Source organism: Phascolarctos cinereus, unplaced genomic scaffold (genome assembly GCF_003287225.1).
Source record: "Phascolarctos cinereus isolate Bilbo 61053 unplaced genomic scaffold, phaCin_HiC Scaffold_5;HRSCAF=322, whole genome shotgun sequence".
Lineage (NCBI taxonomy): Eukaryota > Metazoa > Chordata > Mammalia > Diprotodontia > Phascolarctidae > Phascolarctos > Phascolarctos cinereus.
This window is the reverse complement of record NW_027555958.1, coordinates 438,957,384-439,029,268: the sequence shown is the minus strand read 5'-3', so window position 1 is coordinate 439,029,268 and position 71,885 is coordinate 438,957,384. Positions and strand designations below refer to the sequence as shown.

The 71,885-nt window shown below is 40.2% G+C and overlaps 1 long non-coding RNA gene across 1 annotated transcript; it reads right to left on the bottom strand.

Moving 5' to 3' along the window:
- Positions 1–15,773: 15,773 nt before the first annotated feature.
- LOC110209967 (uncharacterized) lies at positions 15,774–69,296 on the bottom strand. Its single transcript, XR_002324987.1, has 3 exons — positions 69,160–69,296; positions 22,554–22,706; positions 15,774–15,921 (listed from the first exon to the last, which is right to left on the bottom strand). It is a non-coding gene; the product is annotated as an uncharacterized LOC110209967 (long non-coding RNA).
- Between the last annotated feature and the right edge of the window lie 2,589 nt (positions 69,297–71,885).

The following is a 71,885-nucleotide window of genomic DNA, read 5'->3' as shown; positions in this document are numbered from 1 at the left end:
TATATACACATATATATACACACACATATATACACATGTATATATATATACACATATATACACATGTATATATATACACACACATATATACACACGTGTGTATATATATATATTTATCTTATTGCTTTAAACTTACTTGATGACACATACCACCAGATACCAGAGAATAAAGTAGATGAGGCTGCACGGAAACCCTTCCCCTCAACCTTGCTTGTCTTTTCTCCAGATCCCATCAGGATCTCCCTTTCCCACTAATTTTTCTTCCAAAATCTCTTTCACTTTCCCCCCTCCTGGATGCACACTGACAGTATATCCTCACTCCCATGGGAAAGAGCCCAGCTCTAGCTCTACTCTGATCCTTGTGCCTATCCCCCCCTTCCCAACAGTTGTGGCCCTGGGCTCCACTAGTCTTCTAACCACAGAGAAGACATGGCTACTCATATAACTTGGATAAGCAGAGAGTTACTCACTACAATTCTTCCTGTAAAATAGAGGACCACCAGGACCACTTTCTGCCCTGCTGATGTGCTCTTCAGACCATGGGGTTTGTCATTTGTCCTTATCCTTCACCCTATGGACCTCTGGGCCTTGCCATCTTCCCTGCAACTGAATTCTTCTATACAGTTGTCTCTACAAGTAGAATAGGAGATAATCTTCTTTGTGCTTGGCCCATTGTAAATGCTTTTTTATTCCTTGAATAGTTATTTTATTGCTGTGTGAACTAGTCACCTTGTTTGAGAAGACCCACCAAAGATATATTTTGTTCTACCAAATCAAATGTTTTTTACAAATAATCACAAAAAACAAAATAAATAAAAATAAATCACTAAAATTGATACAGTGCAATCATTTATACCTCTATGTCCCTTGGGCATCTCTAAAGATATTATCTGGCATAGGGAAAGACCTACAAAAACCTTCTATTCTGTTCTCATGGTTTCATCAGTGCAAACTTTGCTGCATGCGCACAGATCACTCTCACAGAGATTTCATAGCATGAAAAAGCATCATTCTCTTCAGTAGCTGCTAAGCACTGTCTATGATGTGTCCTTTCTTTTGGAATCATCCCATCTTGGGGATCTCTTGAAAATTAATCCCTCGGTGCTTTTAAAAATCAAGTCACTTCCAGAATAAATCATGTTTCTGTGTATATAGTCGCAGAAGGCTGCTCTTGATGAAATCATCTTAAGTATCATGACCATTTCCCCCAAGTTCCTTGGGCATCTTCCAGTGGAGTCCAAATGCGATGATTTTGCTATTTTCTCCTCTTCAGATATAATCCATAAAACTCTTCCAGATCTGTTCCAATATTCTCCAGTTTGTTGAATTTCTAGTTTCATCTCCCAACCTCCTCAAGGTTATCTCTTGGAGTTGGGTCTCTCTCTACTGCCTCCATCACTTTCTCAACTACATTTCACTGTTTTGATCAATACTTCACTAGGTGACAAAGTAGATAGAGTGCCAGGTTTGGAATCAGAAAGACTTATCTTTAGAAGTTCAAATCTGGCCCCAGATGCTTACTACCCATGTGACCCTGAGCAAGTTGCTTCACCCTGTTTGCCTCAGTTTCCTCATCTGTAAAATGAGCTGGAGAAGGAAATGACAAACCACTCCAGTATCTTTGCCAAGAAAACCCCAAATTGAGTCACAAAGAGTTGGAAATGACTGAAAACACTCAGCAACAATAACAATGCTCTAAACTGGCTCTGTCACTCACTTCTTCACCCCTTCCCAACTTCCACATTCCTCTACTTAGCAAAGGGATTAAGTCATTCCTGACTGCAGAAGTTTCTGGACTCTTTTGGTCTCCATATTGTGGTACTAGTTTTCCCGTTGACTAAACTTAGTTTAAAAGTAGTGGTAGGGGAACAGCTAGGTGGTGCAGGGGATAGAGCACCAGCCCTGGAGTCAGGAGGACCTGAGTTCAAATCCAGCCTCAGACACTTGACACTTACTAGCTGTGTGACCCTGGATGAGTCACTTAACCCCATTGCCTAGCCAAAAAAAAAAATAGTGGTAGGTAGGGTCAAAGTCATTTCTTTGAATCTATTCCCCTTGATAGCTCATTGAAAGATCAAATGAAAGCTGCTATAAGTATAGTCAATGCCTTCTCATCTGGGTCTGTGCTTCTTATTTGATATTTACTTGGACCCTTGTCCTAAATAGAAGATGATGTTAATATGTTGTATGTTAATAATTAATTCTGAAATGACTGCTGTGTTAATAGTCATTTTTTATTTCCAGGCATGCTTGATCTCAGTTTTTATGTCATTTACGATACGACATCTTCCTCTGTCCCTATTATGCACAACAGAATACAGTGTATTGCTTAACCCTGGATTATCCAAGATTTCCATTATCTAAGTGGGACATATGGCATTTTGCTATGTTTTCCCCCTTACTGCCATTAATTGAACCCTAAACTTCATAGATGCTTCCCTTCCTCACCATTTCATTTGGTCTATGCATGAAAATTAATGAGAATAGCCTAAAACACAATGGTGTCACAATTTTTTTTTTGGAGGGAGGAGAGGGAGGAGAATGGTAGAAACCAAACTAAACCTGCCATTTATACAAACAAGGGATTTAGAACTGGAATGGACCCTTGAGGTCAACTGGTCCAACTTCTCTCATTTTACATTTGAGGAATCTTGAATTTGAGGAAGCCTGATCCCAGATTTTCTAACTATAAATAAGATGCCTTTTCCCACTGTACTATGTTCAAATGACTTGCCCAGGATCACAAAGGGAGCAGGTAGAGCTGGGATTTGAACCTTAGCCTCCCAGTTCCAATGTTGTTTCTGATATAATCTCAATGTGGAGACGTATCCTATAGATGTAGGTAAAGAAAAGATTTGTATGAAAGGCTTGGTTTTATACTCCCAGGGATCTCCCACTTAATCAAGATCCAGAAATTGCCTGAGCCCATGAAGGAGATGATGGCTTGAGTTCTTCTGCCATTGCAGCCTTGGATGGAAGTCATCTGAGTTCCAATGAATGTTGGAAGGGCTGCTTCCAGATTCCACATGAGGAAGTCTGAGCATGAAGCCAAACCTAGTAACATGGCAGAGCATAGAGTTGTGTCAGAGACAAAAGACATGGTCAAGATGAAAACCCATTTGAAATGTGCCAGGGATACAGCTATGGTGAAAGATGAATGGAAGCGTGTTCTGAAAACTTACTGAAGCACTAACTCCCAGAATCACAGAGTCTGTGGTTCACGTGCTGAGCACTGTCACATGTTCTGCTGAAGAACATTTATTTCCTAGAGAAACTGTCCTCTTGGTGTGTGTTGTGCAGTATAACAGCACCATGAAATTTTAAAATACATTAAGTTGGAGCCCTTCAAAGAGAAAGGGGCATATAAATCCCAGCTAATGGGGATGTTATTCTTAGCATGGGTGAAGCAATTTTTTTTCCATCTCTCTATTAAGGAATTCTTTAATAAATTTTTTCATACCACGATTTCAGAAAATTTGTAGCTGTTCACACCACAATCATTATATCCTCCAAGAGGCATAAACCAAAAAGAAGTTTGTTTGACTAAGTGGCTTCTTGAATGCACCAAAATTTGAAGATGTATTTATAATGTTTATATGAATCCTATTTGCAAACGAACACTTTAAGGTTCAAATATAGAAGGCACTGTGGTAAAGTGGAAAGAGCAATGGATATAGCATTAGTGGACCTGAGTTCAAAACTCAACATTACCACTTACTAGCTGGGAAAGACAGATAACAAAATGTCATAAACCCCATGCCCGATGACTTCTGTCTTTGTCCAGAAGTGGGAGGACTTTTCCAAGGATACAATAGAGGCAATGTGCTGTAGTGGATAGAATTCTGGCCTTTGATCTAGGATTAACTTGGTTCCAATTCTGCCTCAGAGAAAAGGTAAGGAAGAAACCCATTTATATCCCTCCATAGAGGGCAATAGGAAGTGTTGCTAAAGATACTGAACTTTATGCTAAGAATCTAGTCTGAAAATGTACGTGTCCCAGTCATAGCCAATCCAGGTGCCACAGGTACAGTCTCATTTCTGCTTTAATCAACACATAGAAACCTAAAAATTACCATGCTATGCAAAATTGTAAAATTAAAAACCACAGGGATTATGGGAAAATGGGATTAGGGCCAGAATGCTAAAAAAACATCATCAGAGACATATAAAGAAGATATGAATCTAATAAAAATAGTATCATTGTCCTATACACATTAGATAGTTAAGAAATATATAAATACTATAATATGTAGTGTTGGTATGCCACTGCTTGGCCTGTACCCTGTTTCCCAAAGGGCAGGGCTGGCAAAGCCAATTTCTGTGGGTGAGGGATGGCCGCAGTGAGAAGAAACTCCTGGAATGGATGATGGCAAAATGTAGGGAAGGGACATAGAATGTATGGCTTCATACCAACCTTCTTCTACTCTCAGCTCATACTGAACCAGAAGATATACAATAAATATGACACTTTATCTTCAAAAATACTTGGTTGGCTTATAGAAGCGGGTGTCAGAAGAGTTTCCACTTGTGAGATATAGCGAAGTGACATCATTTTATAAGTTCTTTCTGTTTCTTGAGAACAAAATCGAGCATAAGCAAACATAAATCTCACATCATGTTTAAATAATCGCCTAATATATTAATCATCTTGGAATAAAACTTCTTTTTCAAAATAAGGGTTATCGCAGAACTGATTGTACAATGACATGCAAAACACTTGGGATAAGTAATAATTTTGGCACGATTTCATTTTATGACAGCAATGTTTGTGTATATGGGATTCTACTTACACCAGGCTGACTTAGAACATTTAACTTTGAACAAAATAAACTGAATTAAACTTGTTTCCCCATGTTTAATTGGCTCTCTATCAGGTGAATGCTGGGTTTCACATCATATACACATCTTGTGTTACTTTTTTGTTGTTGTATTTTTAATTCTGTGGTTTTTAAGAAAGGTTATTACTTCAAAGAAATAAGCACAGGTTGTAGCTATTGAAGAGCACACTTCAAGGACTGTTGGGTATATTGCAGTGGCTGTTGGTGTGGGGAAGTCAAGGGTTTCAAATGTGATTCAAGATCACAATGTGATAGGATCCATTTTACAGATGGGCCACAGACAGTACAATTGAAAATGAATAATGCCACCAAGAAATGACAACCTGTTGCTGAAAAAAAAAAAGCCTAATCACTCCTCAAAAAATAAGCAAAGATGCTCAGAAGAATGTGGCAACTGAACAGGAAGTTTGTTTGCTTGTTTTAATTCTTTTACAATGTGTTGGAAGCTGGAAGAACAGGAAGAGCCATGTTTATATGTTGTTGCTGTTGTTGGGTTTTTTTTTAAAGCCTCTGCTAAATATTGCTGTAGAGGATGGAAAATGTTTATCATGGGCATGATAAGGCAAAGATTGGAGTACTGGAAATTAGAAAAAGTTTATTTCTAGTGATAAACTCACTTTTTCATTTCAGGTTATATCAAAACTTTTGTCAGAAAAAGTCCAGGTGAAACAATATGGGCATCTTCATTAGACTAAAACACCCCAAAGAATGGGAAATTTTTACTTCCAATGAGACTGGAAGTCATCCCCACTGTTGGAATGATGAATGCTAATAAGTACACTGTTGTACTGAAAAGCAGAATTATTCCATAATTATGAAAATTCACAAATGGAGATAGAATACTACATGCCATACATCCTTGCTCCAATATATCCAAGACATGGAGATAAACATACTTCTATGGCCTGGGAATGTGCCAGACATAAACCTCAATGAAAAATTATAGACCAGAATCAAGACTAGACTTGGAAAAATGGACTGTTCATCACAGGCACAATTAATATCCAATGTGAAAAACGTATGGCTTGGTGATGAAAAATTGATGAATATGCATCAAAATTTTGTGAAGTCAATGCCAAATTACATAAAGGAATGATTGCTACAAAGCAAATACATATTTCTTATGGAATTTTTTTTAAAGATGTAAAAAGTTAGAAGACGTATGTCAACAAAATTAATTATTCTACTTTGTCCCAGTTAATTTGGACACCACTGTGTGTATCTGTTCAAGTCTGACATACCAGTTCTGAAAGTGTATATGGCGGTGTGGGGGTCGCAACAGGGTCCTTTGGGGAGGAAAACAGCACAAACCTTTCATGTGATTGTGACCACCATTTACTAAATAAGTTCAGTGTCTCATGAAATGTTAAATTCTATGATTGGTGGTTTGTACAGTGACTTGGAGTCAGGAGGATTCAGGTTCAACTCCAACTTCTGACACTATCTCTAAATACTGACAATACCTCTAAATACTAAATACTGTAAATACTAAATACTCTAAATAAAAAAATTCCCTTAACCTGTCTGAACCTTTCTTTATAAAATAGAGATGATAATAACACTTATCTCCCAGGGTATCATGAGAACCAAATGAGATCATGTATGTAATACACTTTTAAATCAAGTGAACAATGACAGCTATTGTTAACATTTTCATTGTTAGGCTCATGGGTGTAGATCTGGAAGAGACCTTAGAAAGCACTGAGTCGACTCCCACATTTTACAGATAAGGAAACTGAGGCACAGAACGGTTAAGTAATTTGCTCAGGTTCACTTAACCAAGGAAGTCCCCCTGAAGCAGGATTCAAATCCAGGTCTTCTTGCCTCCAAGTCATTATTATCTTTATCTGAACTGGGAAAGGATGGAAATGCAATGAGGCTTGCTTCGTTTGTTTGTTTGTTATGTTTTTTAAGGTTTCTGGTGTTTACACACACCCTGACTGCAGCTGAGTCAGACTTACTGTTCCAACAGGCCCTCTCATTTTCATCATTCTTTGGGAGTTTTATTTCCTGTGCTGACAAAAACGACCACACCAAAGTCCTGGATGTTTCTTTTATAAAAACCTGATACAACTCACTAGTATTCTAGAAATGGTCATTTTCAGCCCAGTGAGTGGCACCCAGTTCTGGTCACCTTTTCTACCAGCCAAACAATCCAAAATAGAGAATCTCCCAGACTTGCCCACCCAATAGTCTGGTGTCTCTTTCTTGGGCCCTGTCGAGTCTCTCCATATATCTTGACTTTCCCCAGCACAGGCATTGGCAACAAATAAAAAAGGTTCCCTTCTACTCTGAAACTTTGCAGAAAGAAAATAAGAAGTCCTTGGAAAGCCACCCACATGTATGCGCATGGAGGGGAAATTGGGGGAGATTCATGGGATTTCAAAATTGCAAATGAAACACCCAAGGTGGAGTTTTTATTAAAGGAGATCTTTGCTGGTATTTTGCTTTTGAAATGTATTCAAGCCAGACTCGAGGGATTGGCAATTTGTTTCAAGAAATGGGTAAAATATTTAAAACCCCCGCTTTATTTAAACTATTGTGCCTCCTTCAGTAAACATTCAGCACAGGACTGAACCCTGTATGAACTTGGGCCTGTTGCTGGTTAAATAGACTCTAAGCTCAAAATCAAAGGAGCTGCCATGAGAGGACACACATACAAAGTTGCGTGTGCATTGGGTTGGGTATTTTTTCTTTTTGCCCACACACAAGGAGCTCACCCCCAACGTACCACGTGAGTGGACTCCTTTATTAAAAGACTCCCTTTATTATTATTATTATTATTTTTTCCCCCTTGGCCCCTGAGTGCTCAACCCCAAGCAAGCTGTTAACAGAAATGAGTAATTATTGAAGCTTTAACAGGCAGCTTTCATGGAAGTTGATTACTGCAGCCATATAATCACTTTTACGGGTGCTGTAATCACAGCGGCACGAAATGCTTGACTTGTTTCTTATTGTTTTCGCTCAGGGTGGAGGTAGGGGGCCTGCGAGCAGCCCCGTTTACCACCTCACTACCATTTCTGCTGCAAAAAAAAGGAACTCTCCCCGGCCCTGAATGAAGCCCAGGAATCATTTATTCTTCCTTTATTAGCATTTTCTCCTCCCTCACACAAGAGGAAATTGCTGTTATTCAATATGCAAGCCAGAGGTTGTAATGACCGCTTGGAAGGGTCTGACCAACAATTACAGCCCTTAATGAATAGGAGTAATCTAGTTGAGACTAAACCCTAGTAGCAACTCTGGGGCTGTCTCTGGTTAAATTAAAAGAGCGGCAAGGCAAAGGAAGTTAACAAGAATTAATTAGTTAGATCGAACTGAAAACCTACTCATTAGCGATGTTACAGGCAAAGAAAAAGCCTATCTTCAGTGCAATTAGGTAGACAAATGAATTGTACAAGTGACTGATTCACACCTGCTAACAGCTAAAGGCTGGAGCCGGTATGTATGGGATCCGCTTTTTCCAGTTCATGCATACTTGCATAGTTTAATGGCTCTTGCATTCTCAAATTAGCCTCCATTCCCTCCCCGCTTTACTGGGGCGTTTGAGCTAAATATGGGGCTGAGGCCTACGAGGCTTTGACAGGCCCTGGCTGGGGAGGGGAAGGGTTCTGGAGCCTCCAGAGAGGGGGCTGCTTGCCTGCTCACCACACTCCATTGCAGGCCTTTGATGAAACGAAAAGCCTCATCAGAAGGCACATTAGTTATCTTGTTTCAACGGTAGGAGGGGTTCTGCCGGTAAGTGCTCGTATGTAAGAAGACAGATATTTTATAAGGAGATGTTATATTATTATAGTAGCTGGTCTTTGGAGCCCAATAATGAACTCTTCAACCAAGGAGGAATGGCTGCCTTTTATATCTTTCAGACTGGAAGGGACCTTGGAGATTCTCTAATTCGCCTCCCTCATGTTACGGATGAGGAAACTAAGGCCTTGTGAGGTTACTGCCAAATGTCATAGGTCATTGCTTATCAATCCCTAATACTCCGTTGTGTTGTTATTGTTCAGTCATTTTTCAGTGACCTCCGACTCTTCTTGGCAAAGATACTAGAGTAGTTTGCCATTCCCTTTCTCCAGCTCATTTTACAGATCAGGCAACTGAGGCAAACAGGATCCAAATGAGGAAATTGAGACTCAGAGACAGACAATTACTCAATGAAGGTCACAGAGCAGCTAGTCTAACTCCATCTTACAGAATAGGAAACTGAGGCACAGAGAGGGTCATCAACTTGATCCACATCACAGATTACGTATTATAACCCCTTTATTTTACAAACATTGAAGTGACTTCCCCAATTTCAAGCCATTTAGATCAACTCCCTCATTTTACAGTTGAAGAGACCAAGGCCCAGGGCCATTAAGAACCTGTCTAGTACCAGCCAGAAGTGGGATTTGGACCCCTGTCCTCTGACCCCAAATCTCCCACTTTTCCCACCATGCCATTTGCCTACAAATTAAAAATGGGTAGAAGAAATAGGAAAGGGACCCAGGAAAGAGAAGATTTAAAAATCAAATGTCTCATTCTGAATGAGAGGGTCAGGGGGTGGACGAGGGGAGGGCTGGGTTCCTCTTTGCTTTGTTTCTTTGTGGACAAGAGACAAACAAAAAGGGGAAAAAATCCTTGGAAATTTAGCCCAAGACCTCTCTGTGAATTATGAGCACCATCATCCAGTTGGATGTTTTTCCATATGTCCCTCTGATCTTTTCCTCAGCCTTACACCAATTCCATCCACGTTTGGCCTCCCTGTGTTTTTGCAAGGAGAAAAAGTCTGGAAACTTTCATTCCCTGGCATGTTCTCTCCTCGACCCCGGGCTCAAAAAATGGAATTTAGGGTGGACTCTTGAAGACGGAGAAGGGGAGGGAGACCTGAAGGACTAAATCCATTCCTTCATATTTATGAGTAGGATGAGGGGGGATGGGACAACTTGGCCTGATCCCTGGGTGGTAGTGCAGAACAGGATTCAGGAGTCATAAGTTTATTTCCCAACTCTACCCCTGTGTCTCTGGATGAACTTGGAATAACCTCTCTCCGGACCATATTTTCTGCCTTTTTTAATATGGTTGATCACCAGGGTTTCTGAAATTTATGGGTCAGTCGCTGGGGGAAAATTTCTCCTAGTCCCCCTTTCACCACCTCTTAATCACCTCCCGAGGAGCAAGCAGATTGCTCCTTGTGGTGGCACCAAGAGGGGTGGGAGGAAAGGAGATTGTTTGGGTACCAGCTCCCTTTCATCTCATGTATTTGACAGTAAGGGAAGCAGATCAGACAAGGGTAGCTGATGGACAAAAGAGGCCAGGGTTTCTTCCCCTGTCCCATCGTTATCAGGCCTCTGGACAACACCAGATGAAAGAAGTATCTGCGGCTGGGCTCCCAGAGAGACTGGTGTTAAAACTCCCTTTGCTGCAATGAAGTGGGTGAGTAGACTTCTCAGGTTCTTGCCATATTAGTGAGAAGGATGGTGGATGGTAGGAAGCCCCTGGAACGGCACTAGAAGGGATCTCAAAGACCATCCAGAGCCCTCATTTTTCACATGAGGAAACTGAGGCTCTAAGTGGTAAATGACTAGCCCACGATCACATGAAGAGTGAACGTCAGAGGTAGGGTCCGAACTCAGGTCCTCTGACACTAAACGTAGTTATTTTTCCAACATACCATGATGCTTCCCTGAGTCTTAACCTCAATTTTGTATGGTACTTATAGGAAAATAGCATTAATATGAAAGGTTATTGTTATTAATCATAATATTAATAATAATAGCATTAGCATAGCACCTTAAGGTTTGCAAAGTGTTCCCCATGTCTATCTCATTTTAAAATCATCATGAAGACCTCAAAATTCATCACTGTAATTGAGAGGGTGATATACTCAGAACATGAGAAGGATTTCTGATGAAACACTCCCAAGACATCTCCCATTCAGCTGACATAAGCCTTACGAGCTTTCTGAAGGCATACAAGTTTGGTGAACTTAGTCAGGGGCTCACAGTGAGCCAGTGTCAGCATCAGGATTTGAATTCAAGCCTTCTCAACTCCAAATCTAGCATTCAAGGACTATACCTCTGTCATAACCTGTGATAGATAGAACTTGGTCTATCTCAAATGTCTCCTCTCAACTGCAACCACTTGTCCACAACCAAAGGGAATGCCACTGGGGGATAGTGGCTCTATGCAAGATCAGAGAGTCATAGCTTATCATTGCCCTAATTTTACTGATGAGGAAATCAAGACCAGAGAAATTGTCATTTTTCTAAGGTTACCCAGGTAGGAAATGGCACAGCTGAGATTTGAACCCAGTTCCTCTCACTCCAGATGGAAGGAAGGAAGGAAGGAAGGAAGGAAGGAAGGAAGGAAGGAAGGAAGAAGGGAAGAAAGGAAGGAAGGAAGGAGGGAAGGAAGGAGGGAAGGAAGGAGGGAAGGAAGGAGGGAAGGAAGGAGGAAGGAAGGAGGGAAGGAACGAAGAAGGAAGGAAGGAAGGAAGGAAGGAAGGAAGGAAGGAAGGAAGGAAGGAAGGAAGGGGAAGGAAGGAAGGAAGGAAGGAAGGAAGGAAGGAAGGAAGGAAGGAAGGAAGGAAGAAGGAAGGAAGGAAGGGGAAGAAGGAAGGAAGGAAGGAAGGAAGGAAGGAAGGAAGGAAGGAAGGAAGGAAGGAAGGAAGGAAGGAAGATTTAGAGTTAGAAGGGATCTTGGATCATGTTGTCCAATTGCCTCATTTTATAGAAAACCAAAATGAGACCTAGAGAGGTGAACTCACTTCCCAGGTTATAAGTATGGTAACAGAACTAGGTTTGAACCCAGGTTCCTTTTCTACAAATCCAGTTGTTGATAAACTTTGTTGATAAATTCTGCTAGCATATAATAAGAACATAATTAGAAATGAAATCTGATTTATTTAGTGTGACTCCCCCTTTCTTTGGACCAGAGTCCTTGTGTCTAACTACACATTTGAAATAAATAAGGCTATGCAATGTATTTTGCAGGGGAGGCAAGGAGGGGAAGCAGGGAACAGGGTGCACAGGAGGAAAGAAATTTCTTTTGTTGTGGTTGTTGTTAAGAGGAAAGGGAACGGGTGCTCACAGGGGTCACCAACTTTGGAAAGTCTCCCAGTCTTTTTTAAGACTTGAGTGGGGAGGGTGAAATGGTTTTTTCAAGAGTATTTGGGATCCTGACCCTACAGGCAACTCAAAAAGCAGCAGCAGAATCCCTTCAAGATTGGAATGATGTTTTGGAGCCCCACACCAGAGGACTCTTTGACCCATTCCTACCAGTCCTCTTTCCAAGGGTTACTTTGCCCCCTCTCATGGACTTCATTCACTTCAACTTATCCAGGTCACAGATGAGCCATCCAGGCAACCACTCTGCAGGAGGGAGGATCACAGCATCCCAGAACCAGAAGTTGGTCCAACCCATCCCTACAAAAGGAACCCCTCTACAACCCGCCAGACCAATAATCATTCATCTGCTGCTCAAAGACCTCCAATGAGGAGAAATCCACAACTGCCCACACATTCTACTTTTGAACAGATCTAACTATTAGAAAGTTTTTCCTCACTTCAAGCCTAAATTTCCCTCCTAAATTACTCCTGGTTTTACCCTCTGGGATCAAGAAGAAACAAATTCATCCCTCTTGCATATGGCTGCCCATGAAACGCTCAAAGGTCACTATATTGTCCTCTTTATCCTCACCATAGGTTTTTTCTTTGCCAGACTCATCATCACCAGTTTATTCATATAATCCTCATATGACATAGTCCCCAGTTTTCTTATCACCTTAGTTCCACTTCTCTGGTCACTCTCTAGTTTGTTAATATCCTTCCTAAAATGTCATACCCAGATCTCTTTTAAGTGACCAGAGATCTCATCTATTAGTTGGTCAGTCAACAAACAATTATGAATCACCTACTATGAGTCAGGCACTGTGCTAAGCACTGGAGGCTCAAAGAAAGGCAAAAGACAGTCTCTGCCCATGAAGAATAAGGGTGACAACATACAGACAACAGTGCACAAACAAGATACACATAGGAGGAATTGGAAATAGTCAACAGAGAGAAGGCACCAGCTGGGAGAATCTGGAACAGCTTCTTGTGGAAGAAGAGATTTCAGCTGGGACTTGAAGGAAACCAGAGAAACCTGGAGGCAGAGATGAAGAGGGAGAGAATTAGGGCCTGTACCCAACCAAGACTTAATATAATCCAGAGAATTTAAAATGGAAAGAACACTGGCTCTGGGCTCAGAGGACTTTGGTTTAAATATTGCCTCTGTCGCTTAGCTAACTATGAGACAACCACCCTGGGCCTCAGTTTCCTTATTTGTCAAAATGAAATCTGTAAATGCCTTGAAATTCGAAGTCTTGGAGAGGTACCTGGAACACTAAGAGATGAAATGACTTGCCAAGGGTCACGTAGCTTGTGACCTGAACCAAGGTAGGCTTGACTCCAAAGTTCTCTGTGCACTACTCAGAACTGTCTCTTCCCCATTGTTATCACAAATGAAATCCCTTAGACAATTGTGAGAGATGTGCTTGGTTGAAAGAAAGGAGTACAAAAGAAAACCCAGAGCAAGACATAAAAAGCACTCTGTTCCAGTGTGAAACAGGGAAGAAACAGATGGTAACAATCAAAAAATAGACCAATGCCTGCAACCAGTAGAGGTTTGCAAACCAGTATGCAAATCTAGAGGTAATCAATGAGGGTGGGTCACTGCAAAGCCTGTCAGGACTAACAACATTTCTAGAGTCTTTGGACCTCCTCCCTCCTCACATCCTTACATCTGGATCCAAGAAGCCCTGCTCCCAACCCCAAAACTCCTCTCACCCTCAATTCCAAAATTTGTTGTGGAATTCCGACTCTCCCAGTCTTCCATCTCATGCCCCATCCTTGGACTCTTGCGGCAGGACACAGAAACCACTATTGTTGTTGTTTGTCCTTCTTACTGGAAGAGGATAAATGACATCTAGATGTTGGGGGCAAGGTACAGTGTGTTGGGTTGTGACTCCTCAGTCCAATATGAGCTTGGAAGGATCTACTAAAGGTCAGGCACAAATGGTCCATTTGGACACTTAGGATGGAGATAGATTTGTGCCTCATCGCCTGTTCCTTTTGGGCTTCGGCAATTCTCCTTCACTCAGGGAGCACAATGCTTTCTTTGATGCGGGCATGCCATGCTGGGAAGTTCTGTGCCAGTGTCTCCTGTGTCTCACAATCAATACTAAAGTTCTTCAGAGAGACCAGCAACCATTTCCAATGACCTGGAACTGGGAGAAATTCCTGTTCCCAAGGGGTAAGTGGAGAGAGAAAGATGGTGGCCTCAAAATGCCTGCAAGGCCACAAGGGACTATTCCTGGAACCCTAAAGTAGGATTCAGAATACATTGTTTTATGTTATGCTTACACTCCATCATGGTGGTGTTCGTATAAGCCTATACTTCCAGTACATCCTGAGTTAATAGGCATTTGTGGACTTGGCTGGGAATGAAAACACCATGCATAGCGTTGTTGGCAGAGAGGGGGGCAGGAGTTCTAAACAGCTGACTTAGAAATGAGCTTATGAAACAAAATTCATTTTAAAGTTGGAGATTGAGACTGCTATTGTTCTTCCCATAGATACTTTAAATAGGCTTTTATTATTATCTTGTTTTTACATAACCTGTATATGTCCCTATATCCCTCCTGCATCTCTCTCCCACAGAGTCATCCTTTAGAACAAAGAATTTTTAAGAAGAAAAAGTGAAAGAGAAAAAAAACAGTCAGCAAAACTGATAAATATATTCAGAAAAAAATTGCAGTATTCCACACCCATGACCCTAAGCTTTGCAAAGGAGGGAGGTGTGTTGCCTTCTCATATCTCTTCTTTGGAGCCAAGCCTGTTCCTTGTCACTTACATTGCTTTGTGGTTGGCTTTTTCCGTTTCCATTGTGGTCAGCATCTTGTAGATTGTCTCCCTAGCCCAGCTTACTTCACTTTATTGTTTCATCTAGGTCTTCCCATGCTTCTCTGTACTCATCACGTTTATTATTTTTTATAACATAGTAATTTTTAAAAATAAAATTTAATTATTTTCTTCTTGTTTTTACATTGACTAAACTTTCTTCCACCCCAACTACCCACATGACAATTTTCTTAAGATTAAAAAAAAAAAATCAGCAATACTGATTAATACATTGAAAAAAATCTAAAAACAAATGCAATATTTCCCACCTGTTGATCTCCCACCTCTGCAAAGCAGGTCGGGAAGTGGGGGAGAGATCTTCTCACATATTATCAATAGGTCCATGTTTATTCTTTGTAATTTTGCAACATTCACTTTTGGTTGTTTTCTGATCATTGTTCTTTCCATTTCCATGATTGTAATTATTGGGTGTATTGTTTTCTTGGTTCTACTTCACTCTGCATCAACTCATGTAAGTCTTTCTATGGTTCTCTGTATTCATCATAGCTACCATTTCTTACAGCACAGTACTATTTCATTACATTCATGTGCCACAATTCGTGTAGCCATTCCCCAGTCAGTGGACATCTGCTCTTATTTAAATGCTTTGCTACCACAAAAAGGGCTGTTATGAATATTGTGGTTACACCTAGGGCAGCTGGGTGGCTCAGTGAATAGAGTGCCAGACCTGGAGACAGGAAGACCTGAGTTCAAATCCAGCCTCAGATGCTTACTAGTTATGTGACCCTGAGCAAGTCATTTAACTCTTTTTTGCCTCAGTTTCCTGATCTGTAAAAAGAGCTGGAGGAGGAAATAGTAAACCACTATAGCATCTTTGCCAAGAAAACCCCCAATGGAGTCATAAAGATTCAGACATGACTGAAACTGAACAACAATAAAAGATTAGGTTTTTTTGTTTTTGTTTTTGTTTTTTTAATGGAGTTTTTCTTTTTGTCAATGACCTTCTTGGGGTATATGCCTCACAGAGGGATGTCTGGGCCAAAAAGAAAACAGGTGATATTTTAATTGTTTTTAATTGTTAGAGAAAAACAGCTCAGAAGATCCGTCAAATAGTTTCTATTCTTATAGAATGACTTGAGAAGAAAGTGAAAGCTCTGGACCGTACATGAAGTGCTATCGTGGGAATTCTCTTGTTCTGCTCGATCCTAGAGAAAAGAACCAAAAACAGAGTCAGAGAAGCAGAGAGGTAGATGTAGGATTAACATAGAGGGAAATGTCCTAACGACTGGAGCTTTCCCCCACACCAAAAAAAAAATGGGCTTTCTCAGGACATAGCGGACTCCCTCCCACTGAGTGTTTTTGAGAAAAGGCTGGTAGATCATTTATGCATATTTCAGAGAGGTGGTTTCATTCTCAGATAGATGATGGACTTAATGACCTCTGAAATCCCTCCCATCTAGGAGAGTTTGTGATTCATTGAGGAGGAAACCCTGCCTTCCCGACTGGATACATTTTATCTATGTATTCCCGGCACCAAGTACAATGCCTGCCACATAGTAGGGGCCTAATAAGTATTTGTGGAGTGATCAGCATTACAGTCAAACTGGTCTACTTGCATTCCATTACACAACTTTCCAACTGCTGTTGAATGTGCTTTTGCCCCCTCTATTTGGAATGCTCCCCCTTCTCATCTTTCTTAGGACCCCTAACTTCCTTTAAGCCTAACTAAAAAGCCGTCAGGTTAACCTCATCCCCCTAATTGCTAAATCTTCTGCCTGCAGAAATTATTTTATGTATGTACAAACGTGTGTGTGTGTGTATATATATATATATATATATATGTGTGTGTATATGTGTGTGTGTGTGTGTGTGTGTGTATATATATATATATATATATATATATACACATATATGAATTATGTATTCAATGAGCATTTACTTATTGGTATACAGGCAACTTCCTGCCCTCCCCACCCCTTACCTTGATAAACGCAGTGTCTTTGAGGACATAGGCTGTTCTATTTTTGCCTTTCTATCTCTGGCACTTAACACAGTGCCTGACACATAGTAGGTACTTGTTTCTTGAATGGATGAGTGAATGAACAAATGAATGAATGAATGAATGGATGGGTGAATGAATGAAGTTATACTTGTATATGGCTCCTTAATAAGTGTAGAATCCTTCACCTCCTGCTCTTGTGAGCAAATCATCCTATCCTGGTCTTTCTTTCCAGTTAAAGGTCATCCACATTTGGGATAAATTGATCCTCAAATTTCATGTCTGCAAGCAAAGCTTGTCAGGAAGGGACCTTCATTCCTGTTACCAGACACAAGGAGCCAACTTCTGGACTTGTTCCAAATCCTGCATTCCTTCATATTTTAAGTTTAGGCATTTTGAAGTAAACCAGGCTATGGGGCCCAACAAGAGCCTTTTTAATTATGGGTGGGGCATGTCTGTCATTTCTAAGCCATTAAATGAAGACTTTTGCAGTCTAACTTTTTTTTTTGGGGGGGGGAGTAGCTTCTTCTCCAGAGGGAAAGTTTGTAACGATGGCAAAATGGGAAGTTGTATTTAAAAAGAAAAAAAAAAAGACAGCCAGAGCTCACTCCAGAGGCAGAGTTGCATGGCTCCAATCATAGCATACAGGCAAATACAGTCATAAGGCCAGTGACCCCAAGCTGACAAGAACCAGAGTCTCAGAGGAGTCATAAAGGTCGTTCCCTATTTCTGAAGCCAGGGTGGCTTAAGTCATTGGGATTTGCAGCACAATCTCATAAGCAGTTTGCTCCCCTGTCATACTAGCTCTCTAATGAGCTGGAGCGTTAGCACAATTTCTGGTTGGGCTGAATTTACTTCTGTGGGGCAAAAAGCAGTAATCTGATTTTGCATCTTTTGCATGTAGTTCACAGTAACATGAAATTCCAAAGGGTTTAAAAAAAAAGGCTTAGTGATTTAAATCACAGGATCAGGATCATACACTGAAAGATCACTGATGATGAAACTGAGGCCTAGAGAGGTGGGCAAAGTTACTTGTTCGAAGTCACCCAGGTAGTAAATGACAGAGCCAAGATTTTAACCCAGATCTCTTCTGACACTAAATTCCCTAGTCTTTCCATGGTATTACACTGGTCTAAAGACTACTAACTTTTTTGGTGATGCAGTTTCAAGAGTCTTTTTCTAAGGAACCATTACTTCTTTTTTTATGGTGCTACCCTTTCTTGTTTTTATGTCCTCTTGGAAATTTGGACTTCGCTTTATTTTTTATGATTTTGCCCTTTCTGATTTGGCAAGCTAGCACTGGATACGTCTTTCCTCCCCACCCCCTTTCCCCCTCCTTTCTCAATCTTACACTTTGGATTGAGTTGAAAGAAGTATGGTTCCTTTTCTTCAGCAGCGGCAACAATGGTTTAATTTATGTCGACTTGGATCTTGCCAAGTCATCTTGGTTTTGTGCACCGTCCTCAGCACCGATGATAGCTGAGCTCAGTACGGTACTTGTTAGCTGCTGGGGCTGACTCAACAGATGGAGCCCCAAACAGTGTTTACATAAGTTCTGTAAAAATAGTGGTTTTTAAAGCACTTTTGGCAATTTTATGGTAGATTGGGGGGGAAAAATCCCACTTATCATTTAGATTAGTTTTTCCCATAAGATTCTGAAAATGTTAAGGCAAATCAAATTTCAGGCCAAAAAAGGAACTGCCACAGCTTAGATTTGACTTAAAGGATTGTAGATGAGTTAGATTTGGAAGAGAACTTAGAGGTGATCTAGTCTAAGCCCTTTGTTTTACAGATAAGAAAACTAAGATTTATGGAGGCAAAGTGACCTGCTCAAGGTCACGCAGAAAATGGGGACAGATCAGGGATGCCAACCAAAGACTTCTAACTCTAATTACAATGTTCTTCTGTGTGGCTCCTTGGTTTCCTTCAAGTACAACTCACCTACCACTTCTTACACAAGGCCTTCCCTAAACTTTATCATTATTTGAGAGCTAGGAGGGCTCTGAGAGGTGGGCTAATTAAACCCTCTCCTTTTACAGATGATGAAACTGAGGTTTAAAGTGATTAAATAATTTGCCCAAGTTCACACAAGTATTCGGTGGCAAGGTTGGGATTCGTTGCATCCTAGTACTGTAGTTTTAGAACTAGAAGCAGTCTTAGAAGCCATCAGGTCCAACCTTCCTATTTCACAAAATGAGGAAAGTGAGGTCCAAAGTTTCAGTGATTTGCCCAGGGTCACAAAGCTAGTAGATGTGTGAGGAAGGATTTCAACTTGGGTCTTCCTCAATGACACCACATTGCTTCTGGTGCATTGGGTTGTCCAAAGTAGGAATAGACTTCCACATAAGGCCATGAGCTCCTCATCAATAGGATATTCAATGTTCAATCAGAAAACAAATGACTACTTGTAAAAATGTTATAGAATTGATTCATGTATCCAGCCAAGGTGACTTCTATGGACCTTTTCAGCTCTGAGAATCTATGCAACCAATGAGGTTATAAAGTGATCAATAATTTCCTGGATACATACAAAAAATAAACAATATGAGATATTGGTTTGGCCAGATAACCACTAGCCTATATTTCCACAAGGCTTTAAGATGTACAACATTCTTTCTTTACAACAGCTTTGTGAGAAAGCAAAGACAATTATTATTACCCCATTTCAAAGATGGAGGGAGAGGCTCAACAACATTGTTACTTTTCCCATAGTCACACAGAGCTGTGAAGCATCAAAGCCAGGATTCAAAAGCTGATGTCTTATTCACAATAAAAAGTCACGCAGACCCTCCCTTTGAGATAAATACTCCTCAGCAGAATGTGAGGTCCTTGAGGACAGAGGCCTGTTGTCTTTGGGGCTCCCAGACTAGGACAGTACCCGTCACACAGAGGCAATTAGTAAATATTTGTTAAATTGAACTGAAATAAGAATGACTACCCCCCCCATTAAAATCTAGCAAGTAACTAAGAGGTTTTGTTAAGACTCTCCAAATATGTCCAAGCAATGGCTTAAGAATTCCCTTCTCGCTCTCAAATCCAATGTTCCTTGTATTATCTTCTGAGTGAGCCAGCTCTTCATGTAGGCGGTGTTCACTGGTGGCATTTAAAAATGATTAAGAGCACCAGAGACAATTTTGCATGTGTTTTAAAGGGCTTTCAGAAAGCTACCAAGTGGGTATTTTATAGAGCTAGAGAAAATGATAATAAAGGCTTTCCTTTACTACCCCCACTTCATTCATTCGTGTTCTTTGACGATGACTACACAGGTCACATTCTGAGCACAGTTCGGCTTCATCTTCCAGACATCACCATGTGTGGGGTCATAAGTAAGTTGTAATACAGCTACATTGCTTATTAGTGCCAATAACCAAATTACTACACAGAAGTGAATACATTTGATTCCTCAAGATTATAACATATGAAAGTGAACTGAAGGACCTGGGGGTAGTTATACTTCAGAGAGGTGAAGGTCAAATGCACAGAGAACAGATGGTATCTATTCTCTTCCTGAAGATAGCCAGGGTTAGAATCCCCCCGGTCTCCCTTCACTGAGCATTTCTGTGTTTGATGACCCCCGTATTTTTTTTAAACTTTCATAATATTTCACATGCTTCCTTTCTGTCCTCTGACACTGCCATCCTCTGGTACAGACCCTTATCACCTCACTCCTAGACCAGCAGCTGCTTTATGGTCTCCTTGCTTCAAATCTGTCCACACTCTAGTCATCCTCTCCTCAACTGTCCCCAAGAAACTGTAGCACACACAGCAACCACACTTCACGGTGAACCCTATCAGCAAACGAGCTAAGCCAGGTTGAGGTTGTCCGACAGGCCACAAACCCATCAGTGATTTAGAGGGATGCCTACCCCAAGCAAGCAAATACTTTCCCTGGTGGAATGAGTGGATGAGAACAATTTGTTCCAACAGCCATGAAGGCGTCTGAAGCAGGCACTGTGGAGCGCTTAAAGCTGGGTCAAACATCTAAGATGCCAGGGTCATCCACCACATCCTGGGCCATTGCCAGTCATTTTGATTTTTGTCCTGCCGCTGGACTTCTATGACTCAGGAGAAGAGAGAGAGACTGATGACTTTTAACTGCCTCACGGAAATCCAGTTCCCCCACAAGCCAGGACATCCCCCTATGATGTCATTGGTCCTCTTTGAAAATGAAGGACAAACAACAACAACAATTCTGTCATCAGACTGACCTCCCTAAAGCGCAGGTCAGGCCATGTGATGACCCCCTACTTACCGAAGTGTTGTACACAATTGAATCAATTCCCCTACACAATGGAATACATTCCAATGGCTCCCTGTCACCTCCAGCATCAAGTGTTAAACCCTGGTTGGCATTCAAAGCCTCTCAGGACCTAGCACTAGAAAGGTAGGAACCTTTCTAGTCTTCTCACACCTTACTCATCCCTACTCGCCCTGCAATCTGGTGACATTATCCTCCTTGTTATCTCCCTAACAAGAGCAGCTCCAGGCGTTATCACCGGTTGTCCCTCATGCCTGGAATGCTTTCTCTTTACATTTCTACTTCCTCTTTTCCCTCAAGTTCCAACTAAAACCATCTCCTGCACAGGAAGCCTTTCCCATCCCTTCCTATTCTGTCGTTGATTCATCCTGCGCATGGCCTGTTTGTAAACAAGGCAACCACCTCCTCTCCCTAGAAGGTCATTCTGTATTTGAATTTCTATCTCTTAGCACAGTACCTTAAGCACTCAATCAATGCTCGTTGATTGGCCTGTAGACTTGATTGATCTCTTTAACTCATTGTTTATATTATGTTCCAGTCTGTTTATACCCAGCTTGACTCCATTTTATTATAATTCCCAATTCTTCTCATTCTGTATTGTTTCATGACTCTGCAGCCACAGAAAGTCACTGGTAACACATTGGTGTTAAAAACAAGAGGCCTTTGTTTTCAGGGAGAAGTTTGGGGTCATTAAAAGAACTTTTCAATTTCCCAATGGTAATCCAACTCCTTCTCTAGATGGCCTCCAAGGTCCCTCTGAGCTCTAAATCTGTGACCCCATGATCCTCTTATTCAATTCTAGGCCCTAGTCACAAAGTAATGGGATATTTACTGCTTCCTGAAGCAGCCTAGTCCGTTTCTGGACGTCTCCACACTCAAACATTTGAGTATTTTGGCCATGGTGACCCTCAGTCATCAAAAGGATAGCAAACAAAGAAATAGAGTTCACTGGTTGTCTGGAAACTTCGCTTTCAAAACAATGAACCTTGAGAATACAGAATTGAGAACCGGGTCTGACCAGATCTATTAAGTGGGACAGAGGAAGAACCTGGAGACCAAGGGAGAGAAGGAAAGACACTTCTACAACTGTGGGAAGGTAATTTTAAGAGCACTCAAAGTGGAGGATTTTGATACCCCTCTCAAGATAAGATTGTCCAATAACTCCACCCTTGATTCAAGCTGAATTTCTCCCTCCATGCAAGAAAACCCAAGATTTCTCCTGGTCACCTAGGCACCTGTTTCCCTCTCTTGGTCTATACTCAGTCTCATTCTCTTTAGCTCTGACTGCCCTATACCTAACACCCAGTTGTCTGGGCTCCCATTGACTGGAGCCCTGTTTCCCATCCCCCCCACCCCGCAGCTGGGACCTGGAGTCATTCAGTCTCAGGGTAGGGGCCAGAGGCATTTCTTACATACTCATTTTCAATCAACTCTTAACAATTAGCTCTAGCTATTAACATATATAAACACAATCATTTAGTGAGGAGTACAGAAAGCAGCAGAATTCGAGGGGCTTTCATCACAAGAGTAATCAAGTTACCTTTCTCTTACTCTGTAGGCTAAACAACTGGAATCCTTACCTTTTCCTTCAGAGCCTCTTTTCAATCCCTAAATGCATCTGGTTCATGCTTCTCTGAACCTCCAGGTCTTCACGATCTTTATACAATAGAGTCTCTGAAATGTACCCAATTGCGTAAAGAGAAACTGCCTTATAGAGAGGTGTTGATGAATTCCTGAAAATTAAAAAAAAGTAAATATATATGTATGTGTGTGTGTGTGTGTGTGTGTGTGTGTGTGTGTGTGTGATTTCCAAACCCTACATTGACCACAGCATCATTGGATCTCAGAATTAAAAGGAACTTTAGAGCTTATCTAGTACAGAGCTTCTTAACCTGGGATTCACATACATATTTTCATTATTTAATATTTTGTTGACTGTTTCAATATATTTGATTTCCCTTGTAATCTTATACACTTTATTTTGTGCATTTAAAAACATGATTCTGGGAAGAGATCCACTGGTTTCACTAAATTGACAAAAGGGTCCAGGACACAAAAAAATATTAAGAATTCCTCCAGGAGTGTACTATAGCCTGCTGGTAAGAGCCACTTGTTAAGAAACCAGCAAACACTACAAATCATAGCCTGATGCACAGTATTTTTTTTTAATTTGGCTGTTAAAACATTTATTAGCATAATACTATTTGTTGTTGTTCAGTCATTTCCAGTTTTGTCCAACTATTTGTGACCCCATATGGGGTTTTCTTGGCAAAGATACTGGAGTGGTTTACCATTTATCTTCTCTAGCTCATTTTACAGATGAGGAGACTGAGGTGAACAGGGTTAAGTGACTTGCCCAGGGTCACACAAGTAGTAAGGGTCCGAGGCTGGTCTCAGGTCTGAGACCTGAGTTCGAATCCTGCCTCAAGCATCTACAACAGATGTGACTCTGGGCAAGTCACTTAACTACACTCAGCTTCAGTCTTCTCATCTGGAAAATGAGGCAGGTTGGACTCTGGTTTCCAAAGTCCCTTCTGGCTTTGCGTCTATGAACCTGTGACCCAAACCCACTTCTGGCCACAGAGCACACTTCCTATGACCACAAGAGCCATGGAAGATTTGAATCTATTGATGACTGTGCCTGATTTGGTTAATAGGAGAAAGGACGGATGAGAAATTTGTAGCTTAGAACAAAGAAAAGTACATACTGACCTGGTGCTTAGGGAACCTCTCTAGAATGAGTGAATAGCTACAGCTCACACCCTAAGAACTGCTGCTCTTGCTGACATACAGTGATGTAACCTGGGAAAGGTTTCAAACAACAGGATTCTCCAGGCTTCACCTCCTTGGAAGCAGCCTTGCTCTTGTCCCCTCCCTGCACTGACCACCCATTGGAGTGTGATGGAGGAAGGAACTGTCTTATCCACTTGTGTTTGTACTCCTAGCATTTAATATAGTGCCTGGCATATAGTAAGGGCTTAATAAATGCTTTCTCTATATATCAATCTATCCATCTATCTATCTATCTATCTACCTATCTATCTATCTATCTATCCATCTGTCTGCCTGCCTAGCTATCTGACTTTCTATCTACCTATCTATGTGTCTATCTCTATATAGCTATCTCTCTATATGCTTATCTATCTGTCTTATATCTATCTAGCTGGCTAGCTCTCTACCTAGCTATCTAACTTACCTGTCTGTTTATATCTAGCTAGCCAGTTAGGTGGTGCATTGAAAAGAACATTGGGCCTGGATTCAGGAAGACTTGAATTCAAATCTGGCTTTGGATACTTATTAGCTGTGTGACTCTGGACAAATCACTTAACCTGTTTGTTTCAGTTTCCTCATCTATAAAATGAGGGTAATAATGGTACCTACTTTCCAGTGTTGTTGTGAGGTTTCAAATGTGATAATGACTGTAAAACACTTAGCACAATTGCTGGCACATAGTAAAGATTATATAAATGTTAGGTTTCATCATCATCATTATTATTATCATCTATATATGTATGTGTCTGTCTAGCCATCTGTCTATCTGTCTGTCTGTCTGTCTGTCTATTTGTCTGTCTGACTTTCTGTCTATAATGATGTCTATCTATGCATCTGTCTTTATATAGCTGTCTGTCTGTCTGCATCCATCTAGCTGTCTACATCCACTCTCTGTCTCTGTGTGTCTGTCTCTGTCTCTCTCTCTCTCTGCCTCTGGGTGTCTCTCTGTCTTTCTTTTTCTCTCTGTCTCTGTCTCTGTCTCTCTGTCTATCTGTCTGTCTCTCTCTCTCATTGCCTACTAGAGCTGTCTCTGCCTTGGGTGTGGGGTATTGTCAGCCAACCCCGGCTTCTCAAAATCACTCACTTTCTTAAGAGGCATTTTTTGATCTGAAATCTCTCAGGATCCCCCAGCTGCTAGCATTCTTCCTCTTTTAACTACGTGGTATTTACTTCTTTATTTATTCTGCAGAGAAGCAGCACGATGTACTATAGGAAGCTGTCCTCAGAGTCAGGAAGACCTGAGTTCAAATGTCACTTTAGACATATATTGGCTGTATGACCCTAAACAAGTCCCTTAACTTCTCAGGGTCCTAGTCCCCCTTTTAACTCTATAAGTTGCAGAGAAAGTGCTGGTCTGCAATGTTTAGAGGGAGTTTCTTTAGTTTCCTCTTTTGGAAACTCCTTATGCTAGTAAAATCCCAGTTCTTGTCCCCAACCCTTCCACTCCCTCACCCCACCCCCCTGATAAGCTCAATGAGAGCAGGGACTATTTCTTCTTTCTATGTCTGTATCTCCAACATCTAGCCCAGTGCTTAACCCACGTGGATGCTTACTTAACGAGTGTTTGTTGATTGATTGATTGCCGCACCACCAACTGAGTCCTGCAATTTCTTTAGATGATAATAAGTACTTTGAATCACTAGAAAGTTGAATCATCCTTGCAGAGACAGAACTAGTGATTCTGGCTTCTGGAACAGCAGCATGCCCGGAGCAAACAGCACAAAGCCAACCAGAAAATTAACCTTGCAATCCATAATGTGAAAATAATGTGAAATAAGTCAAACAAATTTCGATAGTAACTATACATGGAGCTACTAATAGTAGGTAAGTCTTTTGGGACTCCATAGGTAGTTTCTATAGAAATGTGTCTTACTTATTTCATATTATTAGCTTTAATAGCTATTAATGGCTTAAGTATTATATTATTAGAATATTATCATTTTTCATATTATTAGGTACTAAGCTATTAATAACAAAAATGCACTAAGACTTTAGGATCACCATACATAGTTTCTACAGAAATGTGTCTTACTTATTTCATATTATTAGCTTTAATAGCTATTAATGGCTTAAGTATTATATTATCAGAATATTATCATTATTTCATATTATTAGGTACTAAGCTATTAATAACAAAAATGCATTAAGACTTTTGGGACTCCATACATAGTTTCTATAGAAATGTGTCTTACTTATTTCATATTATTAGCTTTAATAGCTATTAATGGCTTAAATGTTATATTATTATAACATTATCATTATTTCATGTTATTAGGTACTAAGCTATTAATAACAAAAATGCACTGACTTTTGGGACTCCATACATAGTTTCTGTAGAAATGTGTCTTACTTATTCCATATTATTAGCTTTAATAGCTATTAATGGCTTAAGTATTATATTATCAGAATATTATCATTATTTCATATTATTAGGTAGTAAGCTATTAATAACAAAAAATGCACTAAGACTTTTGGGACAGAACAGCTTTGATGGCTCAGAGCCCGGGGTGCAGCCCTCTATTGTCCCACCCTGGCTATAGATCTCCATCCCAGCTGTACTACTTCTTCTGTTTAGGTTAAGCTCATGGCTCCTCACCTCATCACCAGGCTCAAGCCTTGATGGACGTCGCCTCCCTCAGCCTCGTCTCTCCTCTGACTGGGTGGCTGGAAGGTAGAGTACCAGACTCTTCCCATGCCTAAACTGGCCTTTTGGATTCACTCCGCTCTGCATCTGCCTGGTTTCAACTCCAGGAATCCTTGCTTTCTTGCCTCTTTCTGGGTCTGCCTCCCTGAGATTGTAAGCTCCTTGGGGGCAGAGACTGTCTTTTTTTATTAATTGCATTTCTAGCGCTCAGCAAGTACCTGGCATCTGGCAGTCACTTAATAAATGCTTATTGGATTATTAGATTGAAGAAACCAAATTACCGTATGATGCTGATGATTTGTTTTCATTCTCAATTTTCCTTTTTTTTTTTTTTTAATGAGGCAGCTAGGAGGTGCAGTGGATAGAGCACTGGCCTTGGTATCAGGAAGATTCATCTTCATGACTTAGAATCCAGCCTCAGATACTTACTGACTGTGTAGCCCTGGGCAAGTCACTTAACCCTGTTTGCCTCAGTTCCCTGTCTGTCAAACGAGTTGGAGAAGAAAATGGCAAACCACTCCAATATCTTTGCCAAGAAAACTCCAAATGGGGTCATGAGGAGGTTAATATTAATTCAGAATTTATGGTGTTTAGCTCTGTATTAGGTATATCATAAAGAATCTATGGAGAAGACAAACTGTAAAAGCCTTAAGTATGGTTATCTGGCCTTGTTTAAAACCTGGATTTGGAGTCAGGAGAGGCCTGGTGTTGAGTCCCACCTCTAGCACCACTAATGCTGTGATTATGAGCAATCATTTAAGCTCTCTGGATCTCAAAGGCCTCCTCTTTAAATGGGAGTTATAGGATTATAGATTTAGAGCTGGGAAGTACCTCAGTGGTCATCTCGTCCCACCCCTTCCATTTTTCGATCAGATGAGATGACTCGACCAACGTCACGTAGCCATAAAAATCGATGTAGTGCTAATGTGAAGCTGTTCCAAAGTAATGAGATACTGGGCCCTGCAATCATTAAGGCACTAAACATGGCGGTTAGTTTAAGCTTTAATGGCTTGAAACTCCACTATGACTTTGGGGACACCCTGTAAAAATTTCACCTATTATGGTTATAATTCTGCTCCCATTTTATAACTACTCTCTCCCTTTCTTCTTCCCTCAGGCATCTGCTCCACATCAGAAAGGCAGAATTCTACCACAAACAGATTCTCATGAACACTTACCAGGCAAATAATGAAATGGATTAGGACAGATAGTATTTCTTTTACACCCAAAGCCTGATTTTCTTGGGACTAACAATTTTTTCCCCTGAGGTTCTAAAAGCAGTTCTTATTTCAAACAGTCAACCAACAAGCATTTCTTTTGTTGTTGTTGTTGTTGTTGTTGTTGTTATTTTGTTTTGTTTTTGGTGAGGCAATTGGGGTTAAGTGACTTGTCCAGGGTCACACAGCTAGTGAGTGTTATGTATCTGAGGTCACATTTGAACTCAGGACCTCCTGAGGGCTGATACTCTGTCCACTGCCCCCCGATAAGCCCCTCTATCTAGCTGTCCCCCAACAAGCATTTCTTAAGCACCTTCCATGTGCCAGGTACCATGCTAGGTGCTGGAGCTACAGAGAGAAAGAATGAAATAATTTGCTTGATTGCCTCTCTGAAAAAAAAAAAAAGAATGGGTCACCAATAACACCATCATCTCATCCTTCCTGATCTGGATTTGATCAGAATGAGTTGCTCCCTGGTAAAATTTCAAATACTTGACAATGTTCTAATGATCATTAGGCTTTAGAGACAGCACACACAATGTGACTTTAACAATCGTTTGCTTATTAGTTGTTAAGGGATTTTTTATTTGTCTCCCCCTCCCCATGTCTACCAATAACAATATGTTCATTCATTGTTATGACTGCTTACATCAGAAGGCTGTTAGCTAATCCATCATCAAGTGATGTTCCTTATCATATGCAAAAAGCTATTAATGCCTTATTGTATAAAAGCTTACCTAAGCGGATATTTGAAAAACAGAGCCATTCAATCACATTGGGGCAGATTTTGGTTTTTGCTGAACGCACAAGAAATATGCTCTTACTAATTAAAACACCCAGTGACAAAGAACACATTGGGAATGTATTGATGGAAAAGATAGATGAACAGAGAGTGTCTTTAGTTGAAAACATCCCAAAATATGTTCTTTGGTAAGAATCAATGATAAATATATTTATTTAAAGGCAACTGGGGGAGTTGCATCTTTAAATTTAGTGTGGAGCCCAAGCTGCTTGTAAAAAGAAAATAAAAATAAAGAGCCCATGAATAATTTTCATTTCCTATTTTGTTGTTTGTTAAGAGTTTCACAGCTTTTCGGTGTCTTGGGTTGTTCCAGGCTGAAGATATATCCCCATTTCTCACAAAATGCATCATTCAGTCTTCTAAGTAGAACTTATTATTAAAATTTTTTTCATCTCCATGTCTGTTCAGCAGCCTTTATGCATCTTAAAAATAGAATAAAACCTCTTTCTTTTAAAAATGTAAACCCAATAAACAGTCTTGGAGGAAGTCTGATCTCATTTTTGGAGCATTAGACTGTTCTCTGAAACCCCAGATACAGCCTCTGATTTTGTCACTTGATGCCTAAGGTGCCCCATGCTTCCCATTAGCAAAAGGAGGAAAACATTGCCTCCCCTAAGAGGGATGGAAGTAAACCAGTGTCGTAACAGACTTGGAGAGTTTCAGGAGAAAATTGCGAGAGTAGTGTCAAGTACCTAGACACATATATTCTGTCCATCCCAGTAGAAATGGAGAAATCTACACTCAGACAATTACGAAAAGTGAGCCCTTTACTCTCCATTATAATAATTAAGCAGTTAAGCTTTCATACACTCTACTGTTCAACTACACTGAGCTACTTGCAGTTCCTTGAATAAATCATTTCACATACAATCTCCATGTTGCGCACATTGAACACTGCCCCCTCACCTGCATCACTTACCGTCTTTGGCTTCCTTCAAGATTCAGCTCAAATCCCACATTCCACAGAAGGTCTTTCCCATCCCCTCAGCTAATAGTGCCTTCTTTCTAAGGTTGCTTTCTTTCTGTGCTATAAATATCCTACAGATTCCTAATTATTTCTTATTGTCTTCCCCATTAGGATGTAAGCTCCTTGAAGGTAGGGACTGTGCATTTTTGGGGGGGGGGGTGATTGTTTGTCTGTTTTTGCCTTTTACACCTCAGCAGGGCAGCTAGGTGGCACAGTAGATTACAGCGTGGGTCTGGAGTCAGGAAGACCTGAGTTCAAATTTGACCTCAGACAATTACTAGCTGTGTGAACCTGGATAAATCATTTAACCCTGTTTGCTTCAGTGTCCTCATCTGTCAAATGAGCTGGAGAAGGAAATGGCAAACCACTCCAGTATCTTTGCCAACAAAACCCCAAACGGGGTCACAGAGAGAGACAACCGAACAACACCGCATTTCAGCAGGAGGTACAATGCCTGGCTTAGAGTAAACAGTTAATAAATGCATATAGACTGACTGATGAAGATCAAGTGCTTTGCAGATATTAAGGCACCATATAAATGTAATGCATTATTACAGTTTTAATTAATTATTCATGCTAAATAGGTTCTAAGCTCAATTGTTCGTGTACTACTGAAGGATTGAAAGTGCTATCATCTCCCACTTCTAAATGTCTTTGCCTTGTGGAAAAGCCCAATCACCCCCACCCTAGTTATGTCTCTTCACTCACTATGTAGAAGTATGCCAGGGGCCATCTCCAGCCATCCTGAACTATGGCTTGCCACGGGACTCCGATGACTCTGGAGGAGAGAGTGAGACTGATGACTCTGTCCAGCCCTCCCTCACTTCAATACAATTCACTTGCAAGTCAAGACATCGCCCTCCTGATGTCATTGGTCCTCTGAGACCGAAGGCAGAACAACAGTGTTACTCAGTGAGAAAGTCCTCCATTCTCATATTGTGGCAATCTACCAGAATGAGAATCCTTAGGTTCCATTACTCTCTTGTGGTGTTAGATAGAATGAGGACATGACTAAAAGAAACTGGAAAGAGAAAAATAGTCTTGGCCGTTTCTTTGCATTAAAGATGCAAAGATGTCGATGAATGAAAAGGGGATTTCTAAGTCTATCCCTGGTCATGAGACAAGAAATCATGCATCCCCTCTGTAATGTGCGTCAAGAGAGGCAACCGATTTAGACGTGTGAGGCACTACATAATCCATAGGAATGGGCTCCCTGCTTTCAAGTAGCTTACAGGCTATTTTAAACGAACCCATATGGATACACAGACATATATCCATAAAGCAGAGGTAAACAAGGCATAAGGAAAAATCGGAAAAGGCAAGGAAAGCTAGATCTGAAAACATCGCTTCTGTGGCTTTTTGGGGAGGTGGCAGAAGGCGAGGCCCTCAGGAAACATTTCAGGGATTCAGTCTAGGGAAACCCTGAACACTGGGAATGAAAGACACAGGGTCTCTGAGTCTCCCTTTTAAGCGACATCAAGGAAGTTTTCGGTTTCCAAGTTATCCCCAGCAACCAAAGAGGCTAGCCGATTTGCTGTTCCCTTACATGGCAATCCATCTACCACCTCAGTACATTTACCCAGGCTGTACGCCATACCTTTCTCTTAGAATCCCACATTTCTTTCAAGGTTCAGCTCAAGTCCCATCTTCCACATGAGTCCTTTCCTGCTACCTTCCCACAGTTGCTAGTCCACCCTGAAAAATTACTTTGCATATATTTGTATATATTTCGCAGTAACTTTTTTGTGTCCAAGTTGCTTCTCCCCAGTAGAATGTAAGTTCCATGAGAGCAAGACCATTTCCTTTTCATTACTGAATTTCCAGCATTTGGCACAGGGCCTTATACATATATGATCATCAATCCAGAGCTAGAAGGGACTTCAGAAGCTACCTGGTCCAAGAGCTTCTTTTCCTACATGAGGAAAGTGAGATTCAGAGATGTTAAGTGGCTTGTCAATGGTAAAAGGTAAATGGTTGTGGAGGGAAGGGAAGGGAATTGAAAAGGGAAAGGAAGGGAAGCAGTCTAGAAACAGGAAGGAAAAACCTTTACCCAAGTCATAGTTGGAAATTTAACTGTACCACACACATTCAAGACTCATTTAGTATTCCCCAACCTCCAGATGCTGAACAGTCTAGGAAAGCAAAGTCAGTGATAAAGGATCAACAAACATGACTGAGTCTTCTTGTGGGCTTATCCATTCTGTGCCTAGAAAAACCTGACATAGCTTAAGAAACAGAAACTTGTTACCCACAAGGTTTTCTATTGAATGAGCTTAATTTTTCATATTGGGCTGTTATTTAAAAAAAAAAAAGCAGGGATCAGTCATTAAATTCAATTGGATATAGCAAGAATCTATAACTAACTGGCTTCCTAAGTTGGTATGTTTTTAAAAAAAAATACTAATACAAATTGTCATCCAGTGTCTCAAGTATTTTTGTAACTTTTTTTTTCCATCAAGAATGAGAGTGTAGGGTTTTTCATACAAACAACTATACCAGCACTTCTGTAGGTGTGTTTTTACAATTTGAATGCCTTAATATTACACAAATATTTAGCTTTTTGACTCTGTCACTGTCTCTGTCTCTGTGTCTCTCTCTTTTTTACTCTTTCTCTTTTTACATATCTCTGCTGATTAAACGTTATATATATATATGATATGTAAAATATAAAATATATAAAATGATATTTTATATTTAAATATATATTTAAAGAAGACATATGGATAATTTAAATATAGACAACTGGAAGGCTTGGTATTTGCAGATTATTACAACTCAGGCTTAGCTCTCATATAGCTGTCTCCAGGCATGTGCCTCTCTAATATTTCAAAGGAAAGTTTGGTAATCAGAAGGAGTTTTGAGCTGGCATTTCCATGATGATGCAAATGAAACCCTGGAAACAAACTTGGCAACAAAAGATTGGGTCAATGTAGAGACTGCATTCCTTGCAGACAAGTTGAAAAGATAAGATGTAGATAGAAACTTGACATTATTTATAAATGGTCATTGGGCTAAAAAGCTGCATTGCCTCTATAAGCAAATGCATACATCAAATCTGAACCTAAATATAGAAATATGGAAACATATGGGTGACTCGTCAGGCACAGGAGGGTAGAAATATGTGACACATGTGAATTGTCTGTTGGAAGCTTATTTTATTTTCTTTTTCTTACTTTCCTATCCTGTGTTCGTTCAATGTGGCAGCTCTGTTCTTTGATTCTTCACAGTAGCTACATTTCTCACCCTAAAAGAATGTTTTACTTGGGACAGAGACACATCCTGCAGTTTTAATAACCAACAGATGAGTTCTTACCATAGGCCATAAAATTGGATTATCATTCTGTTAGGCAGAAGGTCCTTTGTAACCATGAACACTTAGCTTCTGACCTTGAAACAGGAAGGTTTATGTATGTGAAGCTCTAGACACTGGAAGTTGGAAACCATTTGCAGTCCAGTATACTCTAGTTTAACAAACTGAGGTGGATTTTTAGATGGAACAGTTACAACTTCAAGCCAGCCGATATGATTCTAATTTGCCCTCAAATCTCAAGTAGAAAACTTCTCTTGAGGATAAAATACAAGTTAAATAAACATTATTGGGCTGCCTGAATGGTCCATTTCCTTTTTGGACTTACTTAAGGACATCTAGTCACAATTCAGAGCATTAATTCAATTCAAGCCAATAAGTATTTATTAAGGACCAAGTATATAATATAATACATATTGTGTGTGTGTGTCTGTGTGTGTGTGTGTGTGTGTGTGTGTGTGTGTGTGTGAGAGAGAGAGAGAGAGAGAGAGAGAGAGTAAGTACATATTGAAGTGATGCAATGAGGGGAAAATGTGCTTTGCAGTCAAGGGGACCTGGTACTCAAATCCCCTATGTGACCATTGGGCAAACTGTTTCACATCGGGGACAGAAAGTGCAACATAGTGAGAAGGGTCCTGAGCAGAAAGTTAGAGGGGAACTAGGTTCAGATTCCACCTCTTCTATTTACTTGCTAAGTGTCCAGGAGAAAAGTCATTGTTTCTCCATTTTCCCTTTTGTATAATGGGGATAATAACATCTACAATGCCTGCCTCACAATGTTGTTGTGAAGAGCAAATTAAGTAAGGCATACAAAAGTGATTCCAAAACTTTAAAGAGCTATAGAAATGTCAGTTACTATTATCTATAAAGAGAAGTATTATGTTAACGTGGAAAGTGAGTTGGCCTCCTGAATAAGGAAGGAACCTGAGTTCAAGTGTCAGCCTTGCATATAATCATTTAATCCCCCCATGTTTCAGGTGACTTTCCAAAACTATAAATTACAATGAACAAATAAATGAATGAATGAATAGTACTTACTATGAGGTATGACCTGAAACAACTGAATAATAGAAAGCTAGGGGGTGCCATAGTATAAAAAGTGCCAGCCCTGAAATCATAAAGACCTGAGTTCAAATTTGCCCTCAGATACTTACTAGTTGTATGACCTTGGGCAAGTCATTTAAATCTTCTTTGCTTCAGTTTCCTCATATGTAAGATGAGCCAGACCAAAAAATGGCAAACCACTCTAGTATCTTTGCCAAGAAAACTCCAAAATGGGGTCACAAAGAGTCTGCCTGGTTAAGGGAGTTTCCTGATTGGAAGTTTCCTGTATCATTGAAATCATAGGTCCAAATTAGAAAAAAAAAGTCTCTGTAAAATGGAGGAATTGGACTAGATGACCCCCAAATGTTCTTCTAGTACCAAAGAAAGAATTAGAATGATGGGGGGAGGTGGGGTGCAGATTCAGAATTATTGCAAGGCATCCCTGAATCCATAAGTACACCAAGCATTTTCATTATGTTTTCCCAGTCAACAGATCAAACCACCAATAGGCATTTATTAGGCACCTACTATGTGCTAAGTGCTATGTATTGGACATATAAAAACAAAGGATAAAACAATTTCTACTCTCGAGGAGTTTCTATTCCATCTGATGATCATCATTTACCTACAGTCATGTAGGGATCCATGACATTTTTGGATATCGTAAAGAGTTTCTCATAACTGAAAGTGTAGGAAATCATTGACCTAGTCGAACCTCTTACCCTTACTTTTACAGATGAGGGAACTGTAGTTCAAAGAAGGGGAATGATCTGCCCAACGTTGCCCAGGCAGTAAGTACCAGAGCTGGGGTTTCAACCCAGGTCTTCTTCAAATCTGGTGGCCATTATTACTTCAGTAAGTACGTATGGCAAGGGACTGAATTCCATTGGCAACTGCAGTCACTGGAGAGGATAAATGAGAAAGATATTGAAGATGTAGAGTCAACAGAACTTGGTGATTGGCCAACTAGGAGAGACAAGAGAATGGGAGGAGTCAGACGTAATTCCAAGATAGTGATTCTGGATGACTGGAAAGATGGCTACTGTCAGTTCCAGAAGCACAGGAATTAGGAGAAAGTTCATTTTCAATGGGGAAGACGAGAACTGTCACCAGGGTATCCGGAATTCAGAGGAATTATAACAATAATGGTGGTAATGGTGGCTTTAAATCATACCACATCACAATCTGTTGAAGGAACCAAGGATGTTTGGCTTGAAGAAGAAGAGAATCAGGATGGAAGATGGAGGAGTAGCTCTTTTCAAGTATTTGAAGATCTGACATGGGGAAGAGGGATTAGCTTTAATCTGCTTAGCCACAGAGGGAAGAATTAGGAGGAATTGGGGAAAACCTCAAGAAGCTTGTTGAGACTTGGTGTCAATAAAATCTTCTTAACAATTCGACCTATCCAAAAGTGCAGTTGGCTGCCTGCCTCGGGACAGAGGAGTTCTCCCTTCCCAGGAGGTTTTTAAGTGAATACTGGATGACCACTTGTCAGGCATGCTGAAAAGGAAATTCTGCATCAGGTAAAGTTTGTAACTGCTTCTGAGGTGCCTGTTAGCTTTGAAATTCGGTGATTGTAAAGCTCCCCTACTCATGGGAAACAATACAGTCTCAGACTTTTTCAGCATCAGTTGGACCAAAGAAGAGCTTTGATCCAAAAGGTAAGTACTGAAAAGACTTTCATCGTCTATAAAATCATCAATCTCACCAGCATGAATAAATAAATGGAAAAATATTTAAGTGCTTACTCTGTGCCAAGCTTTGCTTATATAGTACTTTAAAATCTGTGTCATTCTCTTTGAGCATAACAACAATATGATGTAGGCATGGATATTATTCTTTCCATTTAATAGATGAGGAAACTGAGGCTGGGGTAGGTTAGATGATTTGCCTGTGTTCATATACTAATAAGTGCCAGAGGTAGCATGTGGCCCAGGTCTCCCTGACTCCAAATTCAGTATGTTAGCACTTAAACACACACACACACACACACACACACACACACACACGCGCGCGCGCGCGCATGCACACACACACACACACACACACACATACACACACACACACACACACATACATACACACACACAGAGCCACAACTGAGAGACTGGCTAGGGAGCCAGGTAGGATAACTAGGCTAAAGTGCTACCAGTTGGGGGAAGAGCCATTTGCCATTTTATCAAAGCCAGGTGTTACAGGCTCCCTGCTTTCCTCCAGAGCTGGCTGAGAACGGATCCTGGATGCCAGCCAGCTCAGCAAGACATGACCAAGGTGATACCAGCTGCTTTGGGGGAGAGGACTTTGAGAAACACCTGGGTGTTGTAACCAGCCCCTCTCAACGAGAGGTCAAGCTTATTTTGCAGCCCGGTGACAGGCAGGTTAAGGACAAGATTTTTCATGCCAGCCTCCCAAGGGATGGCCATAAAGCCAAATATGTTTATCTTCTTTGCTCAAAGTCCTTCAGAGTCAAAAAGCCCACTTCAGCTTTTACCAGGAAGGGACTGCTCCTAAGTAAGAGGAAGAAGAAGAAGACGGATTGTGTGTGTGTGTGTGTGTGTGTGTGTGTGTGTGTGTGTGTGTGTGTGATACATTGGTACCAAACACAGAAATGGACAAAGACAAATAGAGCACTTTTGTTACCACCTTGTTAGAGAAAGAGAGAGAGGAGAGAGAGAGAGAGGGAGGAGAGCCATATATATACACATATCTATACATGCATAATGCAAACATAAATACAAATTGCATAAGATAAGTTTGCAGCTTCTTTTATTGTTTCCGCCAATAAACAAGCATTTATTAAGCACCTACTGTGTACCAGGCACTATGCCAGGTGTTGGTGATACAAATACAAAGAATAGAATAATCTCTATTTACTAGAAGTGTATATTCTGGTTGATGTAGCAGATAGAGTGCTGGACCTGGAGTCACAGAGACCTGAGTTCAAATACTGCCTCTGACATTTACTTAGCTGGGTGACTCTTGGGAAGTCACTTAACCTCCCTCAGACTCAGTTTCCTCATCTGTAAAATGTGGGCAATAATAGCACCTACCTCCCAGGATTATTGTGAGGTTCAAATAAGATAACATAGGTAATAAAGAGTTTTGCAGACCTTAAAGTTTTATATATATATATATATATATATATATATATATATATAAAATTATTATTATTATTTTATCATATATTGAAATCTTTGTTTATTAACAATAAAAATTTACATTAAAAATAAGCAGAGGAAACTATTCCTCTTTATCTATTAACCCGAGCTTTGATTAATAATTCCTGAGCTGCTGCAGACTCCATAAGCATGTTCCTTTCCCACCTTGCAAGTTCTTCTGCAGATGATACAAAATTATTTACCTTAACAACAAACACAGTCACTTCCCTGGTAAAGGGAAAGCTAATGCAAAGCACATCAAGGATCAGACAAAGAAGACTGCCACCATCACTATCCTAAATTTATACATATTGCACGTATTTAGCATTTTTAGTATTTAGCTCTTATCCTTTCACAAAGTAGAACAGAATTTGTTTTTCCTGATTTGGGAATTTTTATGTATTTGACATTGAACATAGAAGAAAGCCACTTAAATTAAATGTATCGTCGTTCTTAAGTGTTTGACTTAACTATCCATACTCAAAAAAACAAGTGGATGAAAAATGTCTATTGTCTGGAATACTAAATACAGGGAAATAGATGATCTATAGAGTTCATCTCGCAACATGCATGTATATATGAATGTACATATGCACTTACAGTGTACATGTATATCTGTTTTCAGACACTACAAATAAACAATGAGTTGGGCCCAAAATACACTAGCAAGGAGAGAAAAGGCTGAATTGCCTTTGGTAAACTACAAGTTCTGTAGAATAGCCAAGCTTCTCCATGAAAAAAAAAAATGCCGAACTTTTTTTATAACAAAATTATTCTACTATCATTGTCTGGCCATGAGACAAGGGACACAATAGTCTATGAAAAACTGAAATTAAGAATTACCCACAGGGGAATGGAGAGGCACCTGGTGGGTATAATATATAACATATAAGGAATTATGAAGTAGCAGGTTAAAGATTGTCATCCAAGAAATGTAAAAAACGATGGGTACAAAAGAAGGTGGGCGGGTCACATGGTAACAGTAAGGGATCTCCAATAGAGAGCCTGGGTGCTACTTTCTTATATTGTTATCCTCTCGATGTCAGAAAGCCCAAAAATATGTGGAATGCCCTCTACAGTAAATTTGTGATAGGAAATGGTCTAGACACATACCGGATGATCAGGCACAAATGAGTTGTGATCTTCGTTGAAGGGAATGCCCACATTGATGAAATCACATTTGAGTAATCCTAACCTTCTGCTGGCCTACATCTAATTTCACCTAATGTAAGAGGATTGAAGGTGAATTTATTTATTCAAATATTTTATTTTTTATCCCTGGCAATCACTTCAATTTTGCGCAATCCTGTTAAGACAATCCTGCTTCTCAGCTAAGGCTCTGTGCCTTTTGGTATCCAGCAATATCAAGTCAGACTGAATGGACAGAAGCTTTGATCCGTCACTTGTGTTTGAAGGGGGAAGGATTCCCAGTAGGAAATCCTAGTCTCTCACAGCACATTTTTTTAGGGATGTGCCTTGACTAACATAATAAACAATTTCTTGAGAAAGCTTTATATAAATCAAACATTCTATTCTAAAGATTATAAATTGATAGAGGGCATTGCCTCATCCCAGGAGTTCCAAATAGAAGTGAAATCACAGGCCCAATCTCCACCCCCCAGTTCAAGTATTATGAGGAAAATATGGAGGGTTTAGAGTAGAAAATGACAGAGTTTCCATACCACCACCACCAAGTCATTTCTTTTCAGCCTCCTTAACTTGCCAGACTCTACTGAGCCATATTGTTTGGGAGGCCTTCTTCTCCCTCACCATTAGAATAAAATTGTGTACATAACAGCCGAGAAGGAGGGTAGAAGATGGTCTTCCTTGGACCCTCCCTTTTCCCTTTCCATGGTACAGTATTCAAATCACTAGATTTTCAGTCCCACCTTGGTCATTTACTACCTTCCTCATATGCTCTGATGTAGCCAGAAATAGGCTACTTCTCCCTCATCTCCCATAAATATCAGATATTTTCCCATCTCTCTATGTTTGCTCAGAATATTCCCTGGCATGAGCTTTCCCTACTCCCCACTTCCACCTTTGAAGCCCAACTCAAACACCATCACCACCAAAATTTCATCTAATTCTTTGGAAAGTCATTTCATTTCTCTGGGCCTCAGTTTCCTCATCTTGACATAATACAGTTGAACTAGATCATCTCTGGACTATTACAATAGTCTTTTTATTGTTTTTGCTGTCTCAAGTCATTCCCCACTCCAATCCCTCCTCCATCCTCAGTTGTGGAAGTGATTTTCCTAAGTATAGGTCTGACCATGTCTACACACACACACACACACACACACACACACACACACACACACACACACACAACAGCATCTAATGGCTCCTTACTACTTCCAAGTTCAAACATGAATTCCTCCATTTGGCATTTAAAATTCTTCATAACTGGGCCCCTTCCCACCTTTCCAATCTTCTACTTTACTCTTTTTCATGTGTTTACAATCCAATGACACTGGTCTATTTCTGTTCCTTGTATAGGCACTCCATCTCCACCCTCTACATCTTTCTACTTGCTCTCTCCCACGTCTGGGATGCCCTCCCTCCTCATCTACACTTTTCACTTTCCCTGGCTTCTTTCATGACTCAGCTCAAATCCCATATTCTGCAAAAGGCATTTCTTAGCCCTCCCTCGCTACTCATGACTTCTCTGAGATGTCCTCCCATCGACTTTGTATATATCTAGATGTACCGAGTTATTTACATGTTGTCTACTCCATTGGAATGTGAATTCTTTGAGGATGAAGACTATGCTTTTTTTTTCCTTTTCTTTTCTTTGTACACTCAATGGACAGAATGTTTTCTGACACACAGTCAATGCTTAATAAATGTTTGTTCGCTGAGTGACTCTAAATCTAGGTCCATGATCTTATCTGTGATTCTATTGTCAATTAAAAGAACCAAGAAATAAGTTTCGAGGGTCTCTTAAACCCTACAATCCTGGATGTTTGTCTTCAATGTTCCTATTCAAATACCTGTGTGTTCATTTTCTCTTAGTCCCTTTCTCTGCGTTTGCTGGAACCAGTATCTCTCGAGGCTGCTGCATCTGGTTCAGGGACTCTGCCTACCAGGCGGGTGCATGCTGAATGCTACAGTCATAAACTGCTAAAAATTACCAACATTACTTATTCAGTATCGTCAGCTTCCCTGCCTCTGATGACCCCGTATTATCACACTCTGAAATTAGAAACCCTGCATTTGCAATTTGACTGTGTTGGATTTGGGTCTTCACAACATGTAGTTTGCACAATAATAACACTTGGAGATCTTTCATTTTTCTACAGAAATTAATTGCCTAAACCACAATGATTTATAGTCATACCGAACATGATTATTAATTTTCCCAATGATTATACCTGTGGGCGGCAACAAATCTACTCGTGATAGACCTGGCTTCGCAATTCTGTGAAAAAAACTAAAATGTCCATAAGGTAATAACAACTAATTTTTACCTTAATCAACTTATACTTAAAAGAATTTAATATAGGGCACTTGTGCCTTGTGGGGAAACTTGCCTGAAATATAAGGTGCTGAGTTATTTATGAGAATAATTATATATTTGTTACTCTAGTTTGTACTGGGATATCAGGATCTGAAATTAGACTAAGGTGCATTAAAAAATATAATGAACTCAATGGAATTGTGCATGCAAAGGAACTTTTGCACTAAGGTAAATATATAATAGGGAACAGCCCACATTGGTTATGAAAGAGGATCATTAAACCTTACTAAACTGCGCCGGCTGCTTTTTTTTTTCCCTGTACAGTGTCTGTAAATGCTGTCTTTGTTAACAAGAAAGTAAGGTGAATGATGCTAAGGAGGGAGATCTGATTCTTCCTCATTACTAAAATGAAAATTAATTTCTATAGACTTTGTTCTTGCTGCCCAATGAGTACAAGTCTCAATCAGTCTCTAATAATACTGCAAGAGTCTTGAGAATGTCAGACTCAGATTGGGTCTCTTAATCACTTCTCCTCCCTCCCTTCCTTCCCTGATGGTGGAGTGGTTGGTTCATTTATCCCAAGAGTCACACACCTATGCACCCCCTCTCCTGCCCTGCCTCAGGGGGACAGGCTAGGAAGAAGAGAAGGCTGTGATTATTGGTTGATATGCAAAGCTTATATAATTCTGTATGTTCACATCCCAGAAATATTTAAGTCTTTTTTTTTCCATGATTAGTGACATTATGCAGTTATGCAAATAATCTGTTATATCTAGGCACATTATGCAGTTATGTAAATGATCTATTTCATTTATATTTCCCACAGAGTTATGGGTAGGAAAAAATGTTCTCCCACATCTCCCCACACCCTGGTTTTTAATAAGTTGTGGACCCTATTTGTATATTTCTGCTTCTGGTTTCCATGTTGATTTCCAGTCACCCTTTCCATCTTAGAACTATAACCTTTTGTAACTTGATGGTCCACTCCCCACTTCCCTCACCCACTTCAGCTCCCTCTACTCTGTATACTAATACATCCTCCTCCTCTCTCTCCCCCCTACACACATGCTGAATTCTTCCCTTTCACTAGGGAAGCCCAATGACACTAGGATTTTTTGTTAGTCTATTTTTTTACTTGCTTGTTTCTTAAAGCACAGAGAGCGAGAGTTAGGCAAATTGTTGAGACGTACCTCTGGAAAGACAGAGAGCATGTAAAGAACGAAAAATCAAGGTGGGTGAGTATCTTTTAAAGGACCAGTAATATGTCAAAGAATGATAATGATGTCTGATAGAAAGAACACTGGACCTTCAGGCCATAATCCCAGGTCTTGAACTCAGTTCTAGCCCCGGCTGTTTAATATAGAACTATTCCCTTAGCCTCTTGGAGCTTCCATATTCCTATCTATAACACAATCGGTAGTATCAGCCCTTTCCTTTCTCCTTGCATTTTCTAACAGTTCAGTGGATATAAAAGCCCTTGCAGTTTTTAAGACATTTATTTAAGATATCATGAAATATTAAGCATTTAATAAATGTTTTTGGATGAATGAAGCTTTAATTTCATTATTTCAACTGATGAGTTAAATACTCTTCAAAAACTAGCCTGTGAAGTACTCAGACAGGCTGGGCTATGATGGCTCACCTTATAGGTAGAGGAATGGAGAGTCTTGCTGAGGGCTTTCAGGAAAGAAGGTGCTAACAATATGTATACTGTTTCTTAATAAAGATTGCAGCGGCTAATTTCAGTAGAGTTTTTCATTTATTTTTTTTTAATAGCCAAGGACACACATAATTAGGCCTTTGGGTTTTTTATAGTCAACAAGGGACAAAGAGAGGAGGGGTGAATTTTAATGACAAGGAAAAAAATGCACTTCCTGGGTCTGCTTCTAGCACCAGAAAGCCTATTTTCCAACAGCCTTTTCCCAGCTTCTAGGTCAAGAATCTACCAGGTTTATAAAAATTAGAACATTCGGTCCTTCCCTTTTAGGCCAGGGGAAAAAACATTACAAACTTTCAAGTTTCACCTTAGATTCGGAGCTTGGGAATTGATCTCTTCTGTCCAGTGGCCCATCTGCTACTTTTCTTTCTTAGTAATCTCTCTCTCTCTCTCTCTCTCTCTCTCTCTCTCTCTCTCTCTCTCTCTCTCTCTCTCTCTCTCTCTCTCTTTCTCTCTCTGATTTCTATTTTTTCTTTATTGAATCTTCAAATGTGATCTTGGATCATGAGTTTAAGGGAAACTTAGAGGTCTAACATTCATTCTGTGGTAGTGGGCTGCCTCTCCAGAGGTTATTAGACTTAGTGGATTTCCTCATGACCACCATCCAACAGCAGAATTTCTTGAGGGAGAAGGAATTCTTTTTTATGAACTTTGCAAAGACAAGCATTCCAATATGTAGTGAACAACAACAACAACAAAAGAAATCTATATGAAATTAGGCACTTTTGCACTGTCTATTAAGCTTAGAGGTAGTGTGACGTGGAACTAACCTGGAAGTCTTGACTCTGACACATAGGGTCAGAGGCTTAACCTCTTAGTGCCCCAGGCAACTCTCAAGTGAAAGAGAAAGTGCCCAACTGCATTCAACTTTGCTTTGCTGGCTTCTCTTGTGAACTTCTGTGTGCTCTCTTCTGCCTTGCTTTGATGTTTCACTGATCTTGTTATTCTTTCTTTCTTCTTTTCCCTTCCTTTCTTTTTTCTTTTTCTCTCTCTTCTTTTTCTTCTATTTTTTCTTCCTTTCCTTTCCTTTTGTTCCTTTTTTTCTTTTGTTCTTTTTCTTTTCTTTATCTTTTCCTTTTTAAAATTTCTTTCTTTTTTCCTTTCTTCCTTTCATTTTCTTTTCTTTCTTCTTTTCCTTTCTTTCATCTTTTCATTCCTTCTTTCTCTATTCATCTCTCCTTTCCATCTTCCTTCCTCCCTTTTTCCCTTTCTCCTTTCTTTCTTTGTCTTTCTTATAGCACTATCACTACTTACATACTTCCTTATTCTATAAAAGTGTTGTTGAGATCATAAATTTTCAATAATAAAAAGTTAAAAACAAAAAATGTGTACTCAAGAATAATCAGTGTAAAGAGAGTTAAGCAAAAACAAATCTGCAAGTTATCTCTGTATGTTAAGTATCTCTCATTCTGTACCTTCAGTACATCACCTCTATGCCACAAGGCAGGAGAAATACTTCATCATCGGTCTTCTGAATCATGAATTCTGTCTGATTCATTGGCTAAAGTACAAAGGCCTTTCAAAATTGTTTTCCTTTACATTACTGTGGGCATTGAACAAGTGGTTCTGTCAGAGGAATTTCTACTACCAGCGAACACTGGTGTTGGCCAGACCCTCCAGGGTTTGAATCAAGAATTCTCACCATGCTTCTTCAATCATTTTATCCCAAGGGGCTCTGGTCTGCACTCCCAGAATGTCCTGGCTACCCAAAGGCTGAGTCACATCACCAGTTTGTCTGAATCCATCCAGTTGATGTTATCAACTCTAGAGATTCTAAACCATAGTCGTCATATTCTTCATAAGGCTAAAGAAATCTGGCTGATCCACAAGAATTTATGAAAGTTGATGTTATGCTTAGATGATTGGAAAGGGGGAGAAACTGACAGCTTGCAAGCTAAGAATTCCATATAGGAAGGATGGAGTGCTAAAGTCCAATAGTCCAGGTACATCTGACAGAGTTTGAGTTAATGTATTTCAAATGTTGTACTGAAATTGTAGCCCAAACAGCTTGCTGATATGCAATTGTTTTCCTAAACAGTCCTTGTGAACACCTTTTATTTCCTACAGTCACGCTATTACAATGAAAAAGTATGAGTTCAAGGGGTACCCATGACATTTCTGAACCAGCTTATAAAAGAAAGAAAAAATCCTGGGGGGGGGGGAACAGCAAATGAAAAAGATTAGAAACTAGCCAATGAAAAGAAGAGCTGAGAAGGGAGTGAGGGGGAGGGTAGATGAAAGAATCAGAGAGGACATGATGCAGTTGAAATGAGGGAAGAAGAGAGATCCATTGAGAAATAACAAAGAGAAAAAAGAACAAAATGTAAATAGAGGAGGCAGAAAGTAGAAAGACAAAAGAAGGAGGCTTTGAAGAAAAAAATGAAGGCACAGAGGAATAATGTTTAAAGAGATAAAATAGTCCTGGGAGGGGGGAAAGAAAGAAGAAAACAGGAGGAAATGAAGAATTAATAAATGAAAAAACCTAGTAGATTAAAAAGTAAGCCACAAATACAAAAATAAGAGGAGGTATCTAGAGAGTTTGAGGCCTAGAGGAAGACAGAAAGAAAGAGAAAAAGGAAAGGAAACAAAACCAAGTAGAAGAATTGAATGATACAGTCAAATAGTGAATAAAGGACAGGCAGAAATGAAAAGTTCAAAAAATATCGATTTCTTTTTGTTTGCCATTATCATTACATTTGTCTTTTTACCTGTTTATTGTTGAAAATTGATGGTCCCAACAACACCAATATTGCATACTGTACCTCATCCACTGGGTTATATTGCATATATAAATCTGGTAGGGTATCGGATGAAAATACACCCAAAAGGAAAAGCTGGCTTACAAGTCACAGACAAACTCCAGCTCGACAGCACACACAAAAAGCCATCTATTCCAAATCACAAACCCTTTACTTGCTAGTAGCAACTGAAGATCAAGTCAGCATCCCTCCTGCGTTTTCCATCTTACCAAATAGCTTTAAGGACCCATGTTTGTCTTCCTGTTTATTTGGAGCAAATTCGTTTTTTTAGTATAGTAAGATGAGTTAGAGCGGGGGGCAGAAGAGCTCATACCAGAGTTGAAGGAGCTGAATGTTTTCGGTCGTGGCTTAAGTTAAACAATGATGGCCCGGCACAAACTTGTCAACAACGTTTGCTAATTATCATCAGATTACAGGATTATAGATTTGGAGATGGAAGGGATTTTCCAGGCCATCAAGTCCAATGCCTTTCTTTTACACATAGAAAGCCCAGGCCCAGAAAGAGGAAGTGACTTATCCAAGGTCACACAGGTAGTAGGTAGTCGTACTAAATTTGACATCAACTCCTCTGGCTCCAAATACAATGCTGGTATCACTGTGCCATAAACAAGGATAGACTAAAAACAAACTTGAAGTCCAAGAAAATCAGAGCTAGGAAGCATATGGTTGGAATCTGAAGGAAGCACAATCATGACATGTTGGTACCAGAAAAGATCTCAGGAAGCCTAGGATCTCAGAGTTGTAATGGACCTCAGTGCTCATCTGGTACAACAGGACTCCTGTCACAGACTGACAGGAATCTTCTCTATAAATTTGCTGAAGAGAGCCCTTCCCGCTCCTGCTGACCTCCAGTGAAGGGGAACTTCCTGCATGCTTGGGTAGTTCATTCCATTTTGAGACAGTGTGGGTGGCTAGAAAGCTTCTCCTACTAAAGAACTGAAATCTCCCTATAACTTCCAACCATTGTTAAAGATTCTCCCTTCTGAGGTCAAGCAGAAAATGGCTCGTTCCACTTTCATGTGGCAACCCCTCCAGTACTGAAAACAGCTATCGTGCCTTAGGGACCCCCAAAGTCTTCTATTCTCCAGACTAAGCATCTCTAGCTCCTGGAATGTATTCTTAGATGTCATAGCTTTGATTCCCCTCACCAGACTGCATCCTTCACAAAATGTGGCAGCCACGAGAGTTTGCGATACTTTGGATTGGATCAGAGCAGTGTAGAGCACAATGGGATGGTCACCTCCCCCTTTATGGACACTGTGCCCTACATAATGCAGTCTAAGATTAAGCTACCTTTCTCTTGGCTAACATAAGATGAACTCACAAGTTCACAGAGTTTAGAGTCAGGGGGACCTCTTCAGCCATCTATTCCAGCCCATATCCCATTCAAACACATGACAAGTACTCACTCAACCTCTACTTAAATTCTTGTGGGTAAAAGGAAACCACCATCACTTAAGGCAGGCCACTTCTCCTTTCATTTTAGTTTCCTAATGTCACACTTATATTTGTCCCTTTGCAACTTTGACCCAAGCCTCTGAGTTCTGTTTTCTGTGACCAGACAAAACAATTCTAATCCCTCTTCCACATGACAAATACAAAAAAGACTTCTGTCATGTCTCACTAACCCCAGAGCCTTAGGATCCTATGTCTAGAGCTAGAAAAGGATTCAAGGTCCATCCAATTCAACTCCTTATTTTATAGATGAGGAAACTGAGACCCAGGGCAGTAAAGTGACTTGCCTAAAGTCACACAGGCAGTAAGCATCAGAGGCAAGATTTAAACCCATCTCCTTCAGCTCTAAAGCCAATGTTTTGTCCACTGTTCCAAATTCCTTTCCTCTTCTCCCAGCTAAGTGGCTCTAGTTTTCCCAACCTTATAACTTAACTCTTTTGTGTTATAGGATGTTTGCACATAAACTCTGTCTCTTGGATAAGAACATATGTCTCTTGAGGGCAAGAACTATGTCTTCCAAGTATGCTTTCTAATCCCAATACCTAGCTTAGTGTCCTATAGATTCTAGGTGCAGAAATGATGTTTGCTTAATTGCGTTGATGATATTGGTGACGACTTACCCAATACTCATATTAATCTGCTTATAGCATTTTTCTCTTTCCATAGATCTTGTCCTGCATTATCATTATCCACTATCATTATTCCCCTCTCTTGTCTAGGGGAATTAAGACTTTCTCCCTCTCTTTAGGAATAAACTTTATTTTAGTCAAGAATAGGATTAAGGAATGAAAGAGAAAGAAAAAAAGGGAAAGAGAGACAGAGACAGACAGACAGACAGAGAGAAGAAAATGATCTTCCCTAGTCCTTGCCTGGTCAGGATGAAGTGTGCTGCCTCCAAGAGTAGGAGGGCACCTTGTGCAGCATAGGCTCTTTGCCAGATTCAGTCTTGGTCTCATGGGTCTGAGATTTACTGGTTTTAATCTCTTTTCTGATGGGCATTCTAAATACCTGGTCTAGGCAGTGTTTAATTTCAGCACAGCAGGCATTAGTGCATCCATAAATGGGAGTAAGCAGCTTGTTCTTCTCTGATGGAATACCGAAAACACGGATGGTTTGGCTCCTACTCTCAATTCTTATGCTTCCTTTCTCCAGTACATTATTGGCCAGGCTCCTGTCCATTCTCCCTGAATAGTTCTTTGGCTCTAATATTTCACCTGAAATTCCCTTTAACTATCTTTCTCTGAGAAAAGAGAAGCCCTCAGAAGCGGTGGACATTCTGGGAATTAGACAACCCTTCAAGGAAGAATTGTTTAAAGCTATTTCCCCATCATAAGAAAATGTTCAGTTGGTTGGGCATTACCAATGTTTTCAAGAAAAATTGCTCGTAAGCTCCTCTTCCTCATTAGTGCTGTTGTAATGGGGGTACCAACAGCATCCCTTCACGTAAAGGAGGCTTCTTCCAGAAGGATCGTAATGACATAAAATAGAAATGCTTTGGAGAGACATTGGAGCATGAATAGGCATTCTGCAGCTGGTTCTGGTTGATTGACCTCATGGTGCGTGGGACGCTCTTTGATTGGCTGTAAAGGCATTCTAAAGGCCTGAGTCACCTTCTGCCATCTGTCTTATCTGGGTCCTTTTAATTACTCTTTTCATAGTTGGACTCCTTGGCTCACAGTGTCTGGTGGGGGAAAAAATGCTCTGAGGCCATGTTGCCTCAAGAAATGTCTTTATCTTTAAGTCTCTTCACTTGGTCTTTTTCTTCTGGATGAAAGGAGTGGAGTCTCCAATTTTTTGAGTTCGATAAAGGTCTATAGGCTGCCTAATCATCCCAGAGTCCCAGAATCTGGGTTTGCAATCAGTATGGCATCAGTGCCCTGAGGAGCAAGGAGTGGCCTTTGGAAAGTGCCTCTCTTTAACAGAAATTGAAACCATACTATGGGAGATATGGTTCCTAATGAAGAATAACATTTCTCCAACTCCTTTTCAATCATTAGATCACCAATGTACTCATAATACTGTGAATTATCACTATCTGTTTTGGTGTCTTATGGAATGACTAGACCATAAACTCCCTGAATTATTAAAACCTCAGAATTATTTAAGCATTATATATATTTTAGTGTCTTGCACAGTGCTTTGTCTAGCTTATTTTATGAACCTTTTTTTTTTTACAGTCTATCCTATGTCTCACAATCACATCTCACAACTTTGAGAAACAAGATGGTTAGCTGCAGCTCTTATGGCCAAGTTGTGAGACTACAAGAAAATGTTGTCATGTCCCTGACCCTACAAAGTACTGGTTTAAGAGTAATTAAGAGGACCTGAGAGAGACACAGAAAGCAGGTCTGGATTGAACTGGGAGATGGTGTATGACCTAAACTGTGAGTCAAGAGAGTAATCAGAGTCCCATGTGAAGTCAAGCCAAATCAAGTCACTACCAACAAATCCAGAGAACAAAATGGGATTCATGAAAGATTCAGATATAGGAGCTAGGTGGGATGAGTATGGAGTCAGACAGGTAAGAACTATGACAGAAATAGCACCAAATTTATGAACAGTCTGTCTCTCACTGTGTCCCTACCCCAAGAGGGCATCCTATTATGGCAAGGGAACCACAATCTGTGGTGAATCAATCAAAAAGCATTTATTAAGCTGTGGACAAAAAAAACAAAGAATAAAACAGTCCCTACTTACAAGAAGCTTGCATTCTAATGGAGGAGATAACATGTATATATTCAGAATGCATTCACAGAAAATAAAAACAAGGTTATTAACTGCAAGGCAGTTAAGGAGAGAAGGTGTCAGCCTTGGGGGGAGATCAAGAAAGATTTCTTGTAGTAGATATTGTGTCTTAAAGAAAGAGAAGGATTCCATGACTCAGAGGAAAAGAAGGAATATATTCTAAATGGGGGAGGGGGGAGGGAATGGCCAATACAAACCCACAGAAACAGGAGATGAAATATTTTGTGTGAGCCCATTTTGGCTGGGCTGTTCAGTGCAAGAAGTTGAGTAATGTATAATGAAATTGGAAACATAGGTTGGGACCAAGTCATGAGGGGTTCAATCACTAAATAGAGGAGTTTATATATGATCCTAGGCTTAGAAGCAATGGGGAGCCACCGCGGTTTATTTAGTAGGGATCCAGGAGTGACATGGTCACCTGTGCATTAGGAAAACCACTTTGGCAGCTGTGTGGAGAATGGACTGGAGTGAGGAGAGGCTTGAGGTAGAGATACCAATTAGGAGACCATTGAAACATTCCAGGTGAGAGGAGATGAGGGACTGAATGGAGGTGGTAGCTGTTTGGGTGGAAAGAAGGGATCAGTTTTCAAGAGCTATTGTGATAGAAATGGAACACTTTGGCAACCAATTGGGTATATAAGATGAGGGAGAATGAGGAGTTGAGGATGACTCCATCATCCTGGTGTCATGAAACTATGTCTTATTCAGAGATAATATTGGTCTATGAAATGGTCAGTAGATACCAAATCTTTCCTCAGCTCTATACTAGGTGTTATGAGGAATGCAAAAGAATATAGTCCCTTGGAGCAGCTAGGTGGTACAGTGGATAGAACACCGGCCTTGGAATCAGGAGGACCTGAGGTCAAATCTGGCCTCAGACACACAACACTCACTAGCTGTGTGACTCTATGTGGGGCAAGTCACTTAACCCCAATTGCCTCACCAAAAAAAATAAATAAATAAAAAATAAAAAATAAAAAAAAAATATATATATATATATATATATATATATATACATATAATATATATATATAGTCCCTGCCCTCAAGTGGCTTACAATCTCCTTTTGAATATATGACATAAAATGAGTATGAGTAACAATTATGGGAGGATTATTATTTCTCCTATCATTTTAATAACACTGAAGATTTTCCCAGAACCCAATTGGGAATCGCAAGTACCTCTATTCTTGAGGCAGCTAGTTGGCACAGGGGATAGAGCACAGAATCAGGAAGTACTGAGTTCAAATCTATTCTCAAATACTTCCTAGCTGTGTGACCCTAGACAAGTCATTTCATCTCTATATGCCTCTGTTTCCTCAACTCTAAAATAACAATACTACCTCCCAAGGTTGTTGTATTGAATGAGATAATATTTGTAAACTGCTTTTCTCAGTACCTAGCATACAGTAGATGATTAATAATGATCCTCCATTTACTTCCACATCTTCTAGGAATTCATATGGCCATTATTTTGGTTCTAGAAGCATCTTCTTTTTCTTCACTCAATCAGCTACAGTATTCATTAATGTCTTTATAAGGCCTTTCAGCCCATCACATAGAATCTGTTATAAAATTTCATGAGGGCCAAAGCTGTCAATAAATAATGTTTTGCTTTTTATTGGGCCTGGAATGAAACTGCCACCCAACACGAAGGTCATAGCGGTTTTGCTGGAAATCCTAGAAAAAGAGTGTGCTTGTCTGTGAGTGGTGAACTCGGAAAGCTGTCTTAGAGCCAGGTTAGTTTATTGATTTGTTTCTTTTTTCTAAGGAGGTCATCTCTTAGAATTGGACATATTTGCAATTCAGTGTTCAGCCCAACAAAGATTTCCTTGCTATGAAAATATTTAGAGAAATCCACTAGCCACTGAACTTGTTAGTTGGAAATGAATGCTTATTGATTCCAAATATTGATCTCATACTTTAGATTAAAAACAGTACTTCTCAGAGCATGGTCAAAAAGACCAAGTTGAAACTCTGACTTGGGTTGATTCCTAGCTGCTTGATTGATGACAACTGACCCCACTGCCCTGGATCATAACTCACTGTGATGCTACTTACCTGAACTCCAGAGCGTCCCCTCATTGAACTGTACTAGGCACGAATGGTGGGACACTTGATCGAGGGCTGTTGTGGGTTTTTTTGAGGTCCACCCTTCCATCCATTCCACGTAGCTGGCTTACCTTAAGAATGAGGCCTGCTGAAAAGTCCTCGGTAGGAATGGAGCAATTACAATGTAAGTGGTCTCCAGTGGATTCATTCACCTGACGAGGCAAAATTCTGTTTTGTTTAGACTCACACAAGCTGTATTCAAAGCTACCACCTTTGGGGAAGGGTTCTGTGTCGGGGAATGAATTGTATCTTTGATTTTTCTCTGTTACAGAAGCCACTAAGTAAAGAATAGGTTTAACAAACATAGCAACCACTGACTAGGATAGTATAGGCTGGCCTAGGTGTCAGGAAGATCTGAGTTCAAAATCCTGCCTCAAACATTAGTTGTGTGACACTGGGCTGACACTTAAACAGTCGGCCTCGCTTTTTTCATCTGTAAATCGAGAAGGTTAAAGGTAACAGGGGATGGGAGGAAGAAAGGAAAGGGGCGAAAGGAGGGGAAAGGATCACCATAAATAATCTCTTAAGTGCTATAGTTATTATTATCTATATTTTAAGGATCGAGGCTCCTAGTAGTAGTTAAACAATAATAATATCTAGCATTTATATTGCACCTATGTGCCAGGCACTATGGTAAGCACTTTACAAATATTATCTCATTTGATCCTCACAATAACTCTGGGAGAGAGGTGCTATTATTGTTCTCCTTTTACAATTGAGGAAACTGAGGAAAATAAAGGTTAAATGACTTGCCCAAGGTGGCACAACTAGTATCTGATGTAAAATTTGAACACAGGTCTTCCATCTTTCTGACTCCAAGCCCATCACTACCAGCTACCTCCTTTAGCTTCTGGAACTCCCTTCCAGATCTAAATATACGATACTATAAAGCATCTTTGTTACTGCTGTTGTTGAAAAGCAACAGAATACCGTCTCTAAAGGACTCTCAAAAAGCCCTGGGCTCAAATTCTGTTTCTGATGCTTACTAGCTGTATGACCCTGGGCATGTCACTTAACTTTTGTTTGCCTCAGTTTCCTCATCTACAAAATAGGGAAACCGATAACACATATCTCACGGGGTTATGAAAACATATGCAAAGCACTTTTCAAATCTTAATATGTTACATATGTTTGGTACTTTGTTTTTGGACTAGACGTCTGACTTCATTGCTATAGGAAGCTACCAGGGAAGAAACTATGAAAACAGATCATACTCACTCAACGATTAATAGTCTCAGAGAGCTGGTGAGGGCAGTGCTGTCAAACTCAAAATTAAAACAGGACCATTAATCTGTACATGAAGATGCCTGCAGCCTAAATACTGACTTGGCTTTGAATTTTCAAATAATCTATGTTTTATTATATTTGGATTTACTTTATTAAATATTTTACACTTGGGAGGAATGACTGTGTTTGACCTCCCACCCTACCCAGCACTTAGCAACATACCTGACACATAGTAGGCACTTAATAAATGTATCTTGATTGATTGTTGATTGACTTCTGGCTTAGAGAACTGAGAGAGGCTGGCTTGTCCAGATTCACATGATTAGGATGTGTCAGAGGTGAGACTTAAGCCCAGTTCCTCCTGACCACAAAAGCAGCTTTCTATGTACTATACCATGCTATCTTTCTTGGAAGTGTGATTTGTTGTTGTTGTTGACAATAACAATACCAAAAAGAAACATGGTAGAGCAAGTCTTGAAGCCAGAAGGACTCAAGTTCAAATCTGGCTTTTGACCTATATTGGCTATACAACTCTGGGCAAGTCACTTAATCTCTCAGTTCTTTAGGCTTTGTTAGCTTATTGGCGTGCAGTGTTCAACAAATCAATATGCTCAGAAGATCAGACCTCTGTTTCCTCAATCGTTTCATCTTTCGCCCCCATACAGAGAAATTGCAAACGTTAGTGGTAAAGAAAAGTCCTTCATCTGGGCCTTCTCTGTATCAATGAAATCTCAGGTCCAGTTCCTGTTGTAGTACAAAAAGGAGGAGGACAAGGAGAAGAAGAAGATGGAGGAGTTGGAATTTTATGAAGACCAAGCTCCATAGACTCAATGTTGCATCTACTTCAGGGGTTCTTAACTATTTAGTATCATGGACCTCTTTTGTAGCCTAGTGAAGAAGCCTGGAGAGCCCTTCTATGAACAGCAATTGTTTTTGTTTCTAAATTCATTATTGCAGGAAATGATAAATTTCAGTTAGAGGAGCGAGAGAGAGAGAGAGAGAGAGAGAGAGAGAGAGAGAGAGAGAGAGAGAGAGAGAGATTTTCTCCCCTTTAAATTCATGGACCCTATGGATCCCAGGTTAGGAACCTTTGTTCTCCTAGTCCTGTGGGCAAAACTTTCTTGTTATGATAATGCTCTGATTCCATCTAGTGTTTGAGTATTTCCATCTACCTTCTAATGTCTTTTAGCATTCTAGAAGAGAAGATGCTGGGAAAGGAAGGTATAATGAAATAGGTGTGATCTCATCTGTCACTAACATAAGGGTAAGATGTGAGCAGGTAGAGAAAAGGAACCTCTACTAGGAGAGATGGGAACAGACAGAAGGTACAGTTGGCCTACTGGGAATGGAAAGAGGACTCATGCATGCAGAAAACTAGTCATTCAGGGCCATGGAAGCAAGCAGAGATGTGACTGCAGAAAGTCCTAAATTCCAGGCCAATTCCAGTCAATCATTAATCCAAACCTCCCTCAGCTGTGCCAGACAGATCTGCACAAGGGAAGAAGTGGAATTTCTGCTTTCATTCATTTCTCTGGATTATAATGGAGAGTTAAGTTGAGCTAAATACATTTATTTACCCTAATTGTGGGCACTAGGGACCTGAGAGAATCTATAGGCATCCATAATCCATAGCTCAGCAAATAAGTTCTTAACAAATCCCTTCCCTGAAAGCCAAGACAACTTGAAGAATATGGCATAAGTTCTTAGAAGGGAAGTTAAAAAAAAAAAAAGGAGAAAGATTCCACAAATTTAAATCTTCCTTCACCTGATTTCCATTTTAGCCCTCAAATAATGAAGGCAATAAGGGTAGGCAGTGGGGGGGGGGAAGAAAGAAAGAATTTCACAAAAACGTATTTCTCTCAAGAGTGATAATAGCGAATACCACCATCTGACCCATCTTTGGCTCACCACCACTCATACCATCATTGTCATTAGATCAAATATTTACGTTTGTAAGTGACTAGATTACAGACCACACAAATAGCATGCTTAAAAAGCAAATAGGGCTTTTTCTTTATCAGCTTATGGGATGTCGTTTCATACCCTTGCCATCTCAACAGTGCAGTGTTTATGTAGAACAGATATGTATTTTCATAGTTTCCCATTCTATATCAGCCTAAACCTATTTCACACAGCAGTTCATCATTAGAGCTTATTACTGCATTACCATTGTTAACAAGGAATAATAATGCATATACCTTGTCTTTCTTAGCTATAATAAGTCTTATGGAACAAGAGCACCTCAAAGGCCCCTGGCTTCTAAAAAATGATTAAATTTCGTTCAGATCACAGCATGCAACCCACTTCTGGGCATAGTATCAAAGCCAGCTCCATAGGTGCCATCCAAGGCAATGTGCACAGTTCCTGCCTCAGGTTTTAGACAAGACTAGTTTGCATGCATTATATTGCTAGAGCAGATTGCCTTTTACCAAAATCCTATGCATTTTGGCACTTGGAGAGTATCTTAGATGGCATTAACTGTAAAACATTTCCTTGTACATAATGATGGTTTATTTTGCGTGCATGCATGGGGAGAAGTTTTAAGATAAAGAACTCGGAAAGTAAGACAATCTTTGAACAAGGAGGTGAGGGAAGAAATCTATTGTTAACAATTAAAGTTGGTTGCTGTTTTTTATTTTTTAAATCTTGACAGCCTTTTCAGAACTCAGAGGGTGAAAAAATCTGCATGGTTATTTTAATAATTGTTCCCCAAAATTATACTGTTACAAAAATGTATGGGAAATACAAGTTATAATGATTGCAAAACACCTGGAGAATTAGAGCCATTGTTTCCATGGTATATTTCTGTGGTAATAAGACAAGCCTTGTCAATAACTGATAAAAATAAATGTAGAGAGACCTGGAGCTCATTCTAATAAGAAGAAATCTTTCCACGTGCCTGTAAAAGGCTGTGGCCTCCAGCACATTTTCCCATCACTAAAGCCGTCTCTCAAGTCATGAATGTGTTAATTGATATGCTTGTATAAATTTTAGTAAAGCCATAATATTTTTGCATGGCAACTATTAAAAATATTTTTTTTCTCTTAATTTCACCAGGGAGGCTGAGACTGAATTTTTCCCTCTTGCAGGAGGGAATAATTTAGATTTTCTTCCATCCCTGTCAGAAGTTGAACAGACGAACAAAACAGATTCTTCAGAGACAATTTTACACAGAGTTACATCCATCCAATTCAATTATAAATTAAATTGACTAACGAACCATAGCTCATTATGGGAATCAATTACTCAGAACTGTCTTTGGACCAAAAATGTGGAAAATAAAAAATAATGGTCATACTTCAATATACCAGATTGTCGGCGTTTGAAAGCTCTGTTTTTCTCTAGCTTGGCATAGTCCAACGCCAAAAAGAAATGATAATCATTTGTTTTACTGCTTGTAGAGATGTTCCCATTTTATGAAGACTAGTTATTTCTTGAGTTTTAATCTCTTTGGGATCAGCACCTTAGGCTGTTCCAAGATGACAGGCCAGCCCTGGAGATGTACCATCACATGGGGATCGTTCAGATCAACTTATGTAAATGTGTTATTAAAAAGGGCCTGGTTTTTTTGCCCCTAGTGATGCCCAGACAATGGCAGTGGAAAATCCCATGAGGTCACACTGAAGGAGTTTTATTAATAAAATCATTCTCATGACACAGCCGCTATGGTTGGGGATGATTCTCCAGAGTATTAGCAGATCTGAGGTTGAAAGAAAGTAAACCTGAGGAAAATCCAGTGTTCTCCTTAGTTAAAGGTGGTGATGAAGAAAGAGTGTTTAAATATGCCTTCCTCTGCAGATATTCTCTTGTTGAGGTCTACAGCCCAAAAACTGGTTATTTGCTACAATGAACAATACAAATGACACTTGTTATGGCAGTGGATGTGACCTGGCAGGGCAGCTAGATGGCACAGTAGATAGGGTGTTTGGCCTGGGGGCCGAAAGACCTGAGTTCAAATCCAGCCTCAAATACTAGCTGTATGATCCTAGGCAAGTCACTTAACCTCATTTGCCTCAGTTCCTCATCTGCAAAATGAGTTGGAGAAGGACATGGCAAACCACTCCATTATCTTTGCAAAAGAAAACCCCAAATGGGGTCACAAAGAGTCAGACATAACTGAAAAATGACTTAAAACAACAACATGAGTTGACAGAATACCCCACTGGATTTATGACTTTATCCATGTGGGTTACTCCCTCCTACAATGTGGAGTGATACCCATCCCGTGTATCACTTGGCCATAACATCCTACCGTTTCCTCAGCACAGCTCCACCCAGTGTGCTGAGGGCCTTCCCCGTGTTCTCTTGACTTTGCCTGGAGGTCATTGGAGCACATGAGCAGCCCTGTGGTTGACTGTCCCTCTCTATCCACTAGTCATCCCTTCCGTTCACTACAGAACCATCCCATGATATTTTTTTTTTGGTCCTCCATTTCTCTAATGACATTCTTTACAGTGTGAGCAGGCATGGGCGTGCCCAGATATGATATACCTTAGCATGAGGCTTTCTAACAAAGGCATCCTGTTCAGACTTACAGTTATTGTAGAATAACGACAACAATGATGAAATAGTTAGCATTTATGTAAGACTTGAAGGTTTTCACATCACTTCACTTATGCTACCTCACTTCACAACAACTCTGGGAGGTAGTACTATTATTATCATCCCTATTTTACAGATGAGGAAACTGAAGCAAACAGAAGTTACATAACTTGCTTAGAAACACATAACTAGTAAGTGTCTCAGGCTGGATTTGAACTCCTGGTCTAAATGTTTCTCCATTGAGCCAGTTAACTGCCTAAGGTCCCTTCCAGAGCTGATTCTGTGACGCAAAGATCTCTCTGTGCCTCAGTTTCCTCATCTGTAAAATGGGGGGATGGTGAGCCTGATGATCTCTAAGGTCCTTTCTAAGTCTAAATCTATGATCCCATGACTTCCAACAATCATCACTTCTTTTTTTAATTTTTAGGCAATTGGGGTTAAGTGACTTGCCCAGGATCACATAGCTAGTGTCAAGTGTTTGGTGTGAGGCCGGATTTGAACTCAGATCCTCCTGACTTCAGGGCCAGTGCTCTATCCACTGTGCCACCTAGCTGCCCCTAACTCCCAACAATCATGAACCAGCTAGGACACTCAAATCACTTAATTATGCAGAGACTTCTTCAGGGAATGAAACTGCCCAGACCTCCTTCAGCTCTTCCTCTCTGAAGAAACATCCCCATCAACTAGTGCATAGAGAATAGCAAGGGAAGAAAAGAATTCTAGCTCAAATGGTCACTTAAGGAAAATTAGGCTGCAAAAAAGTAAGCATTTGCAAATATGTATATATATTTATAAATATATGTGTGCATGGGCATATGTAACATATAAATGTATATATTCAGTCCTTTCAGTGGAGCTGAAGACAATTCGTTTTTCACCAAGGAAAAGCTGGGGCAGGTCCATAAGGACAAAGTAAGCTAAATATGTTTGGTACTCACTTTATTTGAAAATTATATATACATATATAATTATTTATATTATATTATATAAATATATAATATATAAATATATTATATATTATGTAATGATTATATGATATATTATTATGTTATATTATATAAAATATATATTACATAAAATAAATGGAGGAGAAGAGGAAGTATATTCCAGGCATTGGAGAGAGTCTGTACAAAGGCAATGGAAATTGGCTATAACATTATATAAGTCTAGAAAATACTATATCAATTTCCTCCGAGTTTGAACCCCAGACCGATTTCAGATTGGAAACAATTTGCAGAGTTACTCAGAAAGCTGTCCTAGAGGGGACTCTGTGTCTAGAGGAATTCCTGTGGGACTCATGTTATGCCAAGTCCTTCTATCCCGACTCCATTCCAATACTATGCCAGGCCTGTCATTATTCCCAAATGAGGCTGGGAACTCAAGAGCTACAGTCAACTATAAGGCCATAACATCACAGCACAGTACGCTTAAGAAGTGGCATTCCCTCCCTACCTTCAAACCCTACAAGTTGGAAATCAGATTCAATACTTCTGATCTTTTTTTTTTCCGAATTTTAATGTTATGTTTTTTATAGGTATCAGATGTTGAGTAATGATGCATTACATACATAGAGTGGCATCTCATAGAGAATCGTCAGTGTTATAAGAAGCAAATACCTTTCTCCATGATCACTGGGGGTGGTAGTGAGATGGAGGAGGGGTAACACCTTATTGCAGTAATATGCAAAGAATTCCAGTCTAAGCAGTCCAAATGAGCCTTGCATCGCATCACTGTAGTTCTTGGCAAAGCCTTCTGCTGCTTTAATTTTAACCAATTAGAAGAAGCAATCTCCTTTAGTTCAGAAGTATATTAAAAGATATCACATTCAAAGGCTGGACATGCACTCAATTAATTACTGGTGTCCCGCTAAAGGTCTACCATTAGCTATTGCCATGACAACCTTTGGTAGGCCTCAACCCACCTGTTGCAAGCTAGAAACAGCATTAGACAGTTGGTTCCTGCACTCAGCCTCCCTCTGGCCTGTGGGGAATTCTTACTAATTAGAATTAGTTGTCCTTCTGTAGTCCAGCTCCTGACACAAATGGCATTCGGTAGCTTTTTGTTCCGCTCGAGGTCACAGACAAAATAGCCCATGCTATGTTTGAAACGAAGCAAGGCAATATAAAAGGTTTTTATGTAATTGGTTAATAGAGTTTAGCATTTTAACGAATATCTTCAGTGAGAGTTTCCTGCACGGACTCCTATTTGCTTTCTTTTCCTCTTAGCCCATAATTATTTAGGATCACATGCGATGTCATTTTAATATAGTTTGTTCAGGTATCATTAAACCACTGTCAGGCTTGGCTGCCTGTCAAACAAAATGAGTGACCTTTAAACATGATCGGTGCAAGCAGACCCGTGATGGGGGTGGAGTGCAGAAGGACAGACAGCAGTGGAGAAGGAGAAAGAGGCTTTTACACTTGCCAAGAAGAAAACTTGACTGAATACTGGATCAGATGAAAAGAGAGGGGTAATGTAGCAAAGCAGGCAGTCAACAAAGATTACTGGGATTCCTCGGCTGATCAAACCACGGAAAGCTGTGGCCCACAGACTCGGTAAATCTGAGCATCTTCCAACAGCAGGAGAAACAAATTGGTGCATGATAGGAAAAAGAGCTTGCTAAAGATTTTTGGACATTACTGATATTAAACAATTCTCTAAGTTGACATCTGAATCTTTAAATCAGGGGTTCTTAGTATGAGAACTGTAAAAATAAAATTATAACTACCATTTATGTTGTTCAGTCACACCAACTCTTCATGACCCCATTTGGAGTTTTCTTGACGAAGATATGGGAACAGTTTGCCACTTCCTTCTCCAGCTCACTTTACAGATGAAGAAACTGAGACAAGCAGGGTTAAGTGACTTGCTCAGGGTCATACAGCTAGTATCTGAGGCTAGATTTAAACTCAGGTCCTCCTGTCTTCAGGTATTCTATCCACTGCACCACCTAGCTGCCCTACTATTGTAGTGGGTTAAAGTTTGTAAAGCAATTCACCTATTTGATGTCATTTTAAAATATTTTGATAACTATATTTTAATATAATTGATTTCCATTTCAACCCTGTGTATCTATTTTATTTTATGCATTTAAAAATATTCCAAGAAAGGGCCGATTGACCTCACTAGACTGACGAGGTTCATGATGCGCGCGCGCACATACACACACACACACACACACACACACACACACACACACACACACAAAATGGTTAAGAATCATTGCTTTAGAGATAAGATGGTAAATTTAAAATTGGAAGAGTCCTCAAAGGCCATCTCACTCAACCCTCTCCTTTTGCATCTGAGGAAACTGAGATGCAAGGAAGTTTAGTGACTTGTCCAAGGTCACACCTTGGGTTCTCTCACTACAGGACCAGTAGTCTTAGCACTCTGTAATTCACTGAATGAGGAGGTACCTGTTTTATACATCACCTCATACCAAATCAAGATACAAGCTTTCATCATTGGGGCAATGGAGGGTGAGAAGCAAAGAATCCAAGGTCTTTGATGAATAGATTCAGAACCATTTTAGTTATTCTTGGAAATGGCAAAACTCCAAGGTACATAGGAAGTGCTCTCGCCTAAAGAATTCCAGTTAATATTTTCACAGGGCTAGCAGATTGGAGTCTATACGGCGTCTTGCTTTGTGTAGGGGAAAGAAACAAGATCTCATCTGGCCCCTTTCCACTTTGCTCTCAGCACCCAAGTCTCTCAGACTCTATGAGATATTTGTTCCCACTTATATAAAAATCTAGGTGGCAAAGTAGATAGAATGCTGTACTTGGAGTCAGAAAGACCTCAATTCAAATTCCAGTGCAAATATTTTGCTAAATGAGTGATCCTGGGAAGGTCATTTAACTCCTCTCTGCCTCAGTTTCCTCATCTGTAAGATGAGGATAATAATAGCACTGACTTCACGGGGTTTTCATGAAAATCAAATAACATGTAAAGTACCATATGTATCTTAAAGTCTTACATAAATGCTAGCTATTATTACCATCATTTTACTATTATTATAATGAATTCCTCTAGGCGTAATATAGGTTTCCTAGATATCTGTCTTAATGTTCATGTAAATATTGTCCTACGTAAGAGTGGCCCAAGAGAGTGTGTGGTATAGCAGATAGAAAGCTGGTCTAAGTGTCATAAAGACCTGGGTTCAAGTCCCTCCTCCAAGACATGGGTCTGTGTGGGTCCTTGAGCAAGTCTTCTTAGCCTCTCAATACCCCCAGGTACCTGTCTAACACTATTGGTTATTGTTCAGTCATTTCAGTTGTGCCTGACTCATCATGACCCCATTTGGGGTTTTCTTGACAAGGATACTGGAGTGGTGTGCCCTTTCCTTCTCCAGCTCATTTTACAGGTGAGGAAACTGAGGCAAACGGGGTTAAGTGACTTGTCCAGGGTCACACACCTAGTAAGTGTTTGAGTCCAGATTTGATAGAAAAGGTACTAAACTGTCTTAGTAGAAAATGTTTCTCACTGAGAATTCCCTAGCTTTTTCTTTTTAAAACAAACAAACAAAAAAGAGTGAACCAATTAAAGGTTTGTATTCCAGGCAGATGGGTTCTGATATATGTGAGTTGTTTTCAAAACCAATGTTTACTTTTTCATTAATAAGAAAATGTAAATAGTTTTGGTTTTTTTTTTTTAATAAGGTTCCAACCCACATCCCAAATTCATTCTCCAACCTTCCATATCAGGCTCATGTTCTTCAGCATGGGCTCAAGGCCAAGAACCAATATCTCTCTTCTTTTCACTGTCTCTGAATCTGAATTCTGCAGCGATAAGAGGCACTTCAAAATGCCTAAAATAGACAGAATTGGGAATGTCTGAGCCAAGGTAGGACCTAGCTACACATAGATAAGCCAGAACTGCCTTGGTGATGGTATTAAACGTGAAATATACAAATGTGAAATATGCAAAAGAAGATCTCTTAAAAAAAAAAAAGGAAGCTTTTAAAGATACATTTTAATTGTGAAAATTACCTTTTTCAGAAATCTTTTTTTTTTATCATTTTATCTGGCAGTCTGTATGGAATAGTGGTTAAGTAAGCCAGTCTTGGCATCAGAGCTCTTGGCATCAGAGCTCAATCAATCAACAAGGATTTACTAAGTGCCTACTGTGTGCTAGGCTCTGGGGTTAAAACAAATGAAAAAATCTCTGTTCTCCAGGAGCAGACAGACACACCTATGTGCAAATTCAATAGGGGAAACATCTCTGGCTTTAGATTCAAATTTTGGTTCAGATTTTGTCTCTCACATTCACCATTTGTGGACTTAGAGGCAAGGCAGTGGATCTCCTTTGCCTCAGTTTCCTTGTCTGTAAAATAAGGAAATTGGCTTAGGTGGCCTCTGAGGTCCCTTTCTTCTATGATTCCTATCATCCTAAGAACTATGTCACCTTGGGCATGTCACTTAACCTCATTGGCCCCCCCAGGAACTCTCTAAGGCTCTAAATTGCAGATACGTTATTGTTCTGCACAAGTGGAGGGCATTTCCTTACCTGATTTCCCCCCAGGATTTCAATGAAAGGTTCCAATGTGGTGGTAGGGGTGGGGGGCAGACAGCAGTCACTCTCAGAATAGCAACAACAGTGACCACCAAAGAAAGAAGGAAACCTTGAAAATTTCCTAAAACAGATTCTAAAATATTCATCATCTAGCAATAGGCCTCCCCACTCTTTTTATGTACTGGGCGACTTAATATTCATTTATTTATTTGATTTTTTTTCAGTTGCATCCTTTGCTAAAAGCTACAGGGAAGAAGCATAATAAAGCCATCCATTAAAGCATTTAAAATAGATAACAGCAATAATAATAATAATAATAACACAAGTGAAACTTAGCCACATAACACAGTATAAACAGCAGCACCCCTCCAGCTGAGGAGGCCAGATTAAAAAGTTAATAAGCTTTTGCAAGATAGTGACAAGGATTGCATTCCATAGAAACACCCCCCTCCACTGGCTCTCAAAGCCTAATGGTTATTAGGGACACATCATTTGATCTTAAGTGTGTACGGGGAGAGAGTTGATCACTTAATACTGAGACTCTGTAGGGAAGGAACCTACTCCCGTGTATCTACAGTATGTCTTTTCTGAGCACTACTGATTCAGAAGAGCATCCACAGACATCCATTCTGGTTTGTTTTCTACCATATGCCTGCTTATCATGGGAGACTGTCAATACAATTTGACATTCTACTCTTATCTCTTCCTCTCTTGAGGTTCTAAGTGGGAAATGCATGACTGACTGACTATAGCTGGAAGAAACTGCTATAAATGCTGGTGTAGGCCCTCAATTACCTACCACTAGTTCTGGTATCACCCAGACAATCAAGAGGAGCTGAGGTCTTAGTGGGGTTGATAACGGAGGCCGAGCCAAAGCCAGGGAGAGAGTTGGTTCTGACAAGAGAGTAGGACCTCAATTTCTGGGTATCTGGGTCCTTGATAGACAGGGAATTGTCTTATTTGGATCCCTTTGGCAATCAGATAAATGCCTGGTGGCAGAGATTCATAGTAACCAGAGTGGCTTCCCCAGTTTGATGAATATATGAGTTCTCAATGGGCCATAGCTCTGATTTAAGATTGAGAGAGGCCAAAAGCCATGTGGCATCTTCCATTAGCCGAGAGTCACATTTGGATCCCTCTTAAGTTAATGACTGTCTCTTCCTTTAAACTTCTTTGTTTACAATATTCCAGGCCCTCAGAACAGCCTTATAGAGAGAATGAGATGAGAGAGAGGAGGTTCACAATGATTGATAGTCAGTTCTAAGGCCTGGTGTCTCACCCCATATTTAATCTTTTCAATATGACCTTTCTCATTTCTTTTTTTTCTTAAGCCACAGAGGCATTTTTCTGAAAAATCATCTGTTGCAAGAGGCCTCAAAGCAAGTGTAAAAGAGAGAATAAAATCATTTGTCAAAATTGTGTGAATTTGTAATTCATAATAGGCAACAGGCAATTTAAGGAAATAGTTTTCTGCTACTGACACCGCTGTCAAAATAAATGTGAGGAAGATAATTATAGTAATTAACAAAATAGTTAATTACACTTTGTCATGAGATAAGGTTCAGTTTGATTTCTGATTAGGAGGAGATCAATACCAAATTCTTTCTTCTTCATAGCTGATTATTATTATAAGCTTAGGCTAAGGATACAGATCAGCTTCCCAACCATGGCCCTTTCTTGGGAAAACATTACGTCAGCTTCAAGTTGCCTTGCTCTCCAAATCTGCAACTCCCTCCAGCTCTCACCAAGGAAAGTTTTATGTTCGATTTCACCATGCCAAACGCAAAGTTTTAGAGCGCTAAGTAAGACATATTTTTCCGATGAAAGCATTTGCTTCCCTGCTGGAAAAATAATGCTTTTCAAAGAATTTCGCATCTGGAGAACTCCTCGGTTCTGTTAGTCCCAGAACCCCATGACCCAGCAGTGAATGAAATCCAACAGCCAAATGAACAAATAGAAAGAATATTCAGATACCTTTGGCACCCCTTAGTCAACTTGAACCCAGCTCAGAAGCTGGCATCCCTCAGGGATAATTATCTCAGAGGTGAGAGATGGGTCTGCGTGTGTGTTTGTGCATGCCCATTTGTCTGTTGTGGTACTTTTGGCGTCCGTTTAGCCTACAGTGAAGGTCCAAAAACATTATAAACGGGCTGGGAGGAAACACATAGGCTTCATTTCTTTAGTAATTGAAGCAATTAGATAACCTCTCTCTTGGACGCTGATAGCGTTACTCATTAAGTTCTACTGTGCTTACAATCATTTTCTGCCAACTGTAACCTTAAAAAAGAAGATCGATGTAAGGCTTTATAATGATGGAAGATTGCTTTGAGGGTGGGGAATATTGTTCCTTTGTACATTTCCCTTCTACACCAACCATATCAAGAGAGCTTGTTTCCTCAGTAGGAAAAACGTTGCCTCCATCTTTGCCAGGAAGAAGGTTGCCAATGCTTCCCTTCATGAGGACAGGGACCTCAGAGTCGAAGGGTGGGGACAACTTAATTTTTATCTGTTTGAAAACAGAAATAAGAAGAAGAGGAGAATGGAGGAGGAAGATATTGGCTTAATATTTTTCTTTTCACTTCTAATCACTCATTCACCATCCCTTTCTGTTCCTCTAACATGTAAGCATTCCATCATCACCCATCCATCATTTTATCCTGCCATTTGATTGAAGAGTGGTCACTTCTTTGGGGGTCCTGATGAGCTCAGGTTCTGGGGCTGCCATCTCAAGAAATACTCATATTCTATTGCCCAGTCTGCTTGTTATTATCTCCTATGGATTTCCCATTTACTTTACAAGTAAAGTGATCGACAGCGATAATCCATCGGCTCTGTCATTGTCTAGGGTCCTTAGAGGCCTTAGAATCTTTTTTTCGTGTTTTACAAGCCATGTTTCATCTTGTTTGTTAGGAGTGACATAATCAAGTAGATTTCACAGGTTGGTTAACCAGTGCTTTTTGAGAACATGAACTAGTAGTGTTCAGTGAGTGGATAGATTACAGTTTCTCAAGTAATAGGGCTTGATGTAGTAAACTGACTTTGCCATTTACTAATGGTATGGCCTTGGGCAAGTCACTTCATCTCTGCGTCTCCATTTCTAATTGTCAAAATGAGGGAGTTAGACCAAATGACCACTAAGGTCCCTTCCAGCTGTAAATCTCTAATCCAATCTTTTATATCCACTCCCAGCCATCTTGAAATCAGTCAACAAGAGCTCTAGAATCAGAAGAGACTGAAACAGGCACAGGAAACCCCTTATTTATTTTTACGTAATCAAGCTCCCTTGGCTGTTCACTATCCAATCCATGGTGAAATCATATTGTTTCTACATCTCCTATATGTTCCCTTCTCTCCACCCATCTCACCACAGCCTTAATTCAGCACCTACAATCTTTTAGCTGAATGACTTGCAATAGATTTCAAACTGGTTTCCCTGCCTCAAGTTTCTTTCCATTTCTATCTGTCCCCCACTTCACTGCCAAAGTGGTTTTTCTGTAGTTTGGGCTTGACCATGTCACCCCTCCTCTTGCTCAATAAGTTCCAATGGCTCCTTATTACCTCTAGGATCAAATGCCCTCCCTTTTTTGCGTTTAAAAGCTCTCCATAACATGGGCAATTCCTATGTTTCCAGTCTACTTAGACCTTAACCACCTCCACATAGTCTATGGTCCAGTTACTCTGGACTACTTGTGGCTGCTCTCACAAGATACCCCAATGCCATCTCTATGCTATTCTACTAGCTGACCCCCATCTCTGGAATGCACTGTTTCCCTGGGAGTTTTCTTTGCTTCCTTCAAGATTTAGCTCAAATCTCACCTAATGCAGAAGCCTTTCTGGGTTCCCACATTTACTAATGCCTTTCCCTTTCAGATTACCTTCCGTCTATGTATAAATCTTAAGCATTCCAAATTAGGTACATGTTGTCTTCTCCATTAGAATATAAGATCCGTGAGGGTAAACCGTTTTTTGGCCTTTTTTTGTATCCCTTAAAACTTTGTAGAGTGCCTGGTACATAATAAGTGCCTAACAAATGCTTGTTGTCTGATTGACAACTTGTTTCACATGTCCTCTCCATGTGAATGGTTTCCTAGGAATGAATGATTGAATAACCACTTATCACATTCTTACTATTTGCCACATCACACACAACACTCAATCTCTTGCCTCCATGCCATTGTAATGGCTTTTCCCAATGCCTACAATGTTCTCTCTCCTTGCCTTAGCTTCTGAGTTTCCTTGGCTTCCAGAAGACACAACTCAAATCCCACCTTATGTAACTCACACCTTCTACAGAAGGTCTTTCTTGCTCCCCCTGCCTGCTAGTGACTTCCCCTTCTCAGATTATTTTCCATCTACTCCCCATATATCCTGTATTTACATAACTATTTGCATTTTGTCTCTCCCATTTGAATGTAAGCTAGAGGACTGGGACTGATTTTCCCTTTAAAAAAACAAAACAAAACAAAATAGCACTTAGCACAGTTCCTAGCTCACAGTAAGTGTTTAATGAATGCTAGCTGGCTATCTGACTGATAAGCATTGTCTTAAGTGCTGGGAAAGACTGCTGGTAACAGGGTCTTTGATTTTTTTTTTTATCTTGGGACCCAAGGTTCTTGACTTTGGTACAACTCCTTCCCCTTAGAGTTTCTGTCTTGCCTTTGGATGTTAAGTAAGTATCTCTAATTGTTCTCTATTTGGCCAAAAAAGTAAAATAAAATAAAATAAATTAAATTAAATAAAATAAAATAAAATAAAATAAAATAAAATAAAATAAAATAAAATAAAATAATATAAAATAAAAAACAAGTAAATTATTTGAATAAGTGAATTGAAGGTCAGGCTCACTCAAAGGGCCTTGGGGAAGCAGGTAGTAGGAGTATAAGCTGCTTTGCATTGTAAACAAGGAATTATGCAGGGGAAGGAATGTAAAAGATGCTATCAAAAAGATGTATGATTGAACAAAGAAGGTGCAGAGGTCATTCAGGGAGAGTGAGGGGAGAGCAATGAGCAATCTGTGGATTCCAGAAGCTTTCTCTATCACTCAATCCAAAAACATTTAGTCAGAGCTGACTATGTCCTAGGCACTGTTCCTTAAGCGAAAAGAACTTGAGAAAACCCACCTCACTCTTTAATTTGAATGAATCCCCTATGATCAACATATAAGAGGGCATAGATCAGTGTTGGAAACTACAGCCTGTGGGCCATATGCAGCCTGCTTTGTATAGCCAGTGAGCTATGAATGGATTTTACATTTTTTTAAATAAACTTTTATCGTACTTAAACATGTAAAAACCACTATAGGCTAGGGACCATACAAAAAACAGGTCAGCCAATTGGACCCTCTGGCCATAGTTTGCCAATCCGTGGGATGGACAAGAGTTGCCCAGGGTGGGGAGGCATGGCTAAGCTGTGATACACAAACATACTAATGAGATGACAGAAGACTGGATTAGAGGACTGGAATGTGTATCTAATAATGGACTGAGCTAATGACAGGCCCAACATTGAGATTGTCCAGTAAGGATGAGTCTTGGTTTTATGCCTACCTACCAAGTTGGACAAATTGGCTTCTAAGGAACCTTGTAGCATGCCACCTAACTTCCTATGACTCTGGAACAGAAACTGTGAGTCTAGGGGAAGGTAAGCCAGAAGGCTGTGAAGCCAGTCTTGTGGACAAGCCTTTAAAGTGGATCTCCTTCCAAGTTACTAAAAGCCAGGCTCTTGCTTTGGGGTTGACGACAACCACATTCCTCTGCCTACTCCTTCCATCTTGGCCCCCACACGCTTTGGACTTCTTTTCCCAAATGCCCCCTTAACGTATGTGTTGAGCAGCTGGGAGGCTTGAGCTGGGCAGGCCTCCTGACAAAGAACTCAGGAAAAACACTCAAAGATCCAATACTCTTCATTGGCACCAGCTTCATATCCTTGTTGTTGTTGTTCTGGCCCTAAAAAGCAAATTCCTTGCGAGTGCTCTAAGACCACAGACTTGTCAATGCTGAACAAATGTTATTTTAAGTGCCAGGATGATAATAATTTAATTGAATTGGATTAACTTTTCATAACTTTATTGTCTCTTTCACTCGAAAATAGCAATATGGATGTTTTTGTTTCTATTTTCTTAGTGAAGAAAGATAAGGGAACCCCATATTAAAACATCAGCCCCTTCTATGACCCCCACCCCACTTTAAGGTATCAGCTCAGCAAATAGTCTACCAACTTACCCTGATCCCTAAAGTCTTAGGACTTAAGGGAAATGCAGAGCAGACTTTCCCTAAAGAAAGGATTGTTGACTCTCCAGAACAGGGGTTCTTATACCTTTGTGGGTCACAGAGCCTTCTGGCAGTGTGGTGAAACCTATGGATCCCTTCTCAGAATAATGTTTTCAAATGCAGAAAATAAAAGACATTAGATTGCCAAGAAAACCAATTATATGGAAATACAACTACCAAAATACTTAATAAAAAATAAAAATAAGTTCACATAGTCACCAGATTACGGACCCCTGCTCTAGATTCAAATTATAGCTCTTCTGTTTAGAACTTACGTGACCTTGGATAAGTCACTTAAAGCTCGTGAGCCTCAGTTTCCTCATTTGTGAAATGAGAGGCTTGGAGTACACAGCTTCTGAGGTCCCTTCCAGTTCTATTTCTGTATTCCTATGATCCGTCAGTTAATGCTGTACAGGGGAAGGACTCTGGATTCAAGGTCAGAGAACCTGGTTTCAAATTCTCATATTGCCACTTACTGCGTCTGTGACTTAAGGCAAGTCAATGACTGTCTCTAGGCCTGTTTCTGCAGTAAAAGGAGGGGAGTTGGTCCAGACGGCTTGTAAGGTCGCTTTGAGCTCTTCTACCTAAGCTCCTCTGATTCCTGCATCTGAAACGCTTTCTGGTTCGTCCTTCTTAGCATGTAATGTACCCTGCTCCTCCCATTCATCTAAGCCTGAACCAAGGTCATTAGTTATGCCATGCCTGAAGGGCCAGGAGATTAGATATCAAGAGTACATACACAGCCTACCCCTGCTGCTCCTCCTCCTCCCCGCCGCTGCAAACACCCCTCTCCAGTCATCCCTCTAGACTCGTGCCCAGGGCCCCAGAAAACCACCGACAACCGCACCATCCTCTCTCTTTTAGGTGCCTTCCCATGAAGTCCAAATCCTTTCCTGAATCTTTACTTCACGGGTATCTGAAGTGGGCAGGGCAGTTCACAGAGGACTGGAATGTGTATCTAATAATGGACTGATCTAATGGCAGACCTGGCATTGAGATTACCTAACAAGGATGGGTCTTGGTTTTATGCCTACCTACCAGGTTGGACCAATTGGCTTCTAAGAACCCGTGTAGCATGCCTCTAGCAGCCTATGACTCTGGAACAGAAACTGTGAGTCTGGGGAAAGGTCCACCCGCTGGGCAGAGTTCAGATTAAGTCGATATTGGGTCAAAACCTCAGTGCTGTGACTGGTCATCTCGAGGTGGTTGGCAACGCCTAGGATTGCTTTGTGCGCCCTCTACCTCTGCTCTTTATAACCTCAGCCTTGCTCCTTCCATCATTCTGCCTCCATTCCTTTTGCAGGTTCTATCTCATTCTTCTCTTGCTTGCTTTTGCAACCTGAAGCCTGCTTCTTCCTATGCCTCCCCCCCTGTAAATTTAATTCACCAATTCAACAAATATTTATTAAGTATCCATTATGCGCAAGGCAGTGTAATAGGCCCTGGGGATACCAAGAGGAATATTTTTTAATAACGCTATGCCTTTTTATTAGATCAGAGGAAATTTGAAATCAAAGCCGATCCCAAGTACCAAATGCATAGAAATCCAGCAAGACAGCAGCATCCTTGCCCTGGGAATACGAAATAGCAAAAATTGACAGTGAGGCTTCCACACTCCGAGCTTCTTTCAAACTAGTGAGTAAGAAAAGAATGGGGGTAGAAGGAGGGAATATTACTCCTCCTATTGATAATGATATCAATAGCATCAGTAGTAATAATGATCAGTGCCACTGATGTCAAGCAACACTCCTGAGCACAACCTGGACCAGATGAAAATACAATTGGGAAATATTCAACTAAAACAAATAAAAATACAGTAGAACATAGGTAATGTTAATATGTGGTTTTCCCAAGGATCCTTATAGAATGGCCCCCATTTTGATTTAAGATACCACTGCTTTAAGATATCAGCAAATAACTTTGCAGATATTATCTCCTCTGAGGCCTACCAATAGTGTTCTTAATGTACCCATTTTAAAGATGAGAGGTGGTATGGTATGGTGGTGAGGGGGTATCCTCGGACCCAGGAAAACTGGGTCTGTAACTACTGCCCCTGCCGCATACTGGCTATGTGACCCTGAGAAAGTCACTTAACTTTTCTGCTCTGCACTCTCAAAAACTATAAAATGAAAAGAAGGTACTGACCTACTGTGGTATTGAGAGCCTTCTCACTTCGAAGTTTCCTGTATGAATGAAATCACCAGATGTCTAATCCCTTTCTTTACAGATGAGGAAGCAAGTTCAGAGAGGGGTTACCTGACTAGTATCTAAGATAGGATTTAAAGTTAGGATTTCTCTACTCCAGTACAGGGCTTTAAAATAACAATAATCTCTCAGAAAATGCTGGCATTTCTGTAGTATTTTGGTTTTTTGTTGGTTTTTGTTTGTTTGTTTGTTTTTTGTTGTTGTTATTTTAGGCAACAGGGTTAAGTGACTTGCCCAGGGTCACACAGTAAGTGTTATGTGTCTGAGGCCGGATTTGAACTCAGGTCCTCCTGAATCCAGGGCCGGTGCTCTATCCACTGTGCCAGCTAGCTGCCCCTCTGTAGTACTTTGTGACGACAAAGAGCTTCACATACATTCTGTCATGGAATCCTCATCCAAGACCTGAGAGGTCAGTAGCTTCTCATCAATGCTACCCCCGCCTCCATAACCACTCCCACCAACCATCATTTTATAAGGAGACTGGGAGATTCCCCCAAGGTCAGACAGCTAGCCAGGAAGCAGGAGAAGTCTTCTAACTGGGAATCTCTCCATCATTCCCCTATAGCACACTGCCTCCAAGTTGTCAGCTCTCCCCCAAATCCAGTCTGAGGGAGGGGAAAGTGACTAGTAAGTTTATTTACACTTTGAAAAAAAAAAGCATTGCCAATCCCAATTTATCAGTTACTGTCCTGTGACAATTTATTCCTTGTTCACCGTTAGAAGCCAGAAGTTACACAGAAATGCATGATTGGTGATAGCTTCTCTATTTCAATATGGTATAATAGAGATAACACAGGGCCCAAAAGCTCTGCAACCACCTTTTTGTGGGCTTTGTCTCTTTTCATTACTCTATCAGAATATTCATTTAATATAATCCAAAAAAGCAAGGTAATTGCTTCACTTATCGGTTATCATCGCACTCGCATACTTATCGTGTCAAAATTATTTATGTGGATGGGCCAGGTTGATCTCACTGCATTCAGAAGCTTAAAATTTG